The following is a 72,089-nucleotide window of genomic DNA, read 5'->3' as shown; positions in this document are numbered from 1 at the left end:
AAGAATAGGAAATGTTAAGGAGGGTGATAAATTCTTTTTACTTTTACTTTCTTTTTATTTTGTCCTTGATTAAGTCTGAGTTTTAATGCATAAAAAAAGGAAGCAGCAATTTCTTTCCCTTTAACCTCTCTTATTCCTTGATCCAGCCATGTTCCATCTGCCTAAATACTCTATGAAGAATTAATTAATATACTAGCTTCACCTAAAGAAATTATTTTAGTTTTCAGAGAGCTTAAGGAACAATATTACCATCAGAAGCCTAGTAAGCTCTTTTGGTAATAGTAGTCATTAAGACTGTGGTAAAAAATGTGGCATGAGACTACTTTTCCTCTCCAAGTCTTGTGTAATCTAAAAAGGGAAGAAAACCCAACACTGTTCTACTAAACCAGCTGACAAAAATGCAACTCCCCTTTAGCCAGTGGAGCAGTGTTACAGTATGAAGCCTGTGTACAAACTATTTGTATTGCCTTTACTACATTTTGCTTTCTACTGTCCTCTTATGTCTTCCTGAAATTATTCTGATATCCAAGCTTTTAGTCCTTAGAAATGATACTTGTATAAAAAGTGACAGCAATTAGAATATGGACATCTTGCAAGTAATCACAGTTCCTCAGCAGGGGACATGTTTTTCGAAGAAGACAAGAGGGAATGCAACAGCAAATTCCTGTCAATTCTTCAGTCAGAGCTGTAAAGCAGGTGCTCCCTTATTGCTAGATCCCAGTAATTAGTTCACCACCTCCCCTCATTCCTGAGTTATAGGGCTTTAATTGAAAAAGTTAGCAAGGAATGAAAATACTTTTCAGTGTTGTTTGAGCCTACATCTCTGACATCTTGCATTTCATACCAGTCCAACCTTATGATTTTATTTACAATATCATATTCCTGCAGGTTTAGCAGTACCAGTTGAGAGCTTCTTCATGCTCCCTATAGATTATTTTATTCATTAAAGAGAACAAAGCATCTCCAGATACAAATGTTGGCTTCTCTTGACCATTTCACTTATGTATGCATGGTGACAAAGGTTCAGAAGGAGAATATTTCTTCACAGGAGACTGGGCACAGGTACTCAGGAGGTCTCTAACCCTCCATCACCACTGACAATCCAAGGGACTGGCACAACACAGGAGTTGTAGGCAGTGCAAGCACTAAGCAAGCACAAGAAAATCAAATGGATTGTTCTTTTAGTGCAGCAAATTGTCTTCCCTTCATGAGCAGGGAAGAGAACTAAGGAGACAGAGGTGGCTTTAGGTCACTTTTTCAATTCTTCTTTGACTAGCACAGGAATGGGCAGTTTTCCAAATCAGATTTAAGGGGCTATACATAAAACTCTGCCAAATTTTATCTTGGGTTCAGCAATCATGGAAGTAATTGCTGACTCCACTTCAAGTACAAGCCAAAAACCCTCTCATCTGGCTCCAAGTTTCCCTGAAAGTTAAAGGTGCTTAGATGCAGCTTTCTGGGTCACTTCCAATGTTCAACTCCTTTGTTTACCTTCTGTAGGCTGCTAAGTATCTGTTATATAAGGAATTTAGAACAGCAAGTAACAGCACAGCCTTCCCTGCAGTACTGTGTGTAATGGCCATGTCATCTATATAAGACAATTCTTAACTAGAAGAAACTCAGAATGGTGATCAAAATGAGCAACTTCTTAGGAAAAAGGTTATCATCCAGTAAAAATAGAAAATACTTGGACTGGAAAACTAGTAAAAAAAGCAAAGAATTTATAGAACAGGGCACTCCCTGAAGAAAATGGCCTGGGTGTATCCAGTCGCCCTGTCTCACAGGGTAAGAACAAAGGAAGCTGAAAGGTGGAAAAAGAGAAAGTAGCATCACTCGTGCAGTGTGAAATCAGGCTGGGTAGCTCACTGCCACCACACCAAGATTCACATTGGATTCAAAGGGGAAATTATGAATAGAAAAAAATACCCAGAAATATAACAGCTGATTTTTAAAGGAAATGTGGAAGGATGAAGGGAAAGACAATTGCAAAGGATGAAATTTGTTGCTTTCAGGCTTAAGTTGGTTTCTAAACATTCAGAAGACTATAGAAAGATTATATCACATATCCACAGTTTCTCCCAAAATTCTCAGTGCTACCCGGCATCAGAAAGGATATGCTGGAACATGTGAATGCCATACTCCACTTACTGAGAATCTGCAACTAATCAGAGAGACCAGGGAAAATAACAAATATATTCCAAAATGAGTTTAGAAGCTCACACAGTGTTGCTTTATAAGCAATATTTCATTAAACTTACAGGCTTTGTCCTCACTTGCTTGCACCTCAATGTTATTTTCTTTTGCCTGCATGGAACAGTTTGCACAGTCACAGAAAATGTTTGCCATCTTAACGTGCCCAGAAAGCCTCGCACACAGCTGCCCATGACTAACAGTTGTATCGCAGGTAGTAATTAGAAACTGAAGGAAATAGAAGCAGTCTTTACTGACAGCGCTCCCCAGCCAAAGGCACAGACACTTGTCAAATCTCCCTGAAAAGGGAAGCCCTTTGCCACTGGAGACATTGCCAGAGGAGCACATAGGGCCAGACCCCAGCAAACTGCTACAACCTCTTATGAACGGCTCCTTGAGACACTTTAGAAGCATTCTCTGCATCTTGGTCTTTACTTGACATATTCAGACACAAATTTGCAACCACTTGGAAGACTTTGGCCCCAGACAGCTATCTCTGAGCTGCTCAGGCAAATTTGCATCTACTCTGCTGACCTCAAGTCTCTTCAATTCACCTCTCCGTTCTACCAGTCCTCTGTCACCTATATGATTGCTCTACTTTTATTTCAACATTAGTGAGATATGAAACTGAACAAGACAAGCATTCAAGACTGAAGTTAGCAGGTCAAAACTACTTTATACTATCTTTTTCCACTAAAAGATTTTATGTTTTAGGTGTTTTGAATGGTGCATTTACGCATTTGCATTACAGCTTTTATAAAAAAATAGCTATTTTTGTCATTTTTCATTTCAAAATACTGGTACGAAAAATTATCTAATTCTAAAAAAACACCTTACTAACCATGCTTTTCTTATTGCAAAATGCTTCTGATTTTTTTTCCAAGTTACTGATTTTGAGCTCTTCCAGATAAAAGATGGTAACAATGGTAGATACCAGCAAAAGTTTTGCATAGCAGCAACACCACAAATTTCTCCTACATGATGACCCCTGATTTTTTTTCCTAAAAATAACTTGAAAAAATGAAATCAGATTCGTTTCTGAAACGACCTCACCAGACTCACTGTGGTCCTTATGCTGAATCTAACTGAATTGCCTCTGGATGCTTAAACTCTGGGCATTTCATCAAAACTGTGCATGTGCAAAAACTTGCCAAGGAACAGATGTAAATGAAGTTTACAGATGCCCAAAACAACGCTGGCATTTGACTCACTTTAGCTATATGCCCCCTCATCATAGGACCTTTTTGGTGACACTAATACAGTTTAGTTTTAGTTCTTTTGAAAATTCTCTCGATTATTTAAATTCCTTTGCCTAAACCACTCAATCTTCAATTCCAATTAAGCACCTTCATTCAATCATGAGCCACCCTGGAGAAAAGATATTATTGTGCGTTTGGTCCAGAAGTCAGTGGCTTTAGATAACTTTCATGAACAGCACTCATTTAAAAAGATCCACCATCAGCTCAGCAGCAAAGAGCAATAGCAGAGACAAAGTGTCCAGTAGATAGCTCTTGGACTCTTCATCATGTGCTGCTGAGCATTCAGAGATCATATTTATGAGATTTCCTGAAAATAAAAGATAGAATAACCACTGTGATTCTATACTCCAGGACACCTGGAGAGCATTAGCCCAGACAGCTCCAAGAATACTTTGTTACAAGTAACAATCAAGGAATTACAAGGATATAGAATTTTTTTCAACCACATCTGCCAATGAATTTGTTTTAGAACATCCGTGACATCAGATGAGCCCAGACATACTGAGTAAACTATCATTTCCTCTTCCAGATTTTATTTCCAGTAGCAAGGGGACTGACAAACCCTATCAGCTAGGAGTACATATTGCAGGCTCACTGGAAAATTGGGCAGGTAACACAAGGAAGCAGTGTGTTCAAAATATCTCTTTCACCTAACGTCTGTGGCAGACAGCAGAGATACTTTGTATTTTTTCAGCTAGAGATGAAGGCCAAAAGCACCACAAGGCTCCAAGGTCTTTAATGAAGAAATGTTCTCTATCCTTTTTTTTTAAAGACAATTCTTCTGCAGAAGGCATAAAAGCACCTGGTCTTCCTCCATTTTTGCTGAATGTGAGAGATTGTTTATCTCTCCTTTTCCTTCTGCAACAACAGCTTTTGCTCCAGCCAAACATTTTCACATCCTGCCCACAGTGTCTGCTTTAACACCATGCCTTCCAGATAAGTGAGATCCTTTTTCGCATGTATCATCCCTAATGAGGTAGATATTCTTTCCATAAATTCACTCCCTCCTTAGAGCTTTTTGGGTCCCAATATCGAGGCTGTTCACTGCAACTCCTTAGACGGAGGCAGTTAGGTTAGATCGTGAATTTTATTCGATACTTTGCTTAATGTGACTCAGACAGCAAGAGGACTAGAAAGATGTGGTAGTACCCAGGGGGAATAACAGATTACTTTATGCTTTCAGGAATTACAACACCAAATCACATCTATTCTTTCTTTATGATAGGTGCAAGGAACTGAGTTCCTTGTGTTGTCTCACATCTTCCTTTAGAGGGAAAAAAGGTTTCTTCCCATCCCTTCACTATTTGTAGTTGTAAAGAACCACACCTTTCACAAAAAGTTTACCTTTGACAAATGTAGGCATCCACCTGTTTCATTTATTATTTGGTACCCTATACGTAACCTCATGATCATAAGTGGAGAAGGATGGCAGCTCTCTCAAGCAGGTACTCTGCATAACAACTCCCACAAATTTGCAACTGTTTAGACAGGGCAGGAGGGAATCAGGGAATGCAAGTCCTGTATGCAAGTCCTGTGAATGGCCACACACCATGTTGTCATCTCAACCAAAATTATGAGGAGAGTTTTGTCTTTGCCCATCCTGTACTTCCAACTGTCCACAATATCAAATAATGCTGGATTTTTCAAAGTCCTTTATAGGAAAGAATAAACAATTAAAAAAAAAAATCCATAATTCATTTGAAATTTTGAGTGTTTTTAAGATAATAACATTCATAGAAATATTAAGGGTGGAAAAGACCTTCAAGTTCATCAAATCCAACCTTTGACCAAATATCACCATGCCCACTCAACTATATCAAAAAATGCCACATCTACCCTTTTTTTTTTTAGCACCTCCAGGGATGGCAAGTCCTCCACTTGTATGGGAACCTGTTCCACTGCTTAACCACTCTTTCAATGAAGAATTCTTTCCTAATATCCAATCTGAACCGGAAGACACTTCTTCTTGTCCCTTTACTAGTTGCCAACTCCCACCTTGCCACAGACCCTTTTCAGGAAGTTGTAGAGAGCGGAGCCTCCTCTTCTCCAGGCTAAACAATCACAGCTCCCTCAGCCACTCCTCATAATACTTGTGCTCCAAACTTTTCATCAGCTCCATTGCCATTCTCTGGACATGCTCCAGCACCTCAATATCCTTCTTGAAGTGAGGGGCCCAGAACTGGACATGGTTCTCCAGGAATGACTTCACTAGTGCCAAGTACAGGGAGATGATCACTACCCTAGTCCTCCTGGCCACACTGTTTCTGATACAGGCCAGGATGCCATTGGTCTTCTGGACCACCTGGGTTCACTGCTGGCTCACGTTCACCTAACTGTCAACCAGCACAGCCAGGTCCTTTTCCACTGGGCAGTTTATTTAGTCCTATCTTCATGTTATTAAAGATCACTTCATATAGATAATGTGCTGCTTTGAAACTCCTGAGTCTGGTTCTGTAGGGGTTTAGGTAACTCCAGCTTTATTAAAGAGAAGCTGCAATACAAGCCTTTTCTACACTAGGATAATGAATCTTAGACCCACCCTGGGGACAACCCCTCTGATTTCAATAGTAAATCTGTCCTAGGTCTTCAGAAAATAGCTTTCTGGTTTTATATTATAGCTTTTCTTGGGGGACGGAGGGAGGGAAGGGGGAGCTGAAGTTATGTATAGAAATTTTTTTTTCTCCAAGTCTCAAACCAATAGACACATCCACTTCAATAACTGAGCAATGTTTTTTCCACTTTCTTTTAAGTAGCCTCTCTGATCCAAAGAAATAAAATGCAGAAGAGACTCCTAATATTTTTGAAAGCTCTCAAAATATGAGAAAGTAGCCCTTGGAGACAATAACCTTAAAGGGAGAAAAATTGAAAGCTTTGTCTAACTTTCCACAGATCCAGATGTAACAATATGTACAAATTGCCTTGCTCTGTGAAAGGGGGAAGTTAAATCCATCTGGAGTACCATGAAAACTTCAGGAATTCTAATGCCCTGGGTTTTACTAACCTCACAGACTTCAGATGTAAAGAAGTCCATAGAGCAGAAGAGTTTTGATGCAAGGAACTTCAATACAACAAAATCCAGGTCACAAATAACAGGAAGCCAGCCACATGAACACAATCACGTTTTTAAATGCTGTTTGCACGGACTTGTGGTACAAATACATCTTTTGCAATCCACCTTTAACACAAAAATTTTGACTATATCCTCAGTCTGAGTAAGTTGGCAGTTTTATGATACTTAGGTGAGTATCATAAAAGTGAGTATTCAGAATTTAGGTTGAATTTTCCATATGAAAATGCCCAGAGCATCTCCATTATAATTTCCAAATTACACTATATATTGTAAACATGTGAAGTCTACATATATAAGGAATCTCTCGGAATTCCTTACATTGAGCCATAATCTCACTTGTAATAAAGCAGGGCTTCTGATCAAGTCTGGGTTAAAATACTTTTGTTGTTTCAGGTGGAGCAGCAGATAGGTTACAAGACTGGGGAGATCTTCCTCCTGCACTCTGAGTCTGTATACAGCAGAGGCCACACACTTGATCCTTGCAGGGTGGAAATATTTTCTGTGCAGCACAGGCCTGGGGCTTGCTACCCCTCCTTGCACGGTTTTTACCACAGCATGTAATTCTGATTTCAGCTGATTTATGGTGGATGTATTTGAAACAATAACTGGGCCTCTATTGCCTCTAAACACAGTACCACTGCTACATTAATTTAATCAACACTGCTTCCTGACAAATGGTTCACACTTCAACAGGAACATTTAGGAATTATTTTGCTCTAAAAAAAAGTTAGGTTAATTAGACATCTACTTTCCATCCTGTTTATGCTGCTTTGTTGTTCTGCTTTCGCATTCTTTCCCAAAATATTGGCACACACAAATAATTTATCTTTCCTCTCCTGTATTCTGCAGTAGCTTCAGTCCTGGTTTCCTCATAGCCCAGTGCTCCTCTGCTTCTCCTTAATCCTTCTGCTTCATTTCTCTCTTCACTTTTCATCAGTAATATCATCATCCATGTATTTCTCTTGTCTCTGCTCACCCAGGTAAGAAGCATGTCACCAGTGTAGAGCACTGTGTAAATGTTACAGGGCTATATAAATGTTTTGAATAAGTCCTTTGGGGGGAAAGAGGAAAATTTTCCTCCAGCTGAATTTAATAACATGATCTAGCAAACCAGATGAGATAAATTTGCTTGAATTTATATCCTAATATTATATCCTAAATTTATTTCCACCACTATCTTTGAAGGAGTACAATAACAGTGGATCAGCATGATTTCAACTACTTTTTAACAGAATAGTCATCCATCTCTCTTCTCTGTCCATCCCTGCAAATCTGAGCAGAACCTTAGGCTCACTTAAGCTTTGTCATGGTAAGAGGAGAGCATCAGAAAGCTGTGCTGCAAGGTAATTTTGCTTCAAAAACAAAGATGAGGCACTGTTCTACCCTCAAGCAGAGCTTACAAATGAGCCTTCTCGAATTAAGAAAAATATCCTAGAATCATAGAATGGTTTGGGTTCAAAGAGACCTTAAAGATCATCTGGTTCCAACACCCATGCCACAGGAAGGGACACCTTTTGTTAGACCAGGTTGCTAGACCGGAGTCGCATACAACCCGACCTTGAACATGCCAGAGATGGTGTGTCTAGAATTTCTCTGGGAAAACTGTTCCAATAATATGTAATGCAAATCTACGCTCTTTTAGTTTAAAACCATTACCCTTTATCCTAACACTATATGCTTTTGTTAAAAGTCCCTCTCCAGCTCTCATGTAGCCCTGTTTAGGTACTGGAAGGTGCTTTAAGATCTCCCTGGAGCCTTGTCTTCTCCAGGCAGAAGAGCCCCAGCTCCCTCAACCTGTCTTCATAGCAGAGGTGCTCGAGCCCTCTGATCTTTGTAGCCCTTCTCCATACCCACTAAAACAGGCCTACATCCTTCTTATGTTGGATGCAATACTTTATGTGGGGTCTCACAGGAGCAGAGTAGAGGGGTGAAATCACCTCCCCTAATCAGCAGCATCATCAGCTCCCCACACTGCATTTGATGCAGCCCAGGATATGGTTGGTTTTCTGTGCTGCAAGAACACACTGACAGGTCATGATGAGCTTCTCATCAACCAATGTTTCCAAGCACTCATCTTCAGGGTTGCTTTTAATACATTCCACACACAGCCTGTATTCGTGCTCGAGATCGCCCTGATCCATGTGCAGAACTTTGAAATATAACAAAGTATTTCAATAATCTGGCATAATAATCATATAAAATAATAAAAAGTCAAATTTAATATTGTAAGTATGCTTCAAAGGTATAGGAAGTCTCTCGAAGGGTCACTAATGAAAGAGAAAGCCTTGCACTACAGCCCCTATATTCTTCCTTATGATTTAATATACTTTGCACACCCTCCTGCATACATGCTGTCCTTTGGATCAGTTAACTTTGTTAGGAACCACAGAACTAAATGAGGGAGAACAAGTCCAATCACCTGTTCAGCATCCCCCGTACCTGACTAGTTTCTCAAGCCTGAGGCAACAGCGTTTGATACAGTGAAGACCAAGGAAGAGTCTAGGGTTCCCAGATAGTTTTTAGAAGTGAAGCATGGGACAGAGGCAGGCTACATGCTTGAATTAGAAGACACCATCACACAAATAATTAATGCTAATGTGAGAAAAATTTGAAAATTGTATGAAAAAATGGGGTGTAAATTTCTGGGGAGAAAAGTGCAGAAATTTTCTACCTGACAATTTACACAGCAGCCTATGTGATCTGAGGGGAAAACACTGGTTATTCTCTATCACCTTTGGAGCTTAGATCAATTTTCATGAAATGGATCAGTAATACTCCCTTGTATATATCCAGTTAACATACATCTCAGCTGAATATGCTGACAGATATGCTAAAAACAATCTCAAATCTCAGTGGACTGATAGTTCTTGGGGACAAAGTACAAGCCTGGAAACAGTCAACTATTGTGGGCTCATTTAATTTTTTTTCCAAACCGGAGAGAATTGAAGTTTAGAGATGTTGCATTCACTGCTAGTACAGAAAATACCAAAGGGTTTGAACGGGAAAACCAAAGGCTTCCTGGCGCTTTCTCAGAGTTCATTGTCTGGGATGTTATTCCTTATGGGAATATGTGACAACAGACATTAGTCACTGCTGCAGATACTAACACAGCTAGCCAACACAGAATTGCATGCACTGATTCTTCCTTTCCTGTTCAGTGCAAACACAAAGTAAACCTAAAAAAAGACCAGAACCACAGCATATCCTTTGGGAGAGGGTTATGTTTTGTTCTCAGGGTCTCTTTTGGAAGAATCATGCTCAAAGTACGGTTTCGCAGAGTACATTTTAGTTTATCAAAATGGTTTAGCAGAACGTAAGTGTGCACGATCCTTTCACCTCTTAAAGACATTGACCAGCTCTTAGCTATTATAAGACTTCCATTTCTGAGTTTGTTAATGGCAGCCTGCAGGATTCAGCATGACTAGAAGTGAGAATACAGGGCTGTAGAGTTCCATTAAACAGAAGGATCTCTCTTGAGGTACAAATCTTAAATGGTCAGATGGTTGCACAAGGGAAGAATTTGGACAAGCAAATCCAGAAATTCTACAAGTCTCTTAGAAATTATCCCTTTAGGAATGACAGACACATCAGGGGTCTTACAGGGTTAGAGAAACAGAAGTGGGTCACCAGAGGGAACACTGTGTATCATCACTCAGGTCAACCTCATTTTCTTCACTTAAACTAATAAAAATTAAAGGACATCTGCAAGGTTCAGATTATTTGTATCCATTGTTAGAGTACTGGGCAAAATGAGGAAAGATTGTGACAGAAGTATATGCTTGTAGTTGAAATATTGAAGCAATCTAGTAAGAGGAGCAGTAGATTTACTTATATAGCAAGACAAAGTCATCTAGCATAAACTGGAATACTGAACTATTATGGCATTACCTGTTTATATGCATATCTTAAATATACATAGTATCTCCATACAAGACCAGGTAGAGGTTTGTCTTGGGTCTTTGTATATAGTGGTATAATTTAGCAAGCTGCTAATAACTATCCTGGTGTATTAAACCATAACTTCTATTTAGTCTTTCTTTTGATCCAAAAATATGCACCCAAACTCAATCCAATGAAATCTCAACTTCAGTTAAAAGCTGTTCTCATAAACCAGATTTCACCTAGATTCCAAGGAGATTCTATACAAGTACAGTTCTTAATAGACATCATATTAAGACATGAGATTTGCTTCAAAGCACCTTCATGGGAAAAACAAGCAGAGTTTACCAAGAAACCAAATAACATATTTGACATACTGTTGTTTTGAGTGAAATTGGGACTAACTGCAGAGCTGCATGAAACTGCTGTTCATCAAAGTTTGAAATTCTGTTTAAGAAAACCGTAGTCTCATGTTTGAAATGCGAAATCAAAAATATACTCCCAAGCACATTACTGAGGAGAGAATTTTTGCTGCAACTGTACTAAGCATCCCAGGAAAGAATTCTTCGTATCACTGCCTTTGTCCTGCCATGAGTCATATATTTTGGTGTTTTGTTTTGGTTTTTTTTCCCCAATGGATATCCACAAGACAAAACAGCCCAGCTACTTGAACCTAGATCAGATATTGAAACTGGCCAGAAAGTTGACGTTTTCTTGTTCTATTGCTATGCTTTTTATATTACGGTGAGAATTTGAGTGCTTGCAAGAGACAGTAGAGGTGCCTCATACAGCAAAGAAAAGCTGGAAAATAATCTGTTGCAATATTCGTTAATACCACTCAGACCAGGTACAACTGACAGAAAACCCAGAATATTTGTATCAGTGATGAAGGGAATGTGGGATGCTGTTAACTTTGTAGTCCAGAAAGTAAAGAAAGGGATGATACTGAGGCTTAGCAGAAGACACAAAGGAAAGAAACTGAGGATTTCCTTATTAAAAGCTTTCACCATGCACAAATCCTGGAGTTAGAGAGCATAAAAAGACTTGGAGAAGGTGAATCGCTAAATATAAGAGAACTGTTTCATTGGCCTGAGATATTTTTTTGAGGGTCTGACCTCCAACCTACACTACTGCAAAAGGAGTGAAAGAGGAAGGATCTTATTCTGTTTCCTAAAAAAAAAATAAATGTCACTTTCATTAAAAAAAAAAAAAAAAAAAAAAAAAAAAAAAAAAAAAGATTTCCAGAAAGAGGCTAGGAATATAGTTACATTTCTTTTACCTGCTAAATAATCAGGAACCTTGTAATTCACAAGAAAGGGCCATAGAAAAACCTTTTCATATCACACCGAATATTATGTGATCTTCAATTTGCTGCCTTTGAGAACAATAATGAAGTCATTTTCTATGCCTGAGGTCATGCTCACTAGGGTCAAAAAGGAAAAGGGTATACAGATTGAATTGTCCTCTTGCAGGACTACCAGAGCACATTTTATTTGTTGTGCGTGCATGCATACAACAGTAAGCAAGTCTGCTGGTCTATTATCAGCCTGGCTGTGATTCTCGCAGAACTGCCAGAGAAAGATACATTAGAGGTTCCCTCCAGTCCCCAGTAGGCTGCTTTGTGTGGAGCTTGATCTAGAGAGATGTGCACTGCTAGTTACAGTTAAACAAATTGGCAGTATTGTAGAAGGAGCTACAAGAACTGAAGCATCCAAGAAGGTTATTTTGCATGAATTATGATTGTGGCCATCTTCAACTCCATGACATATATGCTGCCTTCAGGATGGGTGTTTTGCACTTGGCAGTCTATCTGCCCCTCCAAAAGTGGTCAAACCCAATTTATCAAGTGCAAACTGAGAAGTGGAAGATTTATGAGCATTGTATAAGCCCTTAATCAGTGCAATAGTGCTTTCTCAAAAGAGGATTATATGACATAAAATATGTGGGAAGAGGAGAGGTTTGACCTCGGCATTTTACGATGGCTAATGGCACACACGGAATTTGACAGAAAACAGATCTTGCCTGAAACAAACAGTAAGCGTAAACCACTGATGAGAGATGCCAGGTCCCAGCCACTGAATAAGGAGCAGGCAGAAATGAGGCTGGATATCACAGCAGAAGCAAAAGCCAAACAGGACCCATTCCCTGGCCAGTTCTTGCAAAGCAATGGGTGTATCAAACCTCAAAGTGTATATTTCAAATGCAAAGCACGGTCATAAGCTTACTGTGAGAGCACACAAAAACCTTTTCAAAAAAAGCTTTGACATGCAATGGTTGCTGTGGATAACCAGCATTGGTAAGTTTAGATTGTTTACTGAGCTTTTCACTTAGTATGAGAGAGAATTAGAATCTCATTAAGAGATGACATGCCTCCAATAACCCAGATAATAACAGTGTATTTGTTAATGGTGATATTTTTAAGAGATTATAACCCTTATCCCTTAATACTAGTTCAGAGAATGGTACCGCAGTACAATGGTGGAGCCTTCCAACCAGACTGCTTGCCATGTGGAGGAAGTATCTTTTGTTGGACAAGGGCTTTCAAGATAAGTCACATGAGTTCCTTGATATCTCAGATGATTTACTTTCTGGACATCTTTCTCAAATTTTACTAGTGAGGTCAGAGTAGCCTCAATAAAAGAACTAGACTTTTTTCAGAGTTGCCCAAAGACAGGACAAAAAGAAGTTGGCACAAACTGAAACACAGGAGGCTCCATCTGAACATCGGGAAACACTTTAATTGTGAGGGTGACCAAGTACTTGTAGAGGTTGCCCAGAAAGGTCATGGAATCTCCATCCTGAAGATGTTCTAAAGTATGCTGTTCTGGGCAGTACACTGTAGGTGGCCCTATTTGAGCAGGGCAGGGCTACTACAGATGACCTCCAGAACAAACCAAAAGGACTCTGTGAAATGCCAACAAGTGACAAACTGTTGAGTGAGAAAATGTTATTCTCACAACCATATTTCAATGTAGAGTCATATTTTAACTCCTCTAGCTTTCAACCCTTTCTTTGCCTTTGTCTATTGGCCTCAGTATTGGTTCCTACCTGTGACATTGCACACAGGTGCTGGTGCACTCAGAGTGCGTAACTCTAGACGCAATTCTTTCATCCTACAAGTTACACCTGTCTACAACGTCGGGTACTGCATTCCTCCTGTTTAGTATCAGCCCAGAGATTGCATTCACATCCATTACTCTTACTGTCTTCAAGAACAAAACCCAGTTCAAAATTGCTCCTAAAATATTTGTCTTCAAACACGTACAGAACATTTTGTCTCCTCTTGACTGGAACCAGAAATCACCTCGTTTCAAGTATACAGAATACTTCTTCCACCTTTACTTTCTTCTTCCTTTACTCTTTCTTCTCCGATTCAGTATAATGGGGAGAAAAACTGGTGATCAAAAATACTAACAGTATTCCACTGGACAAATGGAGAAAGTGAACAGATAGCTAGCTAGCTCCAATAACATGTGGGTGAAATTACTTACAATTATATTCTGCGAAGCGTTTGAGCAGAGAAGAGGGAAAATGTCGCTGATAATGTCGGAACGGCCAATGCGACATAAATATCAGAGTCAGACATAGTCCAAGTGCAAGGTGATCAGGAAGCTGTTTATTACTCTCAAGTGTTTCTTTTATATTCTTTGTACACTATCGTGTCACAACACAATTGGTCAAAAGTCTCAAGCATAAGACACTGCACACACTCTTATTGGTGACACTGAAGACACTGTGCATGCTGTGACATGCTATTGGTGACACTATACACATTTTGATTGGTGACCTTTGGTCTGGGCTGCATTACGTTTGTTCCGACCACCATTACAGTAAATATTTCCTAAAAGTTGTTTAAATTCTTCATCACTAATTGCCAGGCTGCTGACAGGTTCTCTGTCAACCCCGACAGGAAAAGACTGAAAAACTCAAATGTTTTAAGCCAACACTTTGAAACACATTTCATTTTAAAATAATATGGGAAGTGGTCAAAACAACAAGCTATCCATCGAAGATTTGCTGCAAACCTTCAGCAGCCTGATGGGGAAGGCATAAAGAAGCTGCACTTGGATGTAGAAAAGTGAGGGGCAGTGATTAAATAACTGGTTACTCAAATCACCTTCTAGATGAAAGCATCTTTTTCTGCTCCTCTACTTCTTCCTCAAAGGCATTAACTCTCTCACCTCCTCTTATAAGTAAGGTCAATCTCCTAAGGTGTAGATATTTTAAGAATAATTTAGATTCTGGCTAGCCTACTTTGGAAAGAGGACTAGGGAAAATTTCTTGTTTGTCTAGTAAAAGAAAGACAAGTGAGCTAATGACTATCCTCCTCCCTGCATTTATATTTTTTAGGCAAACCCAAAACTCTAAGAAAATGCCAAAATAGAAAGTTTCAGTGTGATCTGACCTGAAAAAATTCCTCCCTACCCCACCTCCCTCAGAAAACCCAAAATTATTCCAGTTCATTTTCCAACTGTTATTCACTGAACAGGCATACAAGTTATCCCAGGAGCCCAGGGGCAAACAAAGGCTGTGCTTTGTTCAGACTGCTGCACTTCATGGGATTCTGGTCTGTCTGGTGCGAGCTCTGTTAGAAACTTTGCCCACGCTCTACATATGTGTTTCTGTGCGACACACAATGGGAATCACTAGCGTAAGTGATGTCTCTTCCACCTGGATTTTGTGGCTGAGAAAAATAAAATAAAATATTTTTTGAGCTATCATTTCAGTGCCTTTAGCCTACTCCTCACCACACTTACTCACTGTTCCCCAGTGAGTTTAAGTCATATAAGAGAACTGAGCTCACATTTAGTACATTGAGTTTTGTTTACTTAAAATAGCAAAACTTGCAATTTACAAGTTAGAGTCACACATTCAACTGTAAAGGATAATGCTCTTAACCTCCTGTTAGTAAGCTAATTAATCTACCTGATAATTATTCTACAAATTCTTAGAGAATGTAATAATGTTTACCCATTGCTAAGAGCCTGTAGCACTTCTTTAGCTAAACACTATGCCTAGGCATGGGCATACAATACCAAATACTTCATGACTCCCTGTCATGTTTCTTCAGCCATACCTATAACAAAAGACAAAAACAGGAACATCACTGCATTCCTTGTGACCAGCTTACTGCCCAGAAAAATTGTTATTAAAAGTACTACTTACCGACAGCCTGCTTTCCTGCACTAACTTCTTCCCTCCCAGACCCAGCAGTTATAGGCACGGGTGAGCTAAAGGTTCATTATATTCCCTGCCTCCATTGGCTGCTACTGATACAACACAGCTGATTTCAGTAAAGACGCTCAACTGACTCCTACATGGAACTCAGCCTAATGAATTCCTGCAAAAGTGTCAACGCCCCAGAACTTTATCCAAGTCCAAACATAATTCTTATCCAATACTCTTAACATCGATCTTTCCTTGTTTATTACCTGGTTGACCCACTGTACACTATAATAAGGCAGACTGTAAGTGCATTGTACTGTTTTATAGCTTCTCTGTAAAATGTCTTAATTAGTGTGCCTGATATCCTTTGAACACAAGTAAAATGATGAAAATATTGGCAGTATTTTGTCTTATGCAACATGATCATTCATGTTCTTGTGTAGTTCCAAGAAGCATTTTGTGACTAAGAGAAGAAGAGGAGGAAGTGCATATGGCAAAAATTTCTCTGATCCTATATAATGAAGATGATGAAAGGCCAAAAAATCTTTTAGCTCTTGTGAATTCCGTTGGACATCTTTGCAATATTGTCTTCTCTGTAGCTCAAAAGCAACAACAAATATGTCTCAAGAAGACAAAATGAATTATCACTCATCTGTTTTAAACTGTACTGTTGTCATAGAGTTCCTGCCACATAATTTCCTGCTACAGTAAAACCAACTCTTTTTTCTGCTCAGGAGCTTCACAGCAAGTGATAATGGTGCTGCCTCTATCTCCTTTATCTCTGTAATTCCTTCTATGGTGACTTGATGATGTTGTTCATATTGACAATTTTCTGATTTTGCCAGATGATAGAAATTCACTGTAGACTTATTTTGCTTTTCAAAAGAGTATACTAATTGTTCTACACATACCTTGTCTTACTTTAATGGTTTTGTTTAGCATTGCATGTCAGAAAAAAATAACAATCTCTCTCCCTAACACAGCATTGTTTAGGACTGTCCATCCTAGATTAGTTCAGAAAGCAATAATTTCTAATGAACTGTGCATAATGTACTATCCATTTTTCCTCAGTAATACTTTATGGCTTTAAAAAAAACTATTGAGCAGCTTCATAATGAATTTTGTCTTTGTCACTGTAATTTTGTCTTTGTCACAGTAAACTCATCTCCAAAATGGCAACTTTTTCTCCTCTATGACAGTATGCACTTACGGGAAAAAGGAGAGGAAGGGGGACAAACGTGACCCAGTGATATACTAGTCAGATATTAGTGAGTGAGATACCAGTCAGTACACTCACCTGATCACCATCCTGCTATCTCCTTAAACTCTCTTTCTATTTTGCTCACTTTGCTCTTTTTTCTGGATATGCATTGAGCAATATGTATGTGATTTGCTACTACACTTCAAGTTGGATTAGCCAGTGATTTGGAGATCAGAAACTGAAAAACCCAAGACTAGAGCTGGGATATACAGGTGGGATTGTGGATAAACTTAATGTCTGGTTTGTGTGTCTTTAAATCAAGGAAGCTGGGGTACCTGCGTGCCCATTCGGAAAGTGCAATCCCGGTGAGCTGGCAAGAAGGAGCAGGATCAAGCAGGCTCCTATGTTGCTGTTGCTGTTGATTCAAGTGTTGTGTATTCTTTTGTGAGTGCTGATAAAGGTGTCTATTCTCTGTCCACATTGGTGTGTGCTTGACATCAAGTGTATTGTATGGTGGCTTTTCTCATTTTTGGAGTTCACACTCAGCCTCGCCACTGGATGGATCTGCCAAGGGGAACAGCAGCAAACACAACCAGGGAGGACAAGCCCCCCACAACTTAAGTCCTCCATATTTGGCTTCACTTAATAAGGTCCTGCCACTCCTTTTTTCATGCCAAATCAGTAAATACCATGGCACTCACTGCAGTCTAATGTGACAGTACCTATGTACAGTTACCTGCTGTATTCAGGACTTTGTAGACCTGTCTTATGCTTTCCCTTCCAGATTTAAGCAGCTCTCCAGGAGCTGACTCATTTCTGCACCTCAACTCCCAAAGCTCCCTGTTCTGGAAGGGTTTGTATCAAACACAGTGATTGACCCTGTAATCCTAGACATTTGCACAGCATTGCACCTGAGTATTAGCAGAGGAGTTCTGAAGACTGAAGGGTATAGTCATCCGTGCAATATCTATACTGGGAAATAAAAAATCCAGGGATTTTTCTTGAGAACTGAGGCTAAAGGACACAGTAATGCTGACCCCAATAGGACATACCTCATCCCAAACACAAAGTGATCAACTTCAAAATGCCTGTTAGAACTGTTTACTCATCCACAATAAACATTATGTTGTAATAAGCACTAAGTGGTGAAATATTAATTGACCTGAATGCATCAAGAAGCATACCAGTGATTATACAGCAGAGGTGATCATGGGACCGTACATATGGCTGTAACCTTCCCCATTTACCTTACTAGGATGGAAGAAGCCCTGGACAGTTTGTGTGATGTCAAGCTAAAACAAGAGATCGGCTAATGTTGGTAAGCTCTGCTGTAGGTGTGGGTCAGATGTTGTTCTTGGGTCCAGTAGGAAAGCCTGAACAAACTGATGCAAAGAAAGAGCATTTGGATGTGAGCTGACCACAAAATCACAGAATCATAGAATCATTTAGGTTAGAAAAGTCCTGCAAGATCATTGAAGCCAACATTCGGCCGACCACTACCTTGTCAACTCGACCACAGCACTGTCATTTCCAGACGTTTCTTGAACATCTCCAGAGATGGTGACTGCACCAGCTCCCAGAGCAGTCTGTTCCAATGCTTGACAACCTTTTTTGGGAAGAAATTCTTCCTGATGTCCAAACTGAACCTCCTCTGGTGCAGCTTGAGTTGATAATACAACTCTATTCCTTTAGTATTCTGCATGAACATGAAGTCTATTGAGGCTGAGTTAGCTTTGCATATAGCCATCACATTTACCTTTGCATCTGTGGTATAATTAATCTACAACCTAAAAGCCCACCCTACAGAGAAAGGTTAACTGGATCCTATTGCCAGTGGCTATAAATAATCTGTTTGAGCTCAAGTGGTGATGATCAGTGCTTTGTTGGGAGAAGGACAGTCCAAGTCTTGCCTTTGCCTTGCAATTAACTCCTAAAGGCTGTTGTTGTGCACATACTTGAAACCACAAAACTTGCAGATTTTATGGTTTCCTCAGATAATATATAAACTCTGTAAAATCATTGCTAAATTATAGTCATCAGTTTCAAAAATACATGTATAAATCCTTAACACCTTTGGTCATTAAAACATAGGATTTTAAAATAGGATTGAAATAGAATTTTAAAAGTCTAACTTAGAAACTTTTGCGATTTATATTAGCAAAACATTGCTTAGGCTGCGAGCACTTTGCATACAAGCTAGTTGGTTTATTCTTTTTGGGGTTTAGGTGGTATTATAGTAAAACTAATAAAATATTTCCTGTAGCCAAATTTAAAGGTTTTTTTCAAACTTGTTGACCTCTCTCCATCTTTGACTGAGGTGAACAAAGAGGGCTGTAAAAGCTGGCATTTTTTCTCTGTTTGTTGTTTCATGTTTCTTCCCAGCATTAGGCTTCTGTGCTGAGTAGTTGCTTTTTTTGCTTTTTTTAGACCAGTGTGTATTAGTTAGATATCTAACCTTGGTTTTCTTCACTATGTCAGTTTGCTGTGAAGGTATATGGATATTTCATTGTTACATTTTAATTGGAAAGCTGACTCTTGTTAATAAACACTGCAGATTTAAAGCATTGAATATATTTAAAAGAGTGCTGACAAAAATCTATATATTTAAGTCCTTGAAGTGATCTTATGTTTAACTTGCCACTTGTGCTGTCATGGTGATATTAGTGGAACTGCTCATGAGTGTTAAGCACATGTCAGTCCTACAAATAGTTCTTTTCATTCCTACTGTTTCAGCAATTATATCACTATTTTAAAAATGGGAAAAGATGGCAAAAGAGCTACAAAAAAAACCGGCAGGAGACCTGGGTTTCACTGCCAGATACACTATCCAATTACATAAAATTTTTTTGTTCTATCTCTTTCTCTTTCCCATTAGCTTTTCTAGTGTATTGCCTCAGTAAAGTACATGAGAACGCATTTTTGGGAAACAAGTGCTGGCATGCTGATAATAAGCCTCCTTTTATATTAAACTTCTAATTTGACAAAATTGTTATTTAAAGACTTCAACATTGAAACATGAGTAATTATCAGGAAAAGACTCTGATTTGAGGTACAGTAAACTATAAACAGAAATACTTAAACCTTAGTTACACTTAACTGAAAAAAAAATACATTGCACAGACAGTTAATCATAGAAATATATTCAATGTATCTATTATGTTAAAACATAAATATATTTTTTAATTTATTAAGAGTTAGATCTTCTTTCTCTCCTATAAAATTGCAGCAATGGACTGGTCCACTGTTAGGCTGCTTTTCCTGTATCTTTCATGCTCAAAATAATTTCCTGCCATTTATGTTCATATAAATGAGGAATGTAATGAGACAGTGATACTTCTCTTTGATACTTTTAATTATCTTCTTTGAAAGTAATTAAGCAAGGGGAAGGACACATGGAAATTTTCCTTTGAGACAGCAGGCCAGGTAGAGTAGTTTCTGTGCTGCTTGCTGGAGTAAACTGTCTGCATGCTAAATTATCACCAATGTGCCATGAATACAACAACCAGAGGTGCAAATCCACCCATTCACACCAAATAAAATCTTGGTTAGAGAAACAAGTCTCCACTAGCAGTGAACAAATGTGATTTCATGTGAAGACAAAACATTGCTGTTCCTTCATCAGTAACCATCAAACTGCATGCCAGGGAAGGTGCAAACATGATGCTCATCAAGGTCACAGATATTTGTCTCCATTTTGGGCAGCAAAAGTCTGCACCAGTCACAGTACTCAGGCTGCTGACCCTGCCACTGAGCCAAGGTGTCACCCTTCTCCTGGGGGTCAGGTGAATGAAGGATCCCAGTGGCTCTTGTCTACACGCCATAGGGAAGGTTGTGCTTGGCTTGCAGTCAAGTCAGTGTACCTTGCAAGAGCCATCGAGTGCCCAGGACCCCAGAAAAAGGCATACCTCATGGTGCTGACTTGCCTGAGGCTTTGCCCCTGCTCTGAAACTTGTCAGGAGTAAGAGAGGGGACTGCAAGATAGAAGCAGTAGAAGGGCTGATGGAAACATATAGCACTGACCATCACCCTCCTCACCCTGCATGAGATCTTCAGTTTTCCTCTGTGACTGATGGGAAGAAAACAAGGCTAGAAAATGATGGAAAGAAAACACTCACCTTGCTTCCATTCACTGTATTGAATGCTTGGTAAGAAGACTGTAGTTTACTTTTCAGAGCTAGAAGGTCTTATTTAATATTTAAACTCCAAGAGACACAGGGCCAAACTCCTCCCACATTAACTCACAGGGTTATCAGAGCAAGAATCAAAAGGAATTCTTTCACATGGGAAATGTCTCTACTGACTTTCATTCCTGTTTTGTTGGTAACTTCATCTACCACTGTATTGCAAATCACTCAGTCTTACTGAGCAACTTTACAAGGGTGAATGTCTGAGCAGAAGAAATTTGTTGTGGGCAAATGTCATCCACATCCAGGAAGAAACACTGTCAACTTCAAGTGTAAAATGATGGGCATAGTTCTCATAATTGTATCTCAGGCCTTGAGTGGTACAACAGATAGTTCTATGAAAACTCCAGCTTGGAGTATTGTAGTAATCAAAAAGCACATAAAATACTAGGAAAACATTAGACAGAAGAACAGAGAACCTTTTTTTTCCCACAATATGAAGCCAAGGTTTAGCCACATGTTGAGATCTTTCTTCAATTCAAGTTCTTTTGTCTCATAGAAGCACTAGAGTAATATCATCAAAGGCATTAAACAGCTCCCTCATCAGGAATACTTGACTTTCTGGGACTTTTTACTCTGGAAAAGTGATATTGAAAGGGCAATACGTAACAATCTATGAGAAATGATACAGAGAGTGAAGAAGGGGAAAGCTGCTTGCTGTCTCTGTCAAAGCAAAAGTTGGAGGTATCCAATGGCACTAATGGCAGGCATTCAAAATGAGCAAAAGCTTTCATAGTGGAGTTCTGGAACTCCTGGTCAAAGGATGGTCATGTGGCTTCAAGGGGAAATTGGAAACTGTTTGGAAGAGAAACCTGCTGAGGCTTAATAAATATGCAAAAACCTCATTTGTCTTAGGTCAGGAAGTCGCTGACCTTAAAAAAGTTTGAATGGGAGAGTAGAGGGGAAAGAATTGCATATATTTTTATTCCTGTATTTATTCTTCCCCAGGCTTCTACTTTTGGTCAATGTTGGAGTACAGATACTGTGCTCGGTTGATTTTTGCCCTGATCCAGTTATGTCTGCTCTTATATCCTTAACCTTTCTTACAGATGTCAGATTACTAAAATCCCCATAATACTTTTAGCAGTACATTCTGCAATTTTAAGTGAAGAGCTGCTGTCTCTCTGGCTGCGAGATTCTGCACATCAGGCATGGCTGCTTCTGATGCAAAGGAGGTAAGTGGAAGACAAAGGGCAGGATAAGAAATGACAGAAGACTGGGTCCCCTGAATGGGATGTCAATCTGGCTTTTATATCTGGATATAGCCTGTTTGGGTTTTGAGGCTTGTAATGGAGGAAAAAGCAATTTATTTGAGGACTTCAGCTGCCCAGGGTCTTTCCTGCAACCAGTCCATCTCCTCACCAGACACACATACAGCGAGTTTCAAGTAGTGAGTCAGTCTAAGCAAATTCGGATCTTAGATGGGAAGGTAAATTAGAAACAAATTTCTGTGCATGAGAGTTCTGAATAAAATCTATGCCCATATAGCCTCTGAGATAAAAGGTAAGAAGCTGCCATAACCAAGGACCCTCTCATAGATTCACAAGATGACAGAATGGTTTGTGTTGTAAGGGACATTAAAAATCATCTAGTTCCAATCCCCTGCCATAAGCAGATTCACCTTTCACTACAAGAAGTTTCTCAAAGCCCCATACAACCTGATCTGGAACAATGCCAGAGGTGGGGCATCCGCAATTTCTCTGGGTAACCTGTTCCCACATTTCACTGCCATCACAGTAAAGAATTTTTTCCTTATGTCTAATCTAAACCTCTCCTCTAAAGTTTAAAGCCACTACCCTTTGTCCTCCCTCTCCAGGTATCTTGTAGACCTCTTTAGGTACTGGAAGCTACTATAAGGTCACCCAAGAGCCTTTTCTTTTCCAGGTTGAGCAACCCCAGCTCTCTCAGCCTGTTTTCATAGGAGAGGGGCTCCAGATTCCAATCATCTTCATAATCCTCCTCTGAACTCGTTCCAACAGGTCCACAGAAACACAGAATGAGTAAGGTTGGAAGGTACCACAGTGGGTCATCTGATTCAACGTTCCTGCTCAACAGGGTCATCCTAGAGCACATTGCAGGGGTTTGCACCCAGGCAGTTATTGAATATTTCCAGTGAGAGAGACTCCACAACCTCTCTGGGCAATCTGTTCTTCACATAATTCTTAAATTGTGGGCCCCAGAGTTGGACACAGTCCTCCATTTGAGGTGTCACGAAAATTAAGTATAGGGACAGAATGACTTACCTGAACCTACTGGTCACGCTTGTTTTGATGTAACCCAGGATACTGTTGGCTTTCTGGGCTGTGAGTGCAAATTGTCAGGTCATGTTGAGCTTCTCGTCTATCAACATCCCCAAGTCCTTGTCAGGGCTGCTCTCCATCCTTTCTCCACTCACTATGTGTCTGTACATGGGATTACCCCAACCCATGTGCAAGGGGTTGTGTTTGACCTTGTTGAATTTCATGAGGTTTGCACAGGCCAACCTCTCAAGCTTGTCAAGGTCCCTTCTCATGTCTGTGTATGAGTGTGACCTTGCTCAGGGTTATTGCCAGATGGTCCTCAGCAGCTCCTATAAATCTACATTAGTGGTAAGTCGATTGTCTGTTCTGCTGCTTCTGTTAGATGTAAGAAAGGAGGGATGAATTCACCTCTCTCAAAATAGCTTGGTCCATTCTCTGGAGCTTTCGACATTCATCACAGCCAGCTAAACAGGGCTGTGCAGAAGAACTATGCTGCTGAGGCTTTTTACCACCTTAAAAGTTTAAGAGGTTCATCATTAGGTATGTCCTGTCATTTTCACATTGTGAATTTTGAGACAAAGCATTGGTATGCAAGATTAAGGACTCCCAGACTTCATCTTATCCTGGGCATTAATTCTCCACACACTTTCTATAGCCTTTTCTATCAGGCAGTGGGATCTGACCCAGAACATGGCTAAATGCCTTTTTATGATGAGCAGAGATAGAAGCAAAAAGAAAGAAGCTTTGCCACAGGTTTACTGCTTTTGCATCTGATTCCCAGTGCACTGCTGCTGTTATTATAAGTGGTCAAATTTTTTCTCTTGTTTTCCATATCTCTCAACTGTAAATAAATTTGAAAACTCCATTATGACTATCTTAATTCAGGCCTGCAATTTGACTTGTGCTATTTCATTTTACTCCTCAAATGATGGTTTTAACTAATTTCTGTTTATTTTTGGATCTCTCCATGACACTGCTTCCTGTATGATTATTTACTCTTATTTATTAATTTATTCATTTATTTAGGGCATAACTATGAAGTTGATTTATCTATGGCTAAGTGCAGTTGTTTTCTTGTAGCTCCCCCACACCTCAGCCTGTGATTTCTTGTCAGAACTCTCAAATTGAACTCAGTGGATGCTCACTGGAGAGAAATCTGAAAGCATTGGGGGTGGTAGTTTTGGGGACTCAGTGAGTAGCAATCACGCCATTGAATTAGTACCAAACCACTGTTTCCTGGTAATGTTGTAAGTACTATGCCGCTAAAGGTGCTTAAAAGAGTCAGCTCTTATTTTGATTTTTTTCTTAAGTGGACCTTATTTGCACTGTGTAAACTAGGAAAAGACGCATTCACAGGTGCTGAACAAAAAGATTTTATTGGATGTTGTCTGTTAATGCTAACACAGGAGCAGTCATAAAATGGTTGTAGAGTTTGATCATATTCTTGAACAATATTAAGACATTATAATGAATCACTTTGACACCATAAAATGTCAGAATTAATCTTGTATCCTTTCTCTTTACCCAGTTTATATGTGAGCTCAACACAGTATCATCTTTACCCAGCTTGGGCTGGAATTGCCTCAGGAAGATCTGACCAGGTGGTCTGGAAAAATATTCAGAGATGATCCAGTTATACAAACCTGGAAATCTGGTAAGAAAAGAAATGAAGGATGTCAAAGTCCTTTCCTGTCCCCATTATTGCTAAAGTGTGTCCACCAACACTGTATTGTCTCCCAGCAGCCCAGGGAGTACTCCTTGGGTCCTGATAATTCTGCTATTTTTTTGGGTCATGGTATAACAAGCAAACCACAGCAGCTAGGTGTTAGCTAGGGCTGCAGCCAGGACCGGGTATGGACATGATTTTCAGTGGGGGAGACAGATACTAGCTCACTGGTCTAGTGCTCTGGTTGACTTGCCCCTCAGTGTGACAAAAATCCAATGTGTGAATAGCCACTTATTGGGAGCAATAAACAGAAACTCATTTGGCTCACAGCGAGTAAGAGGTTCGCTTGTGCCTGATTTCATTTCTGTGTAGAAGCTAAGGTGATCTAGGACTCTTGGCAGTTGGGATGAGTGACCACTGAATAGCTGGCCGTCTCTGTTTTGTTGCTTCTATGTGCTTGCTCTTAATGATTTTACCTCAAGAGACGCTTCTCTTGCACAATAGGTAGCCCTGCTGCTCTGAGATGAAAAGGTCTCTGGGTCAACTCCTTGGAAGGCTCATTTAATGTTTTCCCACTTGGTTGTTTTCCTGTATTCTCTACTGTTCGTATTTGCCTTGTCATCTTGATGTACCCTTACTGACAGCGTGAAGCTTCAGGGAAACTGTCTTTTTGTGGTGAGAACAGAAACTGGGAATAAAATGACACAGGTACTAATCTAGCTCTGGCAAGACCTTGTTCTTGGATGAATCATTAAATGTTTTTATGCTGTGTTTTTCCTTCCTAGTATTAAGAGACAATGACAAATTCCTAATGTAACTGTTAGAGCTATTGTGAGGCTTATTACACTAAAGTTTTTTAAAATGGTCTGAGATTAGGAAGTGGGAAAAACATATTAAAGAGTCAATTAGTGACACCAATTCTCTGTTTATTATTAGTTTCAGTTAATAATTAGCACTCTCATAAATTCATTGAAAAGTGTCAACTTCATTTACTAGAATTAAAGAACATTAGACATGTAATGCAGGAAGGTATCACTCAGAATAAAAAAAGCTCTTCCCACCTAAGCAGTATATTACTCATGAAGGCAAGATACTCTTCACCCCTACAGGGCTGGGGTGTTACTCTGTGTGTATGAGACCCTCACAAGGAATTACCAGAATCTGTATAAAGGTTAAAAGTAGATTCAACTAAGAATCCTTCATATAAGGATTTATGTTATTCAAAAAATTTCATAATCAAAAAGCACATAGCATTATGTATGTGAATTACTACTAACTACTATTACTCTGTGAGTGGGTTTTTTTGGGTTTTTTTGGGTTTTTTATAAAACTTATATGATAATGAAACTGACCATACTTCTTTAACATAAGTGGTTTTTTTGAGCTGAGGATATTGATATCAATCTTTGATTCAATCTGCTATACCAAATTCTTTATTTATGGAATAGGGAGAGAAAGAAAGTCATTCAGAGGGAAAAATATTATAAATCTGACATTTTCCAAAGATTTGAATTTAGTTTTCTTCATTAAAAGTAACTTTATGGTTTATATTGTCTTACTTATATTTAAATTTGTTCATAAATGCTTGACATTTGAACAGGTATTCCATTTGATGCCAATAAAACTTTTTAAATTATATTGTAGAATTGATAGTAAACCAGTTGTGCAGCTTTATAATAAAAAAAATTTATAGTTGAGATTACAAATCCTTTCCTGTTATAATGCAGAACGAAACATTCGTAACTTTCTGAAGAATTGTACTGATGAATTATTTTGAATTTCCAACAAGATCCATCCTGCCATTTCAGAAGTTTCCTGTGGAAACAGGAGTTTCCACAAAACAGAGGCAGTTTAAAACCATACTCTGTCCATATTTTTTCACACAACTGTGTTACATGTTTGTAAAAATGTGCTAATGAACAACACTTAGTAAGGAGTAGTGCCTTCCTACTTTTTGGGAAGATAGCAGATTAGAGAGCCTCCTGTTACTGTGAAAGTCAGAACTGAACATCCCAGATAGGCAGACTAGTCCTTGAGAGGTAATTCGCTGCACACAAAACAAGTATGAGACTTACAAACCATTTGAGTACTCAATTAAGCCTTATCTCTGATATTGTAAATAATCCAAAGACTTTGAGCTGATGATCTAAAGAGGGGTGAATTTCACCTAGAGTGAATGAAGAGATCAAGATCAGGAGACGTATATCTAAATAACAAGAGTCACTTCACCAGACATGTCAGAGGCCTCCAGCCAGGCAGACCTGTCGATGGTAGATGCAGCTCTCCCCATCACAGGTTGCCAGGAGTGCCTGATGCCTCTTTGTAAGGCTGGGGTAGACAAACTTATTTTGCAGAAGATGTGCCATGGTTGAAGAACTGTGTTACCAGGTGAAGAAGCTACGAGGAGAAGTGAACTGGTTTCGTAGTATTCGAGTGAATGAGTGAGAGAGAGACCAATTATATTCAGAGATGTTACAGTCTCAAGACTCTTGGGAGTCTCACACCTCCACTGTAGTGGAGAAGTAGGTGGACTTAGAACACTACAGGGTAATTAGTCAAAGGCATGTCAGTCAAGGATCTGTTAAAATCTGGAATCAGGTCATGGTACATACCAGGAAGAAAGTTCTTCCTCCTGCTCAGAATTTGACAAGTAGGACTGGCATCTTCTACAACAGGCTCTGGAACTAGAAGGTCAGACAATGGATGAGATGAGAAAAAGTCCTTCTGGGATAGTAGGGCCTCCTAAGACAGCACCACCTGTACCCCGCATCAAGACCTCATCTGTCAAAAGGAAAATAAGGGTAGTTGTAATAAAAGAATCCCTTCTAAGGGAACGGAGGGCCTAATATGCAGACTGGAACCAAATCACAGGGAAGACTGCTGTCTCCCAGGGGCTTGGATAAGTGACATTACTGGAAAACTCTCCAGTCTAGTAAGGCACTCTGATTATTCTCCACTACTGGTTGTTCAAACTGGAGCAAAAAAATAACAAAGAGAAGTCTGAGGACAACCAAGAGAGATTTCAGGACCCTGGGACGATTGGTAGAGGGATCTGGAGTACAGGTAGAGATTTCCTCACTTCTTCTGGTAACAAGGAATAATATTGATAGGAATACGTGGATAATCAGATCAATGAGTGGCTCCGAGGTTGGTGTAATCAGAAAAATTTTGGGGTTTTTGACCATGGGATGATCTATTCAACACCTGGTCTACCAAGACCTGACAGGATGCACCTATCTGAGAGGGAAAAAAGAGTTCTAGCAGAGGAGCTAGCAGGGCTTGTTGACAGAGCTTTAAACTAGCTCAGGAGGGGGAAGGAGACAAAACCAGGCTTGCCAGTGATGAGCACTGATATGGTGTGCCAAAACTTGAGAAAACCAGCACTCATGGGACCCCTCAATCTGCCTCAAGAGGTGTTGACTACAGTCTACCACACCTGAAATGTTTCTACACCAATGCACACAGCATGAGGAACAAACAAAGAGGAGCTCAAAGCTTTGGCCCAGTGCCAGAGATGTGACATTGCTGGCATAAGTGAAACCTGGTGGGATGAGACCTGTGACTGGAGTGCCCTGTTGGATGATTACAGGCTCTTCAGAAGGGATTGGCAGGGCAGAAGAGGCAGAGAGGTGGCACTGTATTTAATAGAAAGGTTAGAATGTATGGAGCTCACAGTTGTCAATGGTAGAGTTGAGAGCCTCTGGATAAGAATGAAGGGGCAAACAAATAATGTGGATGTCATTATGGGAGTCTACTATAGACCTCCTAGACTGGCTGATGATGCCAACAATTTATTCATTGAGGAACTAAGTGACACTTCAAAATCAACTGCCCTTGTCCGTATAGGGGACTTCAACTTGCCAGAAATTAACAGGGAGCACCACACAGCTGGTACAACCCAGGCCAGAAGATTCCTAAAAAACCTGGATGACCACTTTATGGAACAAGTCCTAGGAGAACTGACTCAGAAAGATGCCCTTCTTGATCTGCTGCTTGTCAACAGTGTGGATCTTGTGAGAGAAGTGAAGATTGGTGGCTGTCTTGGCCACAGCAACCACAAAGAGATTGAGTTTAAAATCTTTGTTAACAGGAGAAAAAGTGCCAGCAAAATCTCGATTCTGGACAGGTGGAGAGCAGACCTTGGGCTGCTCAGGGAATTAGTAAGTAAGGAGGCCCCCTGGGAAAATGTTTTTGCAGGTGCTGGGGTCAAGTAGTGATGATCATTTTTCAAATATCACCTCCTAAGGGCACAGGAGCAGGCAATTCCCATATGTCGGAAGTCAAGCAGATGAGGCAAAAGTCCAGGTTGACTGAACAGGCATCTTCTCTTGGAAATAAAGCAAAAAAAGAAGAAGAATTCAGAGATGCTGCTTGCTGCTATAGGGAAAAAAGGAAAATTGGACAGTTTTTACAAAGTGTTGCCCAATTTCCATAGATTACATAAATTCAGATAGTAGGTGCATCTGCTTATAAATTGTCTCCATTCAACACTAAGTATTAACTAAACAAATAGATATTTCCTCTTTGCTGAAGTTACAAAACACAGTGGTTATTTTGTTTTATACCAGGATGCACCAACAGGTTTTTAATTCTGGAGGAAAATGTGGCTGGTTACAAAAACCGGAAGGCAGAGCCTTGTTTGGTGCAAACCAGCCTCTCCCTCTTGTTTCCAGGGTCTAATCCCTGGTCTTCTGCATATAGAAGCTGCATTTCATTAGTAAATGAAAGTAGGTTGGATACCAACTCCTGAGTTTATTAGGGGGTTTGTTTGTTTGGGGTTTGTTTGTTTGTTTTTGTTGGTGTTGTTTTGTTTTGTTCTTGATTTCTCCTGTTATATAGTGGAATTGTTGATGATTATGGATTCCAATAGCAAACAACTGACTTGAACTTTTTGACTTTACTTAGATACTCTTGGTATAGCATCTAAATCTAAGATATCTCAGTGGACAGGGTGAGTACAAGGTTAACGTTAGACAAGATAAAAAAAACCCCACAGTTGTTTTTTCTTCTTTCATACCTCAAATTATAATTTATAACCCTTTGACCAGTTCTCATGGGCATGTGTGCCATTCATTTGGCACAGAGAGAAGCCCAGATCAATTAATATGAATTTGTCATCTTAATGACAAATGGCAAGCTGGTTCTCCATCAAAGAGCAGGTATAAGCCAAAGAGATTGCTGGGGAACCAGAGACAGGTATCTGACCAGAGTAAGCTGTGAACTTAGTGAATGGATTGGGAGAAGCTGGGGTGAGCTACCCAGCCTTGTAGCAGTGCAAAACTACAGGAAAAAATATACAGCCTACAACCCACACTGTGAAACTGTACAGAAAGTCATCAGAGATGACTGGTTTCAGTATTGCCCTTAAACCTTTCCATGTCATCACTAGCTCTGCCAAAGACTTTTTTTTCCTTGGGGGAGACATTTTTTCTCATTCTAAAATTAGCAATGGAAATAGAAAATTGACAAGAATAATAAGTGAATGTAACAGAAATTTCCAAGTCAAACCTAATTATGAAAAGAGCAGTGCTATTTGAATCACATAACTGTATATACTTTCACAAAATATCAGCATTCTTCCATCAGTAGAAACTCCAGCAAGAAATGTTTGGCATTTGACTCCCTGATGTATGCATGTGTATGCATGTGTGTGTAGCGGGGAAAGAAAGGAAGAAAAATAATTCAACAAAATATTTATTTTGCAGAATGCATATTTTCCTCTTCTTTAAAAAAGGAGTTTCAATCTCTGTGAGCCTGATAGAAAACAGATGTCAGCAGAGCTGGGATGATGTATATGTTCCTCACTCCAGCAGCCACCACTGGCACTCCTACAGCCACCTGCAGGCTTCAGCCCACAACAGTGCTACCTTTCTCATTGTGCTCCAAAGGGCTTGGAGAAACTGGCGCACGCTTATCCTCCAGGCTCCATCAGGCGATGAAGAAGCATAATGTCATGGACAGAAATCCACAGTGTTTTTCTGAAATAAAATATTTCATTTCTATTGTTGGTTCTTAGGAGGTTCAAAACTATTTTGAGGCAACATAAATCACTTCATCAACCCTATTTGTTCTCTTGGCCTGACTGACAAAAAGTCTCTGAAGCACTACCAGAAGTGAATGTCAGATAGTCCTCAGCTTCACCTAAGGAGCCTGGTCTTCTTTTCTGGTTTTTTTTTTTTTTTTTTTTTTTACTTTCTTGTAGCTTCTTTTTCTCTATCTGAGTTTATTGGCAGTGCAATGAACCACAAGGTCATCCAGGAAAGCAAAAGCATCTTCTGCAGCTGGATCACCACCAGTAGGACTTCCCTCCTGGAGCCTCTCCCTGCTCTGCACTGACAGGTGAAAGTCAGGACCTTTCATAGCACCATGAGCTTAATGACAGGTATCACTGACAGACCCTCCAACCTCTCAAGCCCTTTGCCACTGTAAAACATAGCTGCTGTGATTTCATGAAGACTGGGAGCGAAGTAAAAAAGAAAAATGTTTACACTCCCAAAACTACTGTCTTTTTTGTGGACGTACTTGCCTTGGTTTGCTGCTGTTCTCTGCTTTGTTTAAAATGAAGATTAAAGTCATTTGGATATAAAATTTTGTTTGTATCCAGCCACCTGTGGATTTCACAGGGATGCTTGTGGCTATGTTCCCTAACCAGTTTTAAAAACCTCATCTTATGAATTGGTAGGATGTCAAAGTTTGAAATGGCTGTGAGAAACATGCAAATAGTTTTAGATTTCCCCCCAAAATGACATTGAGTGGGAGTGAGGAATGCATAAAAACAACAGGCTGTTTTTTAAATTAATGACGTTTTATCATTGCAAATGACAGCTTTTCCACCCACAGTATTTGGTGGCCTATGGCTTTTTCTCCTAAATAAAGTCCCAAGTAAAGTCCTTTCTCTCCTGAATAAAAAAATCCCAAATACTGACTGGGTGGAGAATGGATTAAGAGCAGTCCTTAGGAGAAGGACCTGGGGGTATCGGTTGGCACGAAGCTCAATATGACTCAGTGATGTGCACTTGAAACCCAGAAAATCGACTGTGTCCTGGACTGTATCAAAAGAAGTGTGACATGGAGGTTGAGGGAGATGATTCTCCCCCTCTATTCTGCTCCTGTAAGTCTCTGCCTGAGTACTGCAACCAGGACTGGATCCCTCAACATAAGAAGGACATGGACCTATTGGATTGAGTCCAGAGGAAGGCCATGAAGATGCTCAGAGGGCTGAAAGATGTCTGCTATGAAGACAGGCTGAGAAAGGTTTTTCAGCTGGAGAAAAGAAGGTTCCAGGGAGACCTTAAAGCACCTTCTGGTACATAGGGGGGGCTACAAGAAAGCTGAAGAGGGACGTTTTATCAGGGCATGTAGTGATAGGACAAGGTAGAATGGTTTTAAACTGAAATAGACGAGATTTGGACTAGATGTAAGGAAGTAATTCTTTAGTCTGAGTGTGGAGAGATACTACAACAGGTTGCTCAGAGGAGTTGTGGGTACCCCATCCCTGGAAGTGTTCAGTATCAGGCTAGACGGGACTTTGAGCAACCTGGTCTAGTGGAAAGTATCCCTGAAACTTTAGGGTCCCCTCCAACCCAGGCCATTCTATGATTTGAAATGAGACCTTCAAGTGAAAAAATAATAATAAAGACAGATTCATTGTTTAGAGGCTGGTACAGGATATAGAATTCAGATCCCTTCATTGGATATCTTTTTAGCTAGTACTGGTGAAAACAGCTATAACTTCAGGTAAGCAAAGGGAATTATGTACAGTTCAAACTCCAGATCTTACTACCTTATATACCAAGGGTCATCGTCTGCATGGTGCTCTTCATCATGTAGACTGGAATAAATGGAGATCTTGTTAGGGAGAAGAAATCCCTAAGAAAATCCACCTCGCCCTTACTGAGGCTGACAATAAGTTATGACCATTAATTTTTAATATCTTAATCACCAACACAGCGCAATGATGCCCATACTTTACAATTACCTAATCCACCTTTACCTGTGGGATATTCCTTGTTCAAAAAAGCCTCATTCTCTGAGGATCAGCACAACCAGTGACAGGATGAATTGACAGAGACGAAAAGAGGGAATGGCTGTGTGATTGGCTGTCTGGGTCTAGTGTTTTGGTTCAAACATTTCCCAGCAACTGGAGAAATTATCAAAATGACAAAATGCCTAGGAAATGTTAGTGTTATGGTTGTCACTCCACATCCTGTCTGCTGCCACAGAAGTGTACACTGTCACTAGAGATACGAACTTGGGAGCAAAAGTAGGGGGAAGGAATTTGGAATCTCCTGGCTTTTGTCAGTCTGCATCAAATCTTTTGTTTCACTGGTAATGTTTAAATGAAACGTAGTTTATCTATTTTTACACTGAATTTCTTGCTGGTTAATAAAGCAAAATCAAACCATTTATGGAAGGTTATGAAACATGCAATGTTTTCCCAGGAGATATCCCAGTCTCTCTAGGAATATCTTATTTTGGCTTCTGCAAATGCACAGTTATACATGTATTTATGCATTTTTAAAAAGCTTCCTGTTAAATTCATTTTCTGGGTCAGGCTGTGTCTTCGTAGCCCCACTCTGCACCAATCAGGTAAGATCTCTAGTAGCATTTTCTTCCTATATCTGTATCTCCTAGCAATCTGTGATATCAAACATTCAGCTTCGAGATGTCGCAGCAGGATTGAGTCAACATTTGCTTAAAGCTACTGGAAATAGTTCTGACAATTAGTAGAAACAGCAAAAGAAACTCAGTCAGGCACATGCAGAGTCAGCAAGAAGGAAGCATACAGTAAATTTGTCATGCAAGCCTGGTGAACTTTAAAGCATTTCCCACTGTGAAAGCTCTGTCTTCTTTAGTTAGATTAGAGAGAATCAGCTTGACACTTTAATTAATATAAACACGAAGGGGCTTTAAAATAATTAGCAACTCTGTACTTCACCTCTTGCATTTGAGATTCTTGAAGAACTTCAGGAACAGTCACTCATGTGATGCTGCTACCAGTTCATCCGCATTTTGGAGGGAGGACTGTTGAGACACAATGGATGTGATGTGACCAGAATTGAAGAAGCCTAGGACAGCTACTAAGGGACCTAGAGATATACTGCAAACTGGTTATCGCTCTTCAAACTCTTTGCAACTGAATACTTTTTTTCAGTATAATTTTTGAATGGGACTATTCACTACTCACTTTAGGGACCAGAATAATCCTTCTATCATTATTTGTCCACATAACGTCAGAGAACTGCACCTTTTCACCCACTTCCTCTCATCTATTGAATGAGAATACAGTCACCGGGCTTTCCTTGAAAATTGTCTGTTGTTATCTCTGAAAAATTAGAGTTCATCACACCAGCGGAATTCCATTTTTGCTTTTCTCCATCATAAAGACATGCTAGAATTTATTTAAAATTATTGTTATGTCATTCCTCTGTAATGGCAATGGGCTCACAGACTGTTGCCCTCGCAAACAGAGCTGACGAGGAGGAATGATAATCATCATCATCATGTCTAGGCTTCGTGAACAAAGATTTGGGATGGGCTCTACCCACATTTGTTGCAAGCACACTGGTGGCTAAAGAGGCCAATACGAGATAGACATGTCCGGTTGCAAAAGGTACAGCAGAAAGACTCCTTAGGTGCTGGTGATGGTACATGCCTTCAGTAGGGTCTCCCATGTCAGACAGGTCCAAACCGAAGGGGCAGATATAATATGTCCATGGGCAGGATGAGCTCACTAGCCTTCTGGCAGTCATCCTAGGAGAAGGACAACTCTAATCCCAAACCCAGGCAGATGGAGCTCGCTTAGCCCTGTAAGGCCATCCATCTAAGAGAAAGACATTCTAATCAAACCTACGTCCTAAGGACCTCGCTGTCAGGATCCAAGCTTGCTAGGCCCTGACAGATGAACCTTAGGATTAAAGGGTGGGTCCAGTTCTGTGCATGCTGTGTCACCTAAAAAATCCATTGCGCGGGCTCAAGGGTGATATCCACATTTTTAAAGCCCTGTAGCGATGGGCGAGAGTCAAAACGGCAGGTGAAAGGTGCACTGGAAGTCGCAGACCCAACCCTGCATGCAGGCGGTTCACGACATTGGTTGCCTGAGACTGACCGGAGATGACAGTCTCTTTAGGTAGCATCCTGAATGACAAAGCAGCCTTCTTCAAGGAGAGCACTGCATGGAGAGCGGCCTAGAAAATGTGGCCTAACTAAAGCTCATCTCCCCCTTCACCTGATTGGTTAACCATGGCCAACAGGCATCTTCTTCTAATGCAGTTACACAAAGATCAAAAGACAAAGGCATGCACCTTCAAAGGGGTACCCAAATTGACTCTCACATGCTGGAACATCAGAACCATGCTTGATACTGTGGATAGTGGACATCCTGAGTGTCGCTTTGCCCACAAACTATCACATCTCAACATCGATATCGCTGCTGTCAGTGAACTTTGTCTCCACGAGGAAGGCAGCCTTAGAGAACATGGTGCCAGCTACACATTCTTTTGGCCAGGTAAACTCAGAACCGAAAGACATCTTTCAGGAGTTGGCTTCATGACTAAAATCTCTATTGTTCCTAAGTTTGAAAATCTGCGGACAGGTCATTCTGATCGCATTATCTTCATACACCTTCCACTACAAAACAAGCAACATGTTGTCCTCTTTAGTATTTATGCCCGAACTCTCCAAGCTGACCCTGCCTAAAAAGATAAATTTTACGCCTTACCCAAAAGGAATGATAATATTGTACTGCCAAAATGTCTCTTTCTCTTCAGCACTTTCACGAGGTCACAGTGCCTTTTGTACTTTCTTTCATGACACTTTCATAGCATGGTGTGGAGATGCTGTATTTACATAATGCCTGAGCATGAGCTTTAAATTGTCCTTCAGAAAGGAAGAGGCAGAGGAAGAGACAGAGGAGGGGGAGACCTGGAGGACCACAGCTCTTTCTATGAGGTTAGCAAACCTAGTGTACTCCTTCCATGCTGCTTCCATGTGAGGATAACTATCATTATCCTCACATAGCTTTGAGCCCAGCACACAGCTGACACTCTTATCCCTAGTTTGCTAGTGGAACCACTTACAGCCAGGAGTGGGAAAGAAGGAGGGATCTGCAGCAGAGGTGGTAGAACCTCTGCATTGTCAGCTGCACACCCTTATGAACAAGAGGATTAGTGCAGTGTTGGGAAGCCAAACCTCAAAGGAAGGCTGAGAAGGCACAAACGATGGGCTTAACTGCTATCACACCTGGCTCATAAGGTTTTTTTTCCTTTCTATTGTACCCTGAGATCACTGAAGTACCTGCTGGCAGCCATTTCCTCCTCTGTGCCTGACAGAGAAGACACACTGCTCTTTTGTGGTGACTTGGCTTTTGTTTGTTCTCAGGTTTTGTGCTCTCCAAATCCAAAGTAAAGGCCTGTCTTATTCTTAAATAATCGCCTTATTCTTTCCTTGCTGAATATATTACTACAGGCAGAGGAAGTTCTTCATGAATTGGTTAAAAGCATCCTGGCAGTGAAATACAGTTTTGTTTTGCTTTGCTTTCTTCAAACAAAGTGTTTGAGGTTTTGTGTGTTATGCTTGCAGATATAAATAAAGATACAGACCATCCTGTAAAATTAAGACAGGATTTGAAGTCATACTACTCGCAAGTATCATAATCTCTCATGATAATGTCTAAGGAAGAAAAAAGAAGTAAACAGAAAAAGAAAACGCATGGTTACTGTATAGGTTATCATCCTACGTCCATAAGTAATCCTACTGAATTATAGCAAGGTACCACTCAATAGGAGTAAGTCTAGGGAAGTCTTGAATGAGTGGTAGAAGGGTGCAGACATGCAAGACAGAGTGATCTGTACTTAATCAATGGGTAGAAACTGTGAAGTGGATCCCCAGAAAAAAGGGATTTCATTTGTTGTTTTGTCACAGTAAGTGATTTTAGTCTAAAGACTGTCTTACTATCCTTGTAATGAGTGGTCAGTACCAGTGGTCAGAGCTTTCATTATCAGATATACCTCCTGTCTATTGTTTCAAGAGAGAGACTACCTAATCATACAGCGACTAACTTGTTATCATTTTCCTACAATGTTAACTTTAACTTTTGACAGTATTTTGGTGGCCTTGGGATTATTTCTGCTCTGCCTCTGGAAGAGGCACAGTGACAGAAAACACAAGCACGTATTACAGAGCTCACCAATCTCTGTGTAACTTTCAGATCAGAAGGGAATAGTTATCTCAAGAGAATATCAATCTAACTTGAAGTCTGTATCTCCTGAGAACCCCTGCCTGCTGCCTCTTTCCAAGATGAGATGGAAGCTGCATCCTGATATACAGGTGCAAGGACAATGTTGTTTACAGTCCTTGCTCCGCCTTGCCACTTCATCAGACTTAATAAGCACTGACTTTCTCCACTGTAATCCTGCCTAAAGTGACCGCCTCCTCCCATCTCCTCCTCCCTTGGTGCTGGACTCAGAAAAAAATATTTTATGAGGCCTCATTCTCCTCACTGTCTATAGGTGAATGTGGATAACCTGATATGCACATGACACTCAGCAGAGCTGTTCATTAGGATGCTTATGGGCAGGCAGTGTAGGAGACACCTATGCAGTGTTGTTCTGCCATCTTGAATATGGGCCTGTTTTATTGTTTCTGTTTAGAACAAAGCAATGTATCCTCCCTGATTTCCTGTCCTGTCTCTCCCCATCCATTCAACTCATCAGCATGTGCATTAGAAGTAAATCTATTAATGCCCTGCTCTCATGCCAGTTTAAGTCTTGCTGCTCCTGCTCACCTAGTCATCCCCCAGGAGGAGGGTTTGTTTCGTGTAAGTGAGAGCTGCCATGTTTGCTAGTGTCACTGGGTTTACCTACCTCCTGAAGATAAACAAGGTGGCTCACACCACAACCTGAGAGGTCCCAGAATCACAGACAGATTCCAAAGCCCTTTGGCTTTTCACAGGACAGCTCTACTTGGGCTGGGGTGTTCACTTAATATCTATGCATTTTTCAGTAGCCAGAATCACTATGAGCGAGTGGTCAGATTGTCCAAGACTTCTGGCTCATTTACTTTTTTCAATAAAGCACTTCAAACGCTACTGTAACAGAGCTTTACTGCATTTATTTAATTCCTTCTAAGGCAAATAGCCGTAGTGTTTATCTCTCCTCATTGCTGAATAGAATCCAGGGATGTTGCAAGTGCCTGAAAGGCATTTTCCCATTTAAGTAGTTCAACACAGACCTTGTGCATGTGGTGTCTAGATGGCTCACAGAAAGGAAGTCCTATGTTTCTTATCTGTAGGATTTTTCATGCTTTTTCAAAACACGTGTCATAGATTTCTTCTGAAATCACTGCTATGGGCCAAAATGAGAAGGTGCAATTGGTTTGCTCAGGGAACAAGAGAACAAATGCTGATCTGCTATTTGTCTCACATGCTGTATGGATTTCAGACCTATATGAAATGAAGTAGGAGTTTGCAGAACTGTTTCTCGTGGTGCTGATAGCTGTGCTGACACAAGCTGTCATCAGAGCTGACCTTTCCAGGTGGCAGCTTCAAGCACTGTCTATGAACCATGGAGACCACATGCTTTTTACTCACTCAGATGTTTTTTTTCCTAGCATCACACTCAAGTTCACTAGAGAAAGTCATTACAGGGTTAGCTGATCTGCATCCACGTTTTCGGGTCTGGCAAACAGGTGTCCATCTGCAAAGCCATTCAATTATCAGTTTATGTATCAAGCTTAAGTGTCAGTTCATGTATTAAGCTTGCTGACTCATTTTCAGAGCAGTACATTGTCCAGATTCATTGGTAATCCTTGCTAGACTTTTAATTTCTTTGTGTCTTTCAGTCCTGTTCTTTTTTTGTCCATTTTTTCATTTCTCCTGCCTAGATCCTGTGATTCTGCAATTCCTTAAGGATATTTTTCCCGTGCTATTGTTTCCTTTAGCAGCTTTTATTTGAGAAACTTGTGATTTATTTTTTTTTAATAACCTTTTAGAGTTCTCCTCTCTCACCAAAACATAAACAACCTTCTAGTGGAAGGTCAAATACATCAACAATGTTCAGTGGCACAAAAAGTATGAAATTATTGAAAGAAAAAATAAAATGGAACCGCTCCATAAGAAATGCATGTCTTTTAAAACACACTAGACCATTGCTATACACTTACTAGGGGGAACCTTAGACCTTCCTTCAAATGGAAATAATTCCTTTCTGGTGACAAAATTATATTTTTTCCTAATGGTACGGTTTTGTTTTCAGTAGAAATAGAAGCAACAGTAAACATCTATCAAAAACAGTTTAATTAAAATGTTAAATACCCTCCCATAGAGAAATCTTCTTTCCCAGCAATAAAACCTCACTACAGAGTTAATTATTAAAAGTAATGTATTTGCTTCTCTATGTCTGTATATAAGAGATTAACATATTAATGGGAATGTAATTATGTTATAAAACTCCTTTTTATTTGCACAGGGTTTCAAGATGCAAAATTTCAATGTCATCTGATATTTTTCTTCCTTTATAACCTCAAGCGTACAGGGCACATCTTTTATGATTATGATTATCATGGTAAAATAGGAGTTTTGAATGTCACAAAAAGAAAATTTTCCTATTCCTTCAATTTCTCTAAAGGTGTTGAGTTCATCTTTTTGAATACTTACAGTGTGTTTTCTTGTCAGTCTTGTTCCATAAATATTTGTTTACTGGCAAACTAGCTGAGAACATGAAGCTTTTTCCTTTCCCATTAGAGATGTAAAGCTTATTCCTCCCTTTACCCATAAGAATCTGCCAGCAGGTGTGCTATGAGTTTTGTGGTCTCAGTTAACACCGCCCAAGACGTGTCCACAGTACCAAAACCAACCCACACAAGCCTTAGCACTCATGTCACAGCTACACAAAAACTGGTTCATGTTGATACAATGGCCTGGTGCTTAATAGTGATAATATCCCTGCAATACAGTGTGAAGGTTAGTGTGCAGCTTTCCTTGCTGATACATCTCTTCCATGGTGAGGCAGGAGAGTCAATGAGCTACCACCTCTGATCAGCACGGCTGTACAGGGGAGATGTCCACACCACCAGGACATTCAGACTTGGGCTGGCAAAACGGTTTTGGACTGTGGTCTCGTGTGAAAACCAGAGATCACTGACCAGCAAACAAGTGGTGTATTATCTCTATGGAGGAGCTGCTGGTTGCCTGATGTAATGAACTACTAGCTTGCAGGCAAAAAATTGATAATTAGAGGCTCCTTTTCTGTGTGCAGAAGTAGTTGACCCCAGTTGCTGCTGAGTTCTGGGCTCAGGTGGATCAGGGAGCTGATTAATTATTTTTTCCAAGAGAGGCAGAGGTTCTCATTTCTGCGTGTTGTACAGAATCTGCAGGAATCTAGTGGAATCTCTTCACCAGTTGTCATGCCAGGCCTTTGGAAATGACAGCCAGATGTCTGCTCATGTTTAGCCTGCAGCTCCAACTATCCTAAGCTGCAGCTCCAAAGTATTGACCACATCCAAAAGTTGTCACTGTCTCTGGATGGTCTTTGGTGGGAAGAGTCTTAACATTCACACTTTTCAGGTCATCTTACTCGTGTTTTTTGGATTTCTGGTGGCTGGAGGAAGACAACAGAACAATACTACCGATAAATTATTTGATAGTCATAATGACAGTAATTTATTGCATTAAAAATATAATATTTTCAGCAATCAACTATTGAGCTAGCAGCATCTCCACTCAGAAAAAGCAGATGTGAAATTTCAAAAGAAATTTTTAGGATTCAGTAGTAATGTAAAAGCACAGATAACTCTTTAACATATGTCCGAATATTTTGGAGGAAAGATTCCTCTTCATTCTTAAAGAAATTTTAGGTGCAGTCTCTTCTAACAAAGTCCTGGTGTCGTTCTCCTTCCCTTCTTGTTCATTTTCCTCTCTAAATATTCCACTTTTTTCTCTAGATCTGCAATAATATGTTATTTCATAAAAGTCTTATCTCTGGTTGTATATCCTTCTTTTCTTTCCTGGGAAACCCCTTAGGGTGTGCTATTCCTGCAAAGATAGAAGAATTGAACAAGAACAGTGTATTCTTGTTCAGTGAAAGGAACTTGTTACTCTGTTCTGTGAAGGTGGATTTTCTTTTTTCTTACTCTAAGAAAATTTTTAGAGCCTGAGTGCTTCAGCTGGGGATGGTCAAATCCGTTGGAACAAAATGCAGCAAGCCATCACTTCTGTGTGCAACATTTGTCTCCTCTACCCATTACACTCATCCTTCCAGTCTGGTTTTAATCCACTCATCCCACTAATTCTGAAATTATTTCAGAACTTTCCTGAAGTTTGAGCAGTTATTTTACTCCATGATCTTGCATTACTTCGGCATGCCTTCTGTTTTCCATTTCAGAAGGAGATCTCTCTCATCTCTTTAAAACCATTTCTTAAGAAAACTCATTTTTTTTTCTCTCCTGGTAGTTCCAGGGTAACCCATCCACCTCCCTCTAGATGAATTGATCTCCAAGTGAAGAAAGAGCATGATGGATGGATTCAGCCATAGGAGGAGCCAAGGAACCACTTGCATACCACACAAGTGGGTTTGCATGCCACACAAGTGGGTCTGCATGCCTGACGGGGCAATACTGAATCAACAGGAATGAGCGATACATGTAAGACTACAGCCCTTGTCACAGTAAACCTGAGCTTTCAGGGCAAACACATATTTTAAACATAAATCTTCATAAGTCGTGGGAAATCCTGTCAAAGGGTCCAAATTTGATTTTACGTAGAATGAGAGCAATAGTTTAAATACTTAGAAGAAGGGGATCAGAGGGGTGAGCAAGTAAGTGCATAACACACATGGAACAAGCCATGAATCTGGGCAAAAGGCAAGTAGGAGGAAATCACAAGAAGCATATGCACTCTCTTAGTCAAAACTTCATCTCAGTCAATAGGAAAGACAGTTCCTCTGATGCAAGACAGCTTTGGAGCCAGTCCAAACACCCTCAAATTTGAGTTCAGCAGGGCAAAGAAAATATGGAAACCAGAAGATAGACTAGTGTGAAGGGATTAAAATGAAACAGGATATGCAGTGCAAACAATTCCCGCTGGGACCCCTATCCCACAATGGGAGAGAAGCCTTAGAGGCAAACACTGAGTTTCTGGTCTGCCCCATAGTACAGACATTCTTTTGTAACTTTATCTTCAAGGAAAACAGTTGCTCTAAGCACTCTGCTGGGTGCCATAACATCTCTTTCCCCCACCTCAGAAGTAGGATCCCTGAAGTGTCCCACCAGAACACCGACAGACAGGGGCTGCAGCACTCAGCTTTCACCAGATGACCATCTCTTCTCATATTTGGCCACCCTTTTATTGTAGAGTATGCAAATGTCTGGGTACATCTCTCATCATGCAGGTATCCTGGATCCTGCTCTTTGTCTCAGTTCTTTCAGACCTTGCTTGTCGTACCTGAGAATTTCCCTGGTATTAGTGCCTTACTTCAGTGGAGCAGAAGTTCGCGGTGTGACAGAGATGCTGGAAAAGGGAAGTCTGCTATAGGTGGCTTCATTTTCAACACTGCATTGCCCAGACTCTTCAACAACATTAGTGGTACCCAAAGTAACCTTGGCCACTGGAGCCAGTCTTTTCTTTTGGTTGACTTTGCCTCAGATGGGAATTCATTAAGAGTGGAGAGAGTACAGTTAGAAGGTTGTAGGGAGGATGGAGACAGTCATGCAACTCTGAACTAAATTCAAATATCAGAAGTTTTTGGTGTCATGCCAAAGCAGTCCATTAGACCTGTCAGTCAGAAACACACATGAATTTTAGGGGAAAGAGGGAGCCATTGGCAGTTCAAAAGAAGCCTTGTATTTCAAAATTAACTCTCTTCATGAAAGTGATTGCTCTAAGATCCCCCTCGGGTGCAATAACTTCCCATTTCTCTCTCCTGAAAACAGTCATATTAATAGAACTCATCACTGAATTGAGCATCCAACCTTCCTCACTGAATGATCACTTCTTTAATCTGCTTTATTATTTTAATGGGGGGGTATTAAAAACATTTTTAAACTATGCATACACACAACCTTCACAGAGTTACACAGATCTTTACTGTGTATTTTTAAAAAGCTTCCTGCTCTACTTATTTGTATTTTTAACTATGATTCAGTGTGGTACAATCACAATTTTTCTCTCATGGTGCCTCCTTTGAACTACCCAAATCTCTTTACAGCTTTTGTCCAGGCACCAAAGACACATTTGTCCTTGAATCCATGTAAAACTATAGCTGCCTTTTAGATCTTAAGGGTATGCTTTCTGCAGGAAGATGACCAGGCTCCTCCAAGATGCAAGGTTCACTGGCCACATCTGCTCCCTTTGCCTTTCATGAGGAGTTTGGAGAACAGCATCAGATGGTGTCTTTGAGGGCCAATTATAACCCGTATCAAGGTTCACTTTCTTTCTCCCTCCAGCTTCAAAGGACCAATCACCCACCCTTCCAATGCCTTTCCACAAACCGTCCTGGGGAGCAGAGGGGGTGACATGTGAGAAGTTCCCTCTTCTGCTCCAAAAGACTTGTTTCTCTTCCCTTTGATGCTACAGTCAAAAACATATCATTCTACATGGATAAAGTTTCTTCTGGTGGCAAACAAAATATTGTCAATAAATACTTGAGAGGCCCTATGGTGAACAATTAGTATTCCAAACATGAAATTAATTTGTCCTGTGAATATAGGAACATTGTAATTTGGTTCACTTTTATTTTATTGTCAAATACATTTCATTTTCTACATGATTTTATGGTTGGATAGCATTCATTAGAAATTTTCCCCAAACTACCTCTATTAAATGAAAGAGTGGGGGCAAGATCCTTTCTATTCTTTTCACTGCAAATGTTGTGCGGGCTTTTCTCCTGCAAATGAGCCTTAACTCTAATCTATCCACACAGAGTGCTTGGCTTTGTAGCCTTAGATTTTTTTTTTTCTAAAGTTTCATTTTAATTTTCACTGCTGAAGAAGATATTTCTCTAAAGATATTCAAATAAAGACTTAACAAAAAAATAAAAAAGAAAAGATAAAGACTAGCCAAGGCTGTTCAACTATACGGTGAATAGACAGTCACTCTTCTTTTATGTCAGATTTTCAAAACTTCCTTGAAGCCAGTTTTAATCAATTTTTTGCATTGTCCCTGTCTAAAATACAGGGTAGTCTTTGAAAAGAAAATGTGCAGAGACTTCTATTTTAGAGGAGCTACATAGGCAAGAAAGTACCAAGAGTCAGACACCCCTCAAATGCTCAGCCATGACTTTGTTGAGCCAGCTTCCTCCATAGTGAGACAGACAGTAAGAGCACATCACTTTTCTACAGGAAGGATGAGTACTGTGGAAGACATCTTACAGCCCCCTGTGCAGGTGAGGTGTCTCAGCAACGTCTTTATCATCAACCCCTCTTCAGCTATCATTTTCTGTCAAGACAAAGATCATCCCTTCAATTTGTGTATCTCTTAATTCATTTTCATGCACTGTTTTAATTTTGGGGGGCTTGTTTTTTTGTTTGTTTGCTTGCTTTCTTTAACTATCAAAAAGTCTCCTATTAATAATATATTAGTAATTTACTCTTCAATCTCTAACCAGAAAAGGGAGAAAACATTCTATACACACAAGGCGCAGTGCCCAACAAATAAATAAATAAATGAAAAGTGACTGTGTCAACCATTTCTGAAAGTGCCTTAAAGGCATTTGCAATTCCTTGTTGCTCCTCTGCCTGAGCCAGGCAGCCTGAAGTGCAGCCCTGGCAAACGCTCAGTGCTCAGCCTACATTCTCAAAGCTAAGGCTTGAAGGGCAGGAGCAGGTAGATACCTGTTCAGAAGTGGGGACAAGGACTCTTGCAGCACTGGCAGGGATGGCTGTGGAGGGGCTGCTGCAGAGGTGTACGCCCCAAGGGGTCTGCCTGAGCAGAGGCGGGTACTGGGCATCCCTGTTAAACAAGGAATCATGACCCTGTAGTTAAAGCAAAATGAGCTTTGTGCTCCGTGATGCAAGTCCTCTGTGACTTTGAGAAAGTCATGTCAGCCAGCAACCATAAATATTTATAGATGTCTCAGATGTATCAGGAGACTTAATGAATTGCAGCCGGGGGTGGGAGCGGTGGTGAAGGAGGCTGCAAGCTGCGTACCTTTGGGTTGTGGATTGGGATTTCCAGATGACAAAGTAGTGCAGGAATGGAGTATGGCCATCTTGGCTCCCAATGCAGCTGCCCAACTCACTTCAAAGTCAGTGTCAGGTAGATGTCAAAATGCCTTGAGAGATCTAGGCTTAGTCTGCCTTCCTTTTGAGTCCCACAGAATAGCAATTGGATCTGTCTAAGTGTCACAGCAGAGCTGACCTCTCTGGTCAGTCAGACTATGACATGGCTGATGACATGGAAACAGTCAGAACCAGCATCACATGAGACTTATTGGAAAGATCTGTGATCGGTCTGAAATCCCTGAATGTTGGAGTGGGTTTTTAGCATATAAGAAGGAAAAAAAAATAAGTATAGGTGTTCATGTCTGTCCATGAATTACTTAGTTCATATTTTGTGTAATTGTGTCCCTGGTAAGAAACAAGAGTGGTGCATAATGCCAGCTAAACTTCTTTTCTTCACTAACTCATTGAAATTCAAGGTCTTTCTTCAAAATAAATGTTTGCTTATTTACAATCAAACATATAGAAAAAAGATATAGCTGGCAAGTGAAATGTTATTCTGCCTCACTTAAAGACTTCCTATTCCAGAGAAAGTGAACGACTTCAGTTACAGGTCACATGACAAGTAGCAAAACAAAAGAGGATGAGTTCTTATTTTTCAGGAGAAGACATACAGGACATTGATGCTGAGCATCCAAATGAATCTTCATCTTTTCCTCAGCCAAATGCTGGCACACTCCGTTCCTTTGCCCCTTGTTGAAATTTGTTGCAGATTTGACACACTCTATAATTAGTGACTATCAACCCCATTGACAAGGAACTGCTTTTTTTTGGCCAACATCATAGGGCCTGAAACAGAAATCCTGATAATTAAATGGCATAAACTTATCCTAGGAGGTGGTGAATTTTTCTGCTCTGTGTTCTGAGCCACTAAGCACAAAACAGACAAATTCACTGAAAGAAAGATAAATAAACAATAAATAAGTAAAAATAGGTATTGTTAGGGTTTCTCTTGTTCTGTTATTTTTTATGATTTTTCCAAACCTGAACAATTTTCATGGCATTTTCTGACAGACAAAGAACCCTTAGTCCTCATAGGTATATTTTACTGGACTGCCGCATTCAGATACTGTCATGTCATGACTTCAAATGTATTTGAAGAGGATGGAAGTTAAAGCTCACAGGTGTTCTAGATTTTTTATTTTTCCAAAAACATGTTCATTCAGTCAGCCTTGCCTTTGGAAAACTCAGCCAGTTATCACTGATCAGTGGACCAAATCTATGCTACACAGAACCATAACATAACTATGAAATGACTCTATGGTATGACTAGAAAAGACAGCAGAGTATTGAGATATCCTCTGGCTCTCCCCCAGATATAAGGGAAGGCCTCATCTGGAGCTGTGCTGGTGGAAACTTTTCATAATAATTCTTTTTACTCTATAATGACACATCTATAGCTGCTGCAGTCTGAAAGCTCATCTGCTCACTATCAATAGCTGACCAGCTTTTGGGGTTAATTCTATCACTGGCAGCAGTTGAAAAAAAAAAACAAAAGCTGCAATGCCTATGGAAATGTGAAGTCTTATTGAGCAAGAAAACCTAGCAATGTATAAAATTTTGTTTATAGGGAGGTATAGTTACAGGTCCCATGTATATTTGATGGGGCTATAAGTCTGACTTGAACACTGGTAATCTGTCCTATGGACAAAATCTTGAAGTTTACCAAGTGAGCAGGTATTTCAGCTTGTGTGACAGTTGCCTTCTTTTTCACCTAAGGCTAATCTAATTAGCCCTGGTGCCGGTTGCTAATTATTTTATGGAGCTCCAGTGTATGGGTGAGAGGTAGGGAGAAAGACTCTTCTTGAACAGTTGAAGACAATATTTAAAGAAATACATCAAATGCACCAAGGATGAGCTCAGTGATGCACCAAGGTGTTACTTCAGAGATTTGAGGCATTCTTTCAAAGTGTATTGGTGATTTTCAGTAAGATTACTGAGTTTTCTGTGCTTTCAGCCACACATACAAGACAATTTTGTTTAATTTCATGCTTGAATTTTAGTATACCTGTATGTATTTTGACATTTGTATGCTTTGATTTTATTACCATAGAGGAGAAAGTGCACTGGAAGAGGCCATTTCCATAAGCCATTTAATAAATCAGCACAGTAAAGGTGGACATTTTAATGACCTATTCGATACGCTGAACCATGAACTTAAACTCATTAGCTGTGTCTCATTATACATAAAGCAAACACACCAAGTTAAACACCTTGAATGGTAAATATATACATTCATATATTATTAACCAACAGTGTGAAAATCCAAAGCTTTTGCAAATCTCTGGAAAAGGAAGGAGGTGGAGCACTAAGGCAAGTTTTGTGTTGGTAAGGTCATGGATTTGCAGAGGACTGCATACTGGGAACAAGGCAGGGCTGCCTGTGGGAGAAGAGGGTTCACTGTTCCAGGTGTACCAAGTAGGTACAAGCAATGGTAGGAAGCTGTACAGGGTCAGCAGAAGCTGCAAAGCAGCTGTTTTTTCCCTGGATTTTAGTATTCCTTTACAGTGGTCAGGCAACCATGTTTGCACCTCCTACCCTGTCGTGGAGCAGGGAGCATTTGGAGTACGTGACTGAAATGTATAATTATCCCCAGCTGCACTACCTAAAGAAGAACATCAAATTAGATTTTCCATCTGAGACAAAAACCCATATTGTCCCCCAGAATGTCTTTCATGTTGCAATGAAGACAACAGTGCATTAGATTGGAACTTACTTCCAAAGCTCACAAAACACTCTGCTCAATGAGTCATTTTTTTACAGATATTACAAAGTACAACATGTTTAACAGTTTTCTTCAGTGTTTCAATGAAAGAAACATCCATAGGTATAAACAAATAAGCAAACCTCTGTATTTTTTTCCTGCTGCATGTTTGTCCTGTTTTGTTTTGGCTGATGCTGTGAATCCTTTTTCTTTAGTCCTCATTCATGTAGCAATTGTGGTAAATAGAGTAACCTGAATTTTATCCTAACATACATAAAGATTGAAGCATTGCTGTCTCCATCTATCTTTTTCTTTGCAGATCAGTAGTTAGAGTAAAATTGATTAGAATCTAGATGTTCAACTCAGTATAAAAGACAGTAATATATTCTTTTTTGTTCTCAAAAATATCTGAAGTTATGGAATAATATTTAATACAAGGTTCTTTTCTGACCTTCCTAAAATGACAAAACACAGACAGATTTCAGCTTATGAATCATATTTTAAATGCTATTTTTGAGGGAAAAAAGCCTAAATATTCCATTGTTGTCATTACCAACATTGCCATCACCCACCACTGAAATGCTTCATGTAATATTTTTCAAAATGCTCCAACAAAGAATGTAACTTTTTAGTATTAAAAAAAAAAAGAAAAAAAAAAGATGTTGTGACTGACTTCAGTAAACTTTAAAATAATTCTGCAAGTTAAGAATCCAGTTTGGGGTGGGTCCACATATCTGAGGTTAGCTCAGTTGATTAGAGTGTGGAGCTAATAATGCCAAACTTGCAGGTACAATCCCAGTATGGTCTCAAGAGTTGGACTTGATGAACCTTTTGGGTCCCTTACAACTCAGAATATTCTGTGATCTGGAAGGTTTGGAGTTTTCTTTCTTTTTTTTCATGATAACTATAAACGAAAGATGTTGCAAGGTCATCCTCTCAACCAGGAATAAATCAACACGAGCCTATCAAAAAGGTGTTTATGTCAAAAACCGGACAATGCTGATTTTTATTCTGAGTGATGGGCTACTATGTTGCACGTACTTCTAGTGTGAAGGCCTTTGGGGTGCTCCAGGTTTATCAGTTAGCCTTCTCCTAGCATTTGTGCCTCAGGAACTAGGTGAAATCACATCTCAGATTAACAATGAATGTACAGTAGCTGTATTTACCAGCACTGGTTTGTTTTATAAGAGAGATTTCAGTTTCATGGTTTAAAAACACTAATAACTTAGCTGAAGAATTTTCAAAAGACTAATCTTAAAACTAATCATTCTTGCTTACAGAAAATTTAAGTAAAGAAGTAACTTTTATACATCTGTTTGTCTGATAGTCCGAGTTGTGTATACAATGCAAACCATGTCATTCTTATTTGAGAGTTGCATATAAATGCAGGTAGTAAGAACTATGCTTTTAATATTTGGAAAGGCTCTGAAATACGTGAAATGGAAAGACAAGGTAAAATTTAGGTGTCTTTTGAGGACTGGACAACAAGGGTTCTTGAGAGCATGTGGGGATTGAAGTGCTCTAGTAGAAAAGAGAGCACGGTGGATCAATGCAGCTTATGCCTGTTGCCCAGAACAAGGCAGGTGCAAGACAGGTAAGTGTGAAGAATGACACCTTTTCAAGTGCTCAGACCAGCAAACAAACAAGTCATCTGTCATCCTCTCCCTCATCTCTGGAGCCTTCATCTGTCTTGTGGGCATCTGACCCAACTGTGATGTCTCCTCATCCCTAGCAGCCCAGCCAGCATCCTTACCTCTCCCTCTTTCCACCTCAGCTCCATGGCAGTGCCTACAGGACACACACACACATTCCATCACTCCTCTGATCCCTTATTGTTTTTTCATGGGTCAGCAGTAATGTCCCTGCGAAATATGAAAGCAGTGCAATGATTTCATAATAGCTGTTGATAAAAACTAATGAACCATTGCAAGTACTCAGCAACAATAGACATGGGATATCAATGAGCTGTTTAATGCAATCGAGTTGCTAGACACTTAAAATGCATCCTTTTGCATTCTGGCCCACACCCAGCCTGCCTAAACTAATTTCATTACCTACGGTTGTTCTGCAGCCAGACATCATGTGAATGTTTTTGCATATTAGCCCTGTGTTTGTTTTTGATTAGTTTACATGGCAAAGAAAACCAAGACAGGATGTTTTGAGTCTGTTTACCCAACTTTCATCTACTGCCAGTAGTACATTGAACTGATTGAAATTTGAACAAAGAGATTAAGCAAAGAAAGCAGGGTGGCATATGTTTATGCTGTGATTTTTCCTTTCCTAGCATATCTGAGAAGATTTCTCACCCCCTTCCCACAAACACCACCACAGAGAGCAAAGAAGAGCCCTTGGCTTGGGATGCAGGACTTGTGCCTTAGAAGGGAAAGAAGCAGTTTTGTGGAAGACCAGGGCAAATCAGGAACATCAAGAACAAAACAGACAGGAGGATCTCAAAGGATCAACATGAGTCCTGGGGATATTTATTATCCCTTGCTAGTCCAAGGGTGTTGGTTTTTGCATCTATCACTATGGTATTGGAGTGGCCGCTGTGGAAAATTAACAGCAATGGCAAAGCCACAAAGAGACTAACTGGAGACTCTAGGTCTCCCTTTTTAGGTTCCAAGTGCAGTTTAAGGTTGGGTTTGCAAACATGCTATTAGATGGAAAGAGTCAATTAGTTTTTGAGACTGGAAATAATATCTTATTGGGGCAAAAAGAAATTTCATACAGAACTCCCTATTTAATTTTTTTAAAAAACTGCTTTAGCCAAGAAACATTTCTAAAGCAAATATATATTTTGTTTCAAAATATTTCCAACAAATATCAACATAAAACTGCTTTGAAAATATCACTTGATTTTCATTCTTCCTGTTATCTTCCTAGTGAAGACAGTAAAAGTAGTGGTTGAAGTTATTTTCTCTCCTTTGATTTAATTGAAACCTTTCATTATGCTTTTTTTTCATGTACAAAATGAAAAATTACATAATCTGAGGGGAAAGTTTACAAATTAGATTTATTTCCAGAGACCCATGTGATCTTCAGAGCATAGATTGAACAAAGTCACTGCACCCCAATCTGTGTCTGCTTCTGGACCTGTGAATTGGACCTAGCACTCTTTTCCTCAGGGAGGTGGCTGGGAGATGAAGAAAGGTATGGGTCATGCTTCCAGGATGTAAAGTGCTAAGATGTCATTTTTAATACACATCTTTCAAATGATCTCTTTTTTTAATTTTTATTTTTCCCCTAACTCCCTAACTCTGTTTGGTGGTGATCAGTCTGGGGAGATTGCTGTGCTCTGATGGAGCTCTGCTTTTTCAGGATGCATCTCTATGGCTCCCAAGCTCCATCTGCTAGCTAGGGTTTTCCTTCCATCAGTGATCCTTAGATAGGGTACAAGTGGCTGAAGAGACCTGGACCTTCTTCACTGCCAGTCTCATAATAGCTCCCAAAGCCTTGCCTGGCAAGAGATCTGTTATATACTGTGTAGCTCTGGGACACATTCCTGATCTGGACTCTTTTTCTGTGTTTGTCACTATTTTGCAAACTACCTCTATCCCTTTTAAGCCTTTGTCATAATGACATTAGGTCTTTGGATGCCTATTTCACCGTGAGCAATTTATTTCCCTCAGCTCCATCCTTTACATTCTTGCAATTCCTGCAAACTTTGTTCAGCTCTCCTTGATCCCAAGGAAAATCCATCCCTGAATAGCAGAGCACTTTCAGGGGAATATTTTTTTGATGGATTTGAAAAAACTTTGAGGCTTGCATGATCTTAGTGGCCTTTGAACAGCCATCAGTCTCCCACCCACCACACAACACGATCATTTCCCTGTGTGAAATGCTTAGCCTACCATTTGTGAGGTTTTTATCAATTGAAAGTGAAGTATTCACACTGAATTTTTAAGAAAATGAATGAAGAGTGAAGGGAGACGTGCAGCTGAGCAGCAGCTGATGGTAAGAGGGGCTGCTACCTTCCCCTGTAGATGCAATGTTCAAACACCTTTGCATTTATGCTTGTTGGTCTCTTACAATTAGGATATAAACACGAGCTGCTTAGGCAGCAGTCACATTTCTCTTTAGAGGTTTAGCCCCTGAAGGACTTACTGGAGTTTTATTGAGCGAAAAACCACTCCATGTATTCAACACCAATTGTCTACTCTGGCCCCCACTTTGCACAGGAAAGGACAGACAGTGGTCAACCCTTGCAAAAGGCTGCACTCCTTGGTGGCAGGGCAGGTCCAGTGGCCAGTAAGTGCATGGTGGGAGTCCTGTTTTACCTCCTACTCATCTTTCTTCCTCACATCTTTGAGAGGAAAATGCAAATCTCTCAATGTGTCATGGTAGAGGAGCTTTCAGAGAGGTGACATAATCACTCAACATAATGAATATCCTGTGGAAAACATGTTCATGATGAACTTCTCAGTCATTTGGAGAAAATCATTAGAAGAGCCAGTCACTGCAAAGAATCAAACGTGGCTCTGAAACAGGATAACCTGTCCTAGCAGCAACTTAGTTATACACTGGAGGAGTGTTCAAGAGAAAGGGATAGCCGAGTATTTACAAAGACAAGACAGTAGCTATCCTTCAATAAAATGGGCTTGACTTCACTGTCCTGGGAAAAACAGAGACAGGCTAGTGTAGACCTGGAAAAAATGACATTCCTAGCAGTAGCTCTGGCTTAAAGGTATTTCAAGCTTCAATTCACAAGCTGTACTTGCTCAGTCTGGGCTGGCTGAGAGTCTGGGCTGGGCTGGCTAACCTTCTCCACCTGTGCCCATAGCTCCTGTCAGCTCCTTGCGCTAACCAGAGAGTGAGCAGAAAAGCTCATCAGTTTTAACTTCTCTCAGTAAGACAGATAGCTGTCCACACTTTCATTTCCTCCCCACTTCAGAGTCATAACCCCTAAAACTCATATAACCCAGAGCCTGGTAGCAGATGGCTGTTGACAGGGCATGTGTCAGACTGGGGAGAGGTACTTGAACAGAAAAGGGCATCTTTTCTTTTTCCACAAGGAATAAAATATTAAATTAAGCATGACTCCAACTAAGATTAAAAAAGCAATGTAAAAAAAATCAGTTTGGATGCCTTCAATTTTAACAAATGCCAAAATTAGAATTTGTGAAGAGAAATTTCTCAACTTTTCATTTTGTAGGGCTATTTTTAAAAATGGCAGAGCACTCTAAGAAAGAGTGAAAGATTAAATAAAAAGGCTAAGTACCTCCAAAAAGATAAAAAAAGGACATAATAATTTTTTTGTTAACACCATATTGAGTTAAACAAAAAGAACCCAAACTATGTTTTTATTTTTCCTAGAATATGTCTTCCTCCTTTATTTTTCTTCCACTTCAAACATCAAAGAAATAAAAAATACATAAACACAGTATTCTCTGTCTTGTTCTAGTAGGCCTCTCTTCCTGTTTATTATTCGTCCTTGGAACTGTTCTTCCCACCGTCATCAGGATTCTCTGCATCTTGTTTATACAAGCCTCTCAAAACACTTTCTTTATCTAATCTATTTTAAACGTGTTGAAGAACCCTTCATGGTAACATCTCAGTACTGAAATCTAATCTAATCCATCAGCCAAGAGTCTAGTTGTTTTATAAACAGTAATGGCCAGATGCTGTTACCCTTTCCTCAGATGGAAATCGATTGCACTACTCTGTTCTCAATAAAGGTGTCAGAATCTGTCCCCCAACGCATAATATCTAATTCTTATCATCATTTCACAGCTGGGGAAACTGAGATACTGCAAACTAAGGTTGTCCAGGGTCACATAGCAGTTCACCTGAAAACAGGAAACCAGAAGTCCGAGCTGACAGCCTCCAGTTCTCACCAGCAGCAATCAAATCACTGCTCAAGGAATTGGCTTGCGTTTAATGCATGCAATGCATTCAGACTTGTGCCTCCAGTAGTAAAGGCTTAACTGCAAAATGAAAGTCTACAACCATCGTGTTTACTTGTACTAGACTGTAGGTCACTGGCTGAATAGAAATTTCTTTTTTGAGATCGCCGAAAACAATAACAAAATAAATTACAGTTGATCAGGTTTGTCCTCACCCTGATTTACAAGGAGAGTGAAGTTATAAACCAGATTTCAGACTGTTGTGGGCTATATCTCCTGCTCCAGATGTCCACAGGACTAGGCACCACTCTAGGAAGATAATTTCAGTTTGTTTAAAAAGAAATAGCAATGATGAAAGTAATTGATGCTCCAATGTGTCCTTGAGCAAATTTGATTTGAAGGAATTTTGCTGGCATATTTTCTGGAGTTTTCTCCTCAATTCAAATGTAACATGCACATATAAAATTTAATATTTCTAGGTGCATTTTCATGTGATCAAATTTTTCTTTTTAAGTTGCTTGCTTCACCCCTTATTCCCAACCTGCTGTTGCATCTGTGAGTTATAGAAGGAAATAGAGGAAATACACAGCTGTTCCAAACTTCATATATTGTAGGTACATGGTACCACACATTTAGGGAAGAAAAAAAAGGAAAACATTGCAAAAGCAGATCAATTTTATTATCTCATTTTTTAGACATAAATGAAATTCAGATAACAGGAAGAACTTGTCCACTAGTCACAAAATGTTCCTCTGATTTTGTAGAGTTATGCACCTTTCCTCCTCATAAGAAGACAAGCTTGCAGTTGATGGTTTGAGATGCTAGCTAAAGAGAAAGCATAGCCTGAAGAATGGGATGGGTGAGTGGGATGTTTGAACCACAATTCCCATGAGGCATAATTGTAGTAGCATTTCAGAACAGAGACACTAGAGTGTAAAAAGCGAAACAACAGACTGTCAGAAGAGCAATACTTACGAAATTTAAGACAAAATAAAATGAAGCAAGCAACCTTAAGCAGGGAAGCAAAAAAACCCTGATGAGATGAAGATGAAAAATATTGCCATAATCACATTAACGAGCATAATGTCTACAGTGTTACTAAGAGCACGGCTAGACAGCTGACTAAAAGTAGAGAATTTTTCCTTTTCCCAGGTTTGAATATGCTGGGTGTTATCCATTTTCAACCAAAAACCATAAAAGCTATATTAGGGTATTTCCTGAATTTCAACTACAGTGCCCTCTTAAACAGTTGATCTTACAAGCTCAAGGACAAGTGTCATGGCAGCATGAATGTTGTTTTTTTTCATGGTAGTTGGCCTCTGCCTGACCTGCTCAGAGCACAAGCAGAGATCGTTCACCCTTCCTTTACACATCGCTCTAAAGTGTACTCTAAGGTAAAAACTGACAAGGGCTCTTGGTTTCATATTTTGGGGGACGAGTCTGAAGAACACTGGAGAACTGGCTCATTGTGATGAAATGGCAAGGCTACTTTCTTTTGCTCTGCCTCAGTGGAATATTTAAAAGTAGTTGAACTTGCTGGTGTCAAAATCTGCCTTTTTTTTTTTTTTCTCCATTTGAGTCTTTCAGTCTGTTCACATGGAAAAACCTAGCTGTGTCAGGTCTGAGCATGGGATTCCTAAATGGTATGCAGAAAGGGAAGAGTGAACAAATGAGGGTGGTGGAGCACTGAGGAATAACTAGTACAGAGCCCACTGAAACACAGGGATAGCTTTTCAATTACTTCTGTTTTTAATTACAAATTATTGCATTAAAAGTTAAGAAGATACCTTTTACCCTTCTTCTCTAACTTCTCACAGCTAGGTAATTTCATCTAGCAAGCCTTGCATCAAATGTCTTTCAGAGAGAGAGGTTTTCCAACGGACTCTGGAGAAATTCTTCACTCAGAGTCTGTCCTTACCTGTGTTCTCTGCCACTACCCAAATAATTCTGAGTAAAATAGTCTGTTGTGAGCAGTTATTACCATCAATAAGCTCAGCTTGTTATGAGAGACAGAGCTATATAAAGAGTTATACTTAAAATGCATCTAATACAAAGAGTGCCATCTTCTAGTATAAAGTGTTCCATCGTTCATACATTCATAGATTCAATAATGCTGTAATTGCTATTCACTGCAAATAAGCTTCTTGAATTCAGTTCATAGCACAGCTGAACTCATGCTGGAGACAATTTTTCTGCAAGCATAGACAACACCACCCCATTAGGAAATACGGTTAAAATCTGTTTGGGGTTATACAGACAAGCTAGAAGGAAAAAAGAAGAGAGAGAAAGAAGATAAGGATCTGTAATTACAAGTGGCAGAAGAACGTGGGTTAATTCATTGGACAGCAATACCAGCAATACCACCAGATATCTGCAGAATGTCTTGTCTGTAAACATTGTCTGAATTAATCACAAGGAGAGACAGCATAATAATTGTATTTTATTAAAGCTGAACAAAATACTATGATGTTGTTCTAAATAAATGAGCTAACTGTAATATGACCCATTTCCCTGAGATTTCAGCCATAGCCAAAGTGTCTCATAAATTGTGCTGTAGAAAGAGGCAAATGAAAGGCAAAAACCTGCAGGACCATCACATAGCCTAGTTAGGAAAATGTTTCCTCAGTGGGACCAATCTTTATGTCAGCATACCTTGTCCATCTCTTTCATTTTTGCTTTCTTTTAGGCTAGTCATTGAACAAATATTGTTCATTTGCTTAGAAAAGGAATATCTTTTTACTTCAGATTGCCTTTAAGAAATAAAACCTCCTGTCATGTCAATATTTCGTTGTAAAGAGAAGTAAAATACTGCAAGCATTTGAGGAACCATTTCAATACAGGATCAGAAGAGAACAAGCGCACCTATCATTTGAATCAAAGAGTTTAAAGCATGGGAAATGCTGTAGGTGCAAATAAATAAAGAAAGGCTAACAGATTTCCAAGATATTTAATTTCTTTTAAGAGATATTGTGCGAAAGTAGGGTATTAACTGAGAGTTTGGTTATGCAGAGGATCTATGATTCAAGTAGCTATAGATATGTAAGATATAGGTAGAGATATCAATATTCTGAGTGTGTGCACCTCTCTATGTGTGTATGTAGTATACAGGAATTTACTGAGTTTTTGTCTGAAACCATCTCAAGTCTGGTGTGTCTTGCTGAAGTAAGTACTCCTCTACCTTTTTTCTCTGTATCACCCAGGTTATTCAAGTTCTGTGTTTCCACACATCTCTACCAAAACCAGTCCTCAGAAACATCAGCCTCTGACATTACAGTCAGTTTTCAGGCCTGTTGCTTCTCAAGGTCTGAAGCCCCTTCCTTATACAGCACTTGATTTTGAACCATTTTAAGGATCGTAGAGCATTAGATTTAACACATTATTTCTTCAGCAACACTTCACCTTGTGAAACTCTTAGCAGGCCAAAGCTGTCAAAGTACAGCTGTCAAAGTACATCTCTCTCTGCCTCTTATAAAAGGATCTGCCAAGCAAAGACTGAAGCCTGTTAGGGAGAAAATATATTTTCTATCCTGTATACGGTTACTTTGCATTGTTGTAATCTATGCTGTGAGGCTCTGACTCAAGAGCTTTTGGGGTTTTTTCAATTAGATCTAAAAAAGAAGCAACAGTCTTCTCTCATGCTGCACAGGACATTTATACCTTTCAACCACAAGCATTTAGGGGCCTGTTTCTCCTTAGTATGTTGTTTGTGGCTGCTGTGTAAGTTTGCTTGGTTGTCCACATTACACATTTGTTAATAAATAATTAATTGGCCTGATTTCATCCAGTTGACTGTCTTTTTCCTCTTCTAAACCATTGTGCAAAGTGGCTTGTATCAACAGACTATGCAGACTATATACCTTTATTAACACTGTGTGTCAATCTATCGTCTGGTGTTTTATGGAGACACATAAGGTTTACAAGTGTCATGAGGTCCTTCTCAGGAAGCAGGCTGTGTGGATGCCAAATCTGTCTCATATTGTCCTCCTAACTCAGCCTTCCTTGTTTTACAGCTCCACCAGTAAGAAAGATCCTGTCTTTCTGTGAAAGTGAGACTGATAAGTGTAGTGGTCAGCATAAATAAACATATAAAATAATATTAAGGGTCTGATTCACTTTCAGTGACATTGAGCTAAATGAGAAAAAAATAGGCTGATATTTATAGAATTGCCCAAGGGAATAAAGACTTATGGAGTGGTAATAGGTTGCATGCATTCACTGACTCTTGTCTAAAATATTGTACCATTATATTTCATTTGCATGTGTTGCTGTCTAGGCTGGTAAAGAAATAGATAGAAAATACTACAAGGTGATCATGATGACTTTAAGGATACAGACTGTAAATGGCTTACAATATAAACAGTATGAAGAAAACCAAATCTGTGTTAATAATCATAACAATTCCAGTAGATTTGACTTGTGTAAGTAGCCAGAGCTTCATGCCACCCTCCCTCCTTCTTCAAACATCTCTTTGACAAGGATCCAGTGATCTTTTGCAGAGTGGTGCCCTCATTGCTTTGCATGGAGCAAACACTGACTGACAATGGCTTCTGTTGCCACTTACCATCACCCCTAGCCATGCTGTTGAAGTAAATTTGATATGTCTCTTACTGCAGAGAGATTGCACAAGAACATGTTGGGAGGAGAAAGATATGCTGTACATGTTAGAGCTCAGAAAATTTCCAAGAGTGCTTGCCAGTATCACTCTACACACTAAATTTGTACAAACACAGCAGTTAAGTTGTACTCCAGTTAAAGTGTCGTTTGACAAGATGAACATATTCTGCTGTCTCCTCTTATCTTGTGAACGCTTTATCTCTGAAGGAGAAGAGCAGATATTCTCTTCCTTTCAGATCCAGCCCAGCTCCTGTGTTAGAGTTAGCATTCAGAGTACATCAGAACTGAGAAGAAAATGAGTGTCCTTCCTCTGAGGACAGAAGAGTTAGAAGGACCCATCAGACTCCAGAGTTTTGGGTAATAATACTGAATTTAATGTCAGACAAATATTTTTCAGTCAAATATATACTCCTAGTACAGCCAACGAGCAATGGAAATATGACTGAGGCCTTATCAACACTTCCATGTTCACACATGACTTTTCACCCAATTTTTCTTTTATTCAGCGCTTCAATATGCAGAAGAACAACACAGCAGCTCTGGGAATTCAGGACTAGTCTTTTCCCAAAACCAGCAGTGGGAATTTTTAAATTTCAGAAGCTGAATGAAGAAAATATCAAGTGTTTAACATCATTTGATTCCTAGGAAACCAATGTCACTGCAAGTGTGGCATCTTAACAAGAACATCTGATGGTTACATGGTTGCAGATAATTAGCCTTCTGAAAAATAGGGCTATTTTAACTTTTCTAATATTTTGATTACATCCACCCTTCTATTTTTCCCTCTCCTTTCATGTCTCTGAAAAATTACCCATCATGGATCTATGTGTTTTGACTTTCTTGAGATTGATATGAATTTAAAGAAATCAAGGGAGAGTCCTGTCGCTCTGTCAGTGACAGAAATGTCTTCACTAACAACTTTGCCGTAACAACCCCAACAATAACTGTAGTTATAATCCTCTTCATCCTCCTGCAACAGCTCTGTTTAAGTTTAGAGTGTCTGAAAACATTGATCACTGCTGTGAAGTGCTTAGTTTCTAAAGTTTGAATTTTTAAAAAAGTAGCTAATCCAAATTGATTTTAATAGAAGTTAGTGCTAAATCCTTTTGGGAGTCCGGACCTAAATGCCTTGGAAGAATCAGTGGTTGTTCACTGATACTGAACAAATATTCCACTTGTTCCTTTGTTTTTCTTTCTCCTTGATCCAATATATTGGAAACTAATTCAAGGCTTTAGTGAAAGAAAGGAGCTTGGCACCTGAGGGGAAGTAGTGCAGGAGCAGCAGTGGCTCTCACAGGAAGGAAATACAAATGTTGCTAATAGGTTGCCAGACAAGCAGATTCCAGTACCAGTAAAAGCACTTATTACAAGACAATCTGAGGGCCACCTTTGCAATTCCCAGGACCTTCAACATATGCATTGAAAAGAGAGCACATGCCAAGAGTGGATGTGAGGCAGGGAATCAAAGGAAGTCCAAACTTTAACATTACTACAAAAAACTATTGCAATTTGTGGTCCCTTCCAGCTGCTAACATTCCTTGGTACCCTCCAGACATCATGCACTGTTACTGTTTTAGAAAGTTTAGAGTAAGTGTAAGCAAGTGATGGTGGAAAGGTGCCAGACCAGGAGATCCAACGTGTGAATCTCTGTCTGTGTCATCTCATTCCTCATACCCTCGAGTGGTTGTGTAAATTTCTCTTCACAGGCCTTACTCAAGATGATGATCCAAACATTTCTTGTCGTTCACTCATAGCTTTTGGCAGATGATTGCAAATTTTTAGAAAAGAGATCCTGGCCCAGAGACAAAGGATAAAATGCATTCTATAGAGCAGTCCCTCCAAACTGATAAAGGCTGCTCTCTGGACCCTGCAGATACACTGGTCTCTTTTAAATTACCCTTCTTTAAAAAAACTGGAGCCATCAAGGAGCAAGGCAGTGTTGAAAGATGGCCATTAAGCATGTACTTTTTGTAAGATGGATTCAGGGAGCAGTCTCTACATAGGTTTGTTACTCTGGGACATCTGACATTTGACTCCGGGAATATGACATTTGTTGTCATATTCTGATTTGTCAATCTTATATTTTTCTAGTTGGGTTTCTTCAAGTGGATAACTGTTTCTACCATTGGCAATTTTACATAGAGATTCTGATAATCTGAGTTAAGAAGTTAACTTTCTTTGTGCATGTATTAGAGTATGATGAAGACAGACAATGAAAACCTGTGACCTCCCCAAGATATCAGATATCCTCTCATGTGAATGAAAGGATGTTTCCAAGGATGCTTAACACAGAGTTACTGAAAAATAATTTGGTACTGAGTTTCTAAATGCTCATTCTTCCTCTTTGATGACACAGGAGGTTTACTTTAGGGTTGTGACATACTCACTCATCTCATGCTTGCATAGCTGCATGGGGGTACCATTTTGACTCAGGGGCATATCAGAGAGTAGGGTCAACCACTTTCTGTGGTAGAAGACTGAGGGATAGATTTTCATGGAAAGAATCATGAAGCACAGTACAGAAGAAGCTATTCACATCTTTCCCCTGGCATAAACATTTTAGAAGTAATCCCCTGAATACATTTCCTGTGCTCAGGGAGATGGGAATGGACATTGCCTTGGCCTTTGGCAATTACAATCAGTCATGATAGTATCAACAATACTCACCTGAAACTGAGCTTGTCTAAGTTGTGCTGAGATCTCTCGTTGTCGGGATTTCTTTGCATACCTTGCTTCCCTGTCTGGGGGGGAGCAGAAAACACCAGTACATCAACTGGTACTGCTAATTGTTCATGTTCATTTTTATTTCCACTCTTTGATTTTGAAACCCCAGCTGTGAGAGAAGAAGATACATTATCAGTTGATGGCATGTATCCTTCCCACAAGTAGATAAGTGTAAAAATGTTGTTTCAGTCACAAGTTACTATTTTATTTCAAGTCTGTAAGGTCAGAAAAAGTATACCTGTATGTGTGGCCTTTGCATTTGACTTCTCTGTTCACTTGTTCCCTGTAATGTGTACCCAGTATCTGGGATTATCAAGGACAGGGATGAGGAGGAGTGCTACAGGCCATTGCTTACTTACACTCTGTAGATCAAGAAAACATCAGTGATGTTAGACTTACGTGGAACACATGGACCATGAAAAGTAGTACCACCACTTACAACTAGGCCTACATTTTCATGACAAATAACATTTTAATTCAGAAATGACCTATTGGTTTTGATGGAATTAATCGTATAGTATTGAGGTTGGTTTAAATCAATGGAAAACTTTCTTCTCCCTTTGAAAAAAAGAAGGCCAATTCAATTTAAAAAAAAAAGCAACTAGAAAACACCAGACCTAATTGTCAAGTGAAACGGTACAGGTACACTCTCATTCCAGGAAAGGGAACTAAATCACTTCTTACTTTGAAAATTAATTCATTTTTCAACTGCAAAGTGAAAGGACAGTCAATGTAAAACATCTCTACTGATTTCAGAAGCCTTTGCACTGGCCATAAATTATATTTTTTCAAATATAACTTTTTGCATAAGGAAGACTACAATTAAAGCAGTAGCCTATAATAAATCATTCCTGAGTACCCATGTGCTTCCACTTGGTATTGCAAAGTGGCATTTCATTTTATCACATGAAATCTCCATACATGGTATCACATAACATAAATTACTTCTGGCTGTTGTGCGCAGGATGAGAAGAAACAGGATTAAAATGTGGGAAGGGTTAAGTAAGGAAAAATTCTAAAATATAAAATCTAAGCAAGATCCTAAACAAAATGCATAAGGAAAAAGCAGTGTCTGTGTCCTAACACTTTAAGGACAGTCTAGGCAAACATCTGTCATGAGCAGTTTAAGTAGGTATTAAGTTATCCTTGGGAAAGCAAGTGTAACTTTTTATGTTTTTATAAATTTCCTTCTAAGATGATGGAACTAACAGTTTTAATTCACAGTTCTGTGACTTAATGCACCCCCAAATTCTGGGGAAAGTTACACTCACTAGTAGAGTTGATGGATTGTGCTCATTTAAGAAGTTTACTATTTTCATCTTCTATGGGCACAACAGAAGAGAGCACTTCTGTGGTATGATGAGTTGAGTCAGTGGCATAGCCTGACCAGAGCTTGGATTACTCAGCTCTGACTATTTTAATAGCTTGTAATTGTAATTATAATAGCTTGCTTGCTATTACATGCATTCTGTCATGAGTTTGTACTTTATTCTTTCTCTCTCACCAGGACTACACAAACTGTTTAATTTAGATGGCAGCAAATTGCTCAAGTGGACCAAATGAATTGTAAGAGCTTTGGAATTAAAAAAATCTGAATTAGTAATGGGAACCTAAAGCCGTGTCTCCCCAGTCCACATCTTGCAATAGACACACAGTCAGTAATTTCTCACTCACTGCCAGCCATTTAAGGAAAAGGTAGATAAGTGACAAAGGATCATTGTCAAAAAAGAGTCCATTCCTTATTGTCACTTATCAAAATCTATTATCTTTTATTTAAGCAATAGCGTATTGGATTTCTTCACCAGCTAACACTATAGCTCAATGGCACACTACAAACATGAAAAGAAACCGTTATGTGTATACAGTAGTAAGTTAATTCTAAAACCAGAAGCGCCTCTGGCACACAGTGCATGCAAAATGTGCTGTCAAAAAGAAATCTATAGGTCTTTCAGTAGGATGAATTTAGATTATTTTATACCAAGCAGTTCAGGTAATATCTGAAGAGGAGAAAGAGTATGTTATGAGGGCAAATATATGAATTCTGCTTATAAATTTCACAAACCTATTGAGTCATGTCAGGAATAGTCCAAGTCATACACCTGAGGAGTCTGTACAAGTCAAAGACAGCTCTGAACTTACCAGTCAGCAATCTTTCACATAGAGTTGCAAATCGATTGAACAGTATTCCGGGTTATCACTGAGCTATGAGACACATTTTCTGTCTGAGCCCAAGCTGAGCCATCCTTACAGAATTAATATCTTCACTCTGGGTACATTCATTTGACCATCCAGTTCTTCTTTCCTCATCCAAGAAGAAAAATTGTCTTTCACTATCACAAATCCTATTCCAACACACACACATATGCATACACACGTTTCAGACCAAGAGGAACTCCAATGTCTGTAGCACTAAACCTGCATTATATGGGAAATCTGTTGTTTAAACATGTCTTAAAATGGCTTTTGGTGGTCTCTGCAAACACATGCTTCTTCTTCCCAACACCCCCCACGGTAATGTTATCCATGCAGGAATGTCCTGGGAAGGTGTCCTGAGGTGTTTCCCATTGGCCTTTGTTAACCCCTTCCTGTGATTGGGTGTTCCTGTAAACCCCTTGAGTCTTCTAATTGGTCACTCTGTGAATCCTCCTGAACCCTATAAAATGTAACATCCCAACAATAAACTCTCTCTTGCCTCCTCCCCACGCCCGGTGTGCTGTCTCTGTGCCTGCCATGGGGCCACGTGTGTGGGGGGAGGGGAGGGTACCTCTCCCCTCCAGCCTCAGGGACAGAAGAAACCCCTGAGAAAACCCCTGGAGTTCCCTTTCCCCGTCCTTCAAGACATCGGAATGGTTCTTCAGATGGAAATGGAACTAGAACCGGGCCGCCCCACGCCGAGGGTGGGGAAAGGGATCCAGAAATGTCTGTTTAGTTAATGTAAACATCCTTCAGTTGTTCCTGTAGTGAAAGGAACTAGCCATTCACCGTGTAGAAATGAATGATGTTAAACTCATTTTTTTGCATTGAAATTGTGTTTAGAGACTCCTGAAAAAAAGTCAGGGCTCTATTGTGCTAGGCAGTGTAGAGTTTTTTAATAAAAGATAGCCCCTACAGCAAACAGCTCACAGTCAATAGAGACAAGAGAGTTAAAAGATGGGAGAAAATATTCTTTTATCAAATTCCAGCTTTCAAATGCAATATCCGTTTGGAGTCATCACCTGAATGAAATCTAAGATCTGAAAGGCTACTTTTATTACTTGTATCCATAAATATTTATGGCAATTTAACCTTATAATTCCCATGTGCTCAGGGCTTTAATTATGCATTCAGCACAAAGGGAATTCAGCATGCATATCTGAGGGCATAATGGTTTGAGTAATCAATTTTGTATTCCCCTCAAAGAGCTAGAGCATCATTTAACCGAATACTCTGCTTTGTAGCAAAAAGCTGGTAATATATACAGGGACATATAGCCACCACATCCTGCTAGAGGCTTGCCATGTCTGTTTTAAACAAGTCTGTTGTACTCTACTTTTTTCCAGGCTCTAAAATACCACCTGTCACTCCAGACTTGTGACAGCTGCGAGAGTTCTGATGAAATTTTAAAAATAATATTGCATATTATTTTGAAATTTATGAAATGCTATATATTGGGATGTAAATAAAATATGCTTGAATCTTTCATTTTGCCTTCTGCTCCTTGACATATTACAGTTTATAGACTCCAGCTCCTCTAGTCTCAAAGACTCAGGGACTGGAAATTTTCTCTTTCTCTATGATGGCTGTGAAGCTTGTGCAATTCTGTGACTCCAGGAACTGAGACTCTCAAGGGCAAATGTAGATTATCAAGAAACCTAAAAGAAAATTGTCCTAACTGCATCACTCGGCAAGTTGCATCCGAATGGCTTCTTTACATCTAGCTGTACAGTTATCAGTTCACAGTTTTGTTTTAATTTTTCAAGATAGTTATTAAAAACTGATTTTTATTCTGAATTTGGTCAATAATTCAGATATTTTCAAAGAAAGATCAGCTTGGATTAGTGAAGCCTTTTAAACCTTTAATGGAAATGTAAACTCCCACTCACCAATCTATGTCATTATCTGTGCCAAAGCTGCTATATGTAATTGACTGGGGCAGGATAGCTCATAAAAGTGTTATTCCTTGTTAGTGTCTTGTTAACAGAATGTTGTTTAAGTGTAGCCCTGGTTAATACACTCATATTACAAGGGTTCTGTTTCTTGCAGAAGCACAGTATGTTGCCATATACGCTGTATTCCCATTTCAGATAAAAAGGGAAACCGACACTTTATTTATAGGGCAATAGGCTATGCCAGTAGAATAAAGAAAAGAAATTTCTCTAATCATCATGGATCACACTTTTGTTCTAGGCATTTTTTTGTACGGTTAGATACGAGGGTGGACAACAATACAGTGAACTTTTCATGACTGGTGGAACCCAGATGGAGTATTTCTGTCACTGAAGTCAGCCAGATTCAGTGACATAGAAATTAACCAAAGAAAGATTTTTCAATACATTGATATTCTCAATGTGTTAAATCAGTGGGAGTGTTGCTTAAATACTGATTGTGTTACATGGTTTAGAAACAGAGTTAAAACCATTTATACAAGAAACACAAAAATTATGACTGTTTAAAAAATAGAATTCATAAACAAAAAATTTACTACACTTAGTTGTGGGTTTTTTTGTAGTAAGTACTGAAATGTTAGACTTTCACACAGACTAGAATATTCCATCAGACTTCTATTTGAAGTAATTTCCTTTAAAATTTCCCTTAAAATTTTCATCTGACATAAGATTACTCAAAATTTTCAGACGGCAAAATCAATTTTTCCAATCCAAATGTACTGTTTAGAAATCTATGATTTTCCTTAAAAAGCAGAAAACTCGTTAATAAAAACTCCTAATATATTGAAACAAACTGACTCTACATCACTAGAATACATATAAATTCCATTTAGCTGCAAAGGAAACAATTCATTATTCTGCAACACTGAGATTCAGGAGCACTTGGGGATGCTATAATTGCTTGCTGTGCTTTAGTAAGCAGGGGGAACATTTTTTAAAGAACCTAAGTAAAATAGTCTAAGCTGTTTGGGATATGAGCCTTACTATAGAAAATAATTTCATTGTCTTTGACAATGTGACCAGTGGCTTTTCTGTGAATTATCAAGTCTCCCAGACCTCCTTATCTCTTAGGATCTGGGACTTCACTTGAGCTGTGCCAGAGGTAACCTCTACATGTCTATGGTAGAGATTAAATATCTCATGAGTGCCAGAAGAAAGCACATACACATGTGTGGTCCCACATCTGTTTGCTGCATCTTACTATGGCTTAAAATGCTCTCAACTCTTCAAACTTATTAGCTGTTTGCTTACACAACACTGAAGCTATTACAAGCCTGGTCTTTTATTTCTGTGGCTGCATGCAGCTGGGCAAGATAAAAAGATAAAGACTAAAAAAAAGAACACATATAGTACAGCAAAGCCCTGCCCATTTGTTCCAGTGGAAGTCAAAGAGGAGAAAGATAATGTCATAAAACTAGATTTCTTTCTCTCTCAGTTCCACAGAGGATCATCTTTCCCAGAAACTCCGCAGCAAGAGTAATGAGAGGGGTAGAGTAAGCATAGAGGACAACATAGTTTTTTCACAAAAAAAATATAACAGTCCTGCTGGGCCACCATACTGAGGCCTTCTCAGAAAGCCATTCAATTAATAATAAATGATGTCCATAAACCCAACGAATTTGCTACTTCAGATGTTCCCACTGATTTACATTTGGAACCTCAGTGATAGCTGGTGATCCCGGCAGGTTAACAAAATGGCATATTTTGTGAGGAGCAGCAGTCATGCTCACAGTGCCTATGGGAAACATAGCTGTCATGGCAATAAAATGGTTAGTATACAGAGCAACAGAAGGGCACTCACTAATCTGTTTTTAATCCTTTAAGTAATTCCAGTTTGTGGAGGTTAAAGGGATTGGTAGCATGAGACACTAAAGATTTGTAGACATTCAGTTCCCTTTCTTTCTCTGATTTTTATTCTTTTCTCTAGTGATAAGATCTTGGCAAAAAGCAGGAGAAACAGGTTTACTGTAATCTCAGTAGGTCTGGTCATTTAGCGAGGCTACTACTCATTATGCGGGGAAATGACAAAGCATGACAGAAATTCAAAGAAAGCCTTGACAATTCTGTCCAAGGAGAGCTAGTAGCAAATGAATATATCCATTTATACATTGTGCCCAACTTGTTGCTGACCCAAGGCCTGTGAGTATCACAAGGATCAATTTACTATATTTGTTAGTACAAACAAAGTCTTTTTCCTTAGAAAAAAGTAGAAGCTCTTCACAAAGTGGATTAATTTACATCTTAAAGGTGGGTGGGGTGAGGAGGGTGTCATGCATATTTTACTGAGTTTTGTCCTATTAAAATGGATTTATTTTCTAGGAAAATGCACTTTAACTGCAGATATGAACATTTCCAGAAGTGTTCCAATACACAGAGAATATATTTCATAAAGTCAAGGCCAGTCTCCAGACAACAACATTATTGAAATCCATTTGGTAAGGAAGAGCTCAGGTCCACAGCTCTGGTAAGCTTAAGTATCTTTCATCAGTGGGTTTGCATTATTCTTGTATTTAGGATAGAAAAGACATCCAGAGTTGGATTCATCTGGACATTTACAACTTAACTGCTGACTCCAAGTTACCATTATGGTCCAAAGAAAGAAGCAAGCAATTGTAGGACACAATTCATCTTGCCCAAAATAGAAATCTAAAACATGTCAAATAAATCATACTTGTTGCTTTTTCCCATGATCTCAAGGGATCATGAGACAAGCACCAGAAAACACACAATGCCATCATAAAATCATTAGCTGAACTGCTGGAAAGCAGTTCTGTAAAGAAGGACCTGGGATTCCTGATGGACAATAACCTGTCCATGAGACAGCAGTGTGCCCTTGTGGTTAAGAAGGCCAATGGGATCCTGGGATGCATCTGGAAGAGCAGTGTCAGCAGGCCGAGGGAGGTGATTCTATCTTTTTATTTAGCCCTGGTGAGGCCACTTCTGGGGTGCTGTGTCCGGTTCTGGGCTCCTCACTACAAGAGAGACATGGAGCTCCTGGAGCAGAGAGCTACAAAGATGATGAGGGGACTGGAGCATCTCTCTTATGAGAACAGGCTGAAGCGTCTGGGCCTGTTTAGCCTCAAGAAGAGACAACTGATGAGGGACCTCATCAATGTCTATAAGAATCTGAAGGGAGGGTGCCAAGAGGATGGAACTAGGCTCTTCTCAGTGGTGCTGAGCAATAGGACAATAGGCAGAAATTGATGCACAGGAAGTTCCACCTGAATATGAGGAGGAACGTCTTTACTGTGCAGCACGGCTAAGCACTGGAACAGATTGCCCAGAGAGGTTGTGGAGTGTCCCTCACTGGAGGTATTCAAGAACCACCTGGATGCAATCCTGTGCAATGTGCTCTAGGATGACCCTGCAGGGACCAGATGACCCACTGTGGTCCCTTCCAACCTTACCCATTCTAGGCTTCTGTGATCTAGAATGGGAACTGTGCTGAAAATAAGGAGAGCATTTTGGTGAATGTGCGTGTACCTGGACAACAGGAGATCCAGGTTCAAATTTTTGTTTCAGATTCAGTGTAATTTTGAGTTTAAGTTACTCAAAGACAAAAGGCACAGACTTTTGACTAATTGGAAGTGGGCATGTTACTTCCATTTACTTCTTCCACATTTTCAAAAATAAGCTAAAAGGTCTAACTTTTGTCCTATAGCATTGATCAGAATGTCAACATTTGCAGTGAAGTTGAATTACTGTTGACACTAAAAGTGCTTCTCGATGAAATGCACAAAAGTTCATAGAGACAGGTAGGTTTTATCCATCAGTGAAACTAAACTATCTCATGAGAGGAACATGAAAACTGTCTAACAATTCTCAGCTACACTCCAGAACAGCGTAGGACAAATTCTAATGAAGTGAACGTTTCAGCAGCCCAAATTTAACTCTCTTCTTGTGATTCTCCAGGCTCCTCAGTTTCTAACTCAGTTCTTACAAAAATCCAGCCTTATAGCAAGTGATCAGTTGCCTTCCAGTTCCGCCATATCCTTTAATAGTCTTCAGAGGCCTTTCCTTTTTTCAGTACATACTCATAGAAATGTGTTTTGGGCATCCACCTCCTGCAATGTAGGGCTCCTCCACAGGCTGTGGGTGGATCTCTGCTCCACCATGGACCTCCCTGGGCTGCAGCGGGACAGCCTACTTCACCATGGCCTTAACCGTGGCCACAGGGGAATATCTACTCTCCTGTCCGGAGCACCTCTTTCCCCTCCTTCATTGTCCTTGGTGTCTGCAGGGCTCTTTCTCTCACGTATTTTCACTCTTCTCTTCTCTGGCCGCAATTAATTCTGAACAATATCTTTTTTTCCTTCCTTAATATGTTAGCACAGAGGCTGATTGGCTAAGCCTTGGCCAGAGGCAGGTCCATCTTAAAGCTGGCTGCTGTTGGCTCCATCAGGCATGGAGGAGGCTTCTCAGAGAAGCCACCCCTACAGACCCTCCCTTGGTAGCAGAACAGTGCCACACAAGTCCAATACAGAACCATATATAGAATATGGAGACATGAATCAAGTAAGACCCTTTTGTTTCAGCAAACTTGGGAATGTTTTCAGGAGCACAGCTTATGGTCTCGAATTCTGATAACTCTGGCTTATCAAGCAGGAGGCTCAGTCAGCATTTCAAACAGCAATTTTCAAATAATGTCAACAAATCACATTCATAAATAATTATCAGAGGATCAAGATCATAAGATTTGATTATTTAACAAGGAATTTACTCAAGAAAAGCCAGACAGAAACAATGTTTACTTGCTCTTTCTCATCTCCAACTTTCTTTTTCTCCTTCGCCATCTGTGAATTGGTCAAACAAGGAAAGACCCATAACACAGATATATAAACACAGTAGAAGATTAATTTATTATGGATCAGGCTTTACTTGCACTAAACATAGTAGTGAGATTCAAACTCCTTAGTCATATACTACTTTGATGAAAGGTACTTTAATCGCAAAATAAAACAGTAAAGACAGTGTGACTGTCCTTCATTCTCTCTTGGGGATAGATAAGATCTCTACTAATTTGTGCTCCCTCACTTGAGAGGGCTGGATAGAGTTCACAGGGGTGCAGTAAGTACGATCAGAGGCTTAGAAAGCATGGCTTATGGGAAACAGTGAGTGAGCTGAGTTCTGTCAAACTAGAGACAAGTAGACTGAGGAGAGACCTGCTAAAAGTCTGGCACAGAGAGAAAAAAAATAATTCTTTTTCAGTCACAGATAGAAGACAGGTAAAGATATCAGGCTGTAACAAGGGATAGCCTAATTAAACATTTTAAAAGTAAAGATAACTGCTGAAATAAATAGGTTGTCAGGGGAAGTTTTGGAACATCCATTGATCCTTGAAGTATAGGTTGGTTAAACATCTGTCAAGAATCATTTAGGAAGACCTTCTTCTGCCCATGGAGACATATCATATTTCTGAATGGCAACTCTATACTTTGAGTCTTAAAATAAAAACAATTTCTAGTTTCTCACAGCTATTTTAAAAATTTTCTTACACCAGATAGCTGGGAAGAGTGGGGCTTGCTGTGAGAATTGGAAGTTTGGATAAAAAGAATATGGCTACTCAAAGAAACTCTGTTCTTCCAGAGACTTCTTCAATCAGCTCTGTTTTAATAATCCTTTCCCTCATCCTATCTTGGTCATGGCAATGAGGGGTCCCTGGGAGCCAGACTGTGGAGCTCCCAGAACCTCAGGTGCTGTTCACACACGCATGTGCAGGCACCCAGTCAATCTACCAGAACAGTTTTAATTGAAAAGCAGCTTTATTACCATCTTCCTCAATTTATTCAGAAATGTGAATATAAACATATGGATGTTGGGACTAATTTTCATTTACACTAATAGCTTTGGTACTGCTTTCTTCCTAAAAGGAAACCTTAACAAGCTGGTAAAGAGAATTTTCTGGGTTTTAATATTGAGAAAGTGGGGGAAATTGGCAATAATGCAAATAGGATGGAGACTATTGAATACTTTGGTTGGATGTGTTTTTTCACAATTATGCCTTTCTACTGTTCTAGTGCTATAAGGAACTCAAGATGAGTATTAATGAAGTGTAATTGCACTTTGCAACACTCTACACAAAGAGATCTTAAAGGAATCTCACTATGAATGAGAATCTTGCCAACTCTAGCTAACCTGTGTGGCTTAATTGTAATGTGGTTACTCAGAAACATTTTAATCTTTTCAAAAATGTAGAGGAATTTACAGCTAAAATAGGATTTTAAGCTGTTCTTAGCAGTAAGGTATAAACAGTGTGGAATGAAGAGTCCCTGTGCTGGAAGCTTCCATTTCCTGGGATTTGCAGTTGGGTTTGAGCATCTGTTTCTGAATCTTTTCCCTCTTCCGTGTTCCGCCTTTAGGGAAGAAAGACAGTTCTAGCATTAGCTACTAAGGTTTGACTGAAATTGTTGCAACGTGTTCTTTGAGTGTGATCCAGGTCCATTCTAGTAGTTCTCACATTTGTGCTTGAAATCCCTCACTCAGAGGCCAAGTTGGAAAATTATTAATATCATAGAATCATAGAATCACGAAAATTGGAGCAGACCTCTAAGATCATCATATCCAACTGTTAACCTAGCATGTCCCCAGGTGTCAAACCCACACATTTTTTAAATAGTTCAGGGATGGTGATTCAACCACTACCCCGGACAGCCTGTTCCAATGTTTGACAACCCTTTCAGAGAATAATTTTTTCCTAAAATCCCATCTAAACCTCCCCTGGCACAACATGAGGCCATTTCTTCTTGTCCTGTCTCTAACCTGGGAGAAGAGTCTTATCCCTGCTCCTGTCACTACATCATCCTGTCAGGTAGTTATAGAGAGTGATAAAATCTGCCCTGATCCTCCTTCTCTCCAGGGTAAACAAACCCAGATCCCTCAGCTGCTCCTGCTCCTCATAGGACTTGTGCTCTACATTCCTTCATGAGCTTTGTTGCCCTTCTCTGGAAACAGTCCAACACCTCAATGTCTTTCTTTTAGTGAGGGACCCAAAAC

This window comes from Chiroxiphia lanceolata, chromosome 3, assembly GCF_009829145.1.
Source record: "Chiroxiphia lanceolata isolate bChiLan1 chromosome 3, bChiLan1.pri, whole genome shotgun sequence".
NCBI lineage: Eukaryota > Metazoa > Chordata > Aves > Passeriformes > Pipridae > Chiroxiphia > Chiroxiphia lanceolata.
Note: the sequence above shows the minus strand (reverse complement) of the source record.